We start from the raw sequence: 71,691 nt of genomic DNA, 5'->3' as shown, positions 1-71,691 counted from the left end.
GGACCATACCTTCTTCAGGAAGTCTATATAAGGATGTAGAAGAAGGAAGCTTTCACTCTTTGCCTACGTGCCCTCGCCTTGCTAGCACATCCATTTTTTTTCACGGGCATTGGAGCCTACTTTTTCAATTATAAAGAAGACCAGTTGAGATACCCAGCCTTATGGGACTGAGCAACTAGTAGATTCTTGGACTTTCCATTTACAGCTAGTCATTGTTGGATTAGCAGCCTGTAAGCCATTCCAATAAATCCCGTGTGTGTGTGTGTGTGTGTGTGTAGAGGTTCATTCCATAAGGTCCATGACATTCTGGATAACCCTGACTAAGACACCCCAGTAACCCCAAGTCAATGTATCATAAAGATGTATGTGAGGGGGCAAAGTAAAGAGACTACCAGTATGACTGCTCCATTATTAAAGAAGGTTTTTATTGTACTTGAGAGAGAACAGTCAGAGGCATCTGGGAAGAGTCCAGAGCAGAGAGAAAGAAAAGCAGACTGGGCATGGTCAGGGCCATCTTCAAGAGAAGGAAGAATAGCAGGAGAAGAGAGAGCAGTTCAGAGAAAGAGAGAGAAAGAGAGAGAGAGAGAGAGAGATAGTGACAATAGACAACAGAGCAGCTGTGGGACGGGGTTTATAAAGAAAACAGGGGACCTGAGAAAGGCCATGCAGGGTCTTTGAAAGATATAACAAGTACTTGTGACTAGGGACTGAGGGAGCCTGGAGGTTGTATGAGCTTTGATGTGCAACCACAGATATATGTCAACGTAGCTGTATGTCCCTTCTGCCAGAGGTAAGGGGAATGACTCCTTTTGGCAGATGGGAACCAGTTTCACAAGTTCCTAAGGAACTCTGACCACAGAAATCCTCCTATAGTGCAGGTTGAGCTGGGCCTAGACTCGATTTGGATGAGTCAGTGGGCCTGCCCTTTTGTGTGCAGAGGGTGTTGGTGGGAGATACCCTTTGGACCTTACAAGAGATAATTGCCCATGATGTTTACTGTAGTACTTCACAGTAGATAAGTCGGGGGACCGATCTATGTGTCCACTAGCCAAAGAATGGATTTTTCTTAAATGTGTTATAATTACACAATGGAAAATTTTCAGCCAGAAAGAAGAACAAAATTATGTCATTTGCAGGAAAATGGATGCAACTGGAGATAATCACATTAAGCAAATCAAGTCAGTTTCAGAAAGACAAATATTGCATGTTTTCTCTCCTTTGTGAGGCCTGGATTTTTCCCCCTACACTTTGACCAATTGTGTATCTCTGTGTTAATCTCCATCTGTTGCAAAAATAAGCTTCTATAAGCTTTTCTGGTGAGGGTTGGGGGCTACACCAATCTATGGACATAAAGATAAGTATGTAGGGGGCAGTTAATACTATGTCCACTTAGCAAAATAATAGCAGTAGGTCCCCCCTAGGGCTTATGACCTACTCAGCTTTGGGTTCTTGGCCCAGTTAACAGTCCTATGCAGCAGTTCCATCTTGTAGAGCAGGCTGTAAGTACTGTCAGCAAGCAGCTGATGACTTCCAGAACACTTGTGACATTATTGCACCAATGAGCAAAGCTTGCCAGGACAGCTGTCATTGGAGCTCACAGGGGTCACAGCCCTCCATGTACTGTCTCTTTTACCTTGTCCTCTTATCCCCCCCCATTTAACCCTTTCTGCTCCACTATTCCCATCCCCCCCTTCATATCACCTGTATTTCATATGTGGTTCATACCACTAGCTTCTTTTGAGGTCCTAAATTTTTATTTATTTATTTTTTAAAGATTTATTTATTTATTATGCATACAGTGTTCTGTTTGCATGTGTCCTTGCAGGCCAGAAGAGGGAGCCAGATCTCATTACGGATGGTTGGGAGCCACCATGTGGTTGCTGGGAATTGAACTCAGGACCTCTGGAGGAGCAGTCAGTGCTCTTAACCTCTGAGTCATCTCTCCAGCTCCCTGAGGTCCTAAATTTTTAAACAAATATATAAAATCATGTAGGACAAGAAAGTAGAACCAGAACTATCTATAGGAACACATGGGACTAATGGGGTCAGGGGTGAAAAGGGGGGAAGACAGGAATAAAATGGAGGGGGAGAAATACTCAAAGTACATTATTTCCTAGTATGAAAATGTGTAGTTGGAAGTTTTCTCCAGTCCCACCAGGCCCCTGCAGTCCCATGGCCTGCTTATAAAATAATCACTCAGAAGCTTATATTAATTATAACTGCTCAGCTATTAGCTCAGGCTTATTACTGACTAGCTCTTACACTTAAATTAACTCATAATTCTTATCTATGTTTAGCTATGTGGCTTGGTACCTTTTCTCAGTTCTGCCTTGTCATCTTGTTTCCTCTCTATCTGGCTGGCAACTCGTGGCTAGCCTTCCTCTTTCCAGAATTCTCTTTGTCTGCTTGCCTATGCTTCCTGTCTGGCTACTGGCCAATCAGCGAGTTTATTTATCAACCAATCAGAACAACACATATTCACAGCATACAGAAATACATCCCACAGCAAAAATGTGCTTATTGAACCCAGTACCATGTATAATGAACGTACAACAACAGCGCACATAACAAACTCAAGAGACTGGGTATGATGGAACATCTCAGTACTCAGGAGTCTGAGACAGGAGCATTGCTAATTTTAGACAAATGTGTGCTATAGAACAAGGCCCTGGAACCCTTGAAGGAAGCATCCAAAGAAGCACTCTCATCTTATGCTGGAGAAATACAGTGTTCATGCTGCAGCAGCCTCCAGTTCTGGTTTCTCAAGAGCAATCTCAACCACAACACACAAAACTCAAAAACAAGCGGACAGACACATCATAAAAGGGGGTTCCATCAGTTACAGAATTTTCTCAATTGTAAAAGTAAGTTGGAACCTAAAAACTTATGACTTTGAGCCAGGCATAGAGGGAACAGACCTCTTTTCTCAGTGATAGTGGTGGAGGCAGGAGGATCAAGAGTTCAAGGCCAGCCTTCATTGAGATGCACCTTGACTACATGAGACCCACATTGTTTCTGACAAAATAAAAATTGACTTTCAGAGTCTGGAAAAGTGATAAGTTAAGTACCCTTTGCTTTATGTATATAACTTAAGCGGCCGTATGGGTGCTGGGAATCAAACCTAGGTCCTCTGGAAGAGCACCAATACTCTCAGACACAGCACCACCTCTTAAGCCACCACAATCCTACAACTTTAATATGGTTTTTTTTTTTTTAGTTCATCTCCCCACGATTTTTGTCTTTATTAACATGGTAAAAATGAATCCAGGCATGAAAAATTGTCATAGATTTCGAGAAGGTAAGCCTGCTTCATAGAAATAGAAAATCAGAAATAAAAGTGTTCTGGGATCATCAGGTTTGACCCCTCTGATACTGCGCTGGTCAGAGTTTGTCAACTCGACACAAACTAGAGTCACCTGGGAAGAAGAAACCCCAGTTGAGAAATTGCCTCCATCAGATCGGCCTGTGGGCATGTCTACAGAGCATTTTCTTGATTAATGACTAATAAGTGCAGGCCCAAGCCACAGTGGGCGGTGCTACCCCTGGCCAGGTGGTCCTGGGTTCTATAAGAAAGCAGGTTGCGCAAGCCATGGGGAGCAAGCCACTGAGCAGCACTCCTCCATGGCCTCTGTTTCAGTTCCTGCTTCCAAATTCCTGTCTTGCCTTCCCGCCTGGCTTCCTTCCATGATGGACTGTGACCTGTAAGTCAAATACACTCTTTCCTGTCGAAGTTCCTTTGGTCAGTGTTTTCACACAGTTTAAGTAGGTTCTGGTTCAGGCCAACAATCGATAGCATTTCCTTCCCCGCATACCAAGTCTGGGAATGAAGGCTTTTGTGGATCTGCCACCGGGGACCTTGTTCCCTCAGTGATGCTTGATCCAGTAGGCTTTCCCGATTCTCCTTTGAAGTCTTCTCATCCTCCACTCAAACCCTCCACACATTTACATATAACTGACTCTGACACCGTACTAACAGAGCCGGAAGCCTGCAGATTTGAGTTACCAAAAGAGTTCGGCTGGCCCTACCAAGTGCTTCAATCAATGCACACTTAGGTGATAGAATCATCTTCCATTTTGTAGGATCTCCTCTCTCTAAAGGTGAGGAAGCACCACCATAGTCCTTCGTCCTTTCATGGGACAATTTCAGACATGGGCCTTATTCTTTTGGTGTTTACAAATTCATGCCATCTTTTTCTCTGAGGAATAGGGTAGAATTTTGAAGGGCTCCCTGTCTCTGGAATAGTGTAGGTCTGCCTCTTGTACATTATTCCAGCAAGACCTTCTGGCTGCTTGTGATCCAGATGGACTGGCTACTTTACAGTCTTCTGATTACAGCCTTGCTTTTCCTTCTTGGACTGGCCTTCCTACATTCACCACACATCCTTCTGGGTCACCATTGTGCTCCTACAGCTGAACTTTTGTGGCACTTTTGGTAATGCTATTTCATGACACCATGAACACTGATATCATTAATAAACACTAACCATGTGCTGCGTCTGGAATTCTCATTGTCTATGAAGGCTGTCAATTATAGACCTAGGTGACATACCTCTAGTCCTCTATAAGCCTGCCACTACAGGCCTTTCAGCACACTTGGCATAAAGGAGGAGGAGCTCAAGAGGTAGAAATTACTATCATGATTATTATGGGAACAAGTACCAGATACAATGTTAATATTTGACCCCATGCCAGGTTCACTAAGTATGTGTTTATAAAGTAGTAACCATTAAATCGAACAAATGCTGAATGATTATAAGACTCTCGTGAGACAACCTGAGCAGCTTCCTACAGGCTGATGAAAGTAACATCATGGCATCTGTAGGTAAAGCACACAATTAACAGAGATACAGCTGTGCTTCCCAGAGGCCCAGTAGATGTATGGTACCAGCTGCCGCCGGAAGAGTTTCTTTTTTGGTTAGTGACTGTGGAGGCTGAGTTTGGAAGAGGGCATGGCTCTGGACACAGGCCAAAAATCTACAACCCCCTTCGATCAGAGGAACTTAAAAGAGACTCCTAGGCTAGGGGTTATAGCTGTCTGGAATACATAAGGTGCTGGGATCGATCCTGAAGACTGTGTTGCTACTACAATCATAATCAGTAGAAGCAGCTCTGGTGATGAAGAGATGCCTAATTCATAGGGAGAATTGAAGCTTGGAACTGTAGTCCTCACACAGACCCAAAGGGGAGGTGTGAAGGCCCTGGCATTTAGGAGTGGCTCTTTCAGAAGCAGCCTGAGCTATAAAGTCTAGCGAGAGGTAACAGGGCCAGTGACCAGGATGACACCAGGACTCCAGTCTGGGCCAATGTTAGGTTTCAAAGGAGGCTGTTCACTAACAGAAAGAGACTTGGGTGTATGGAAACAAGACAGAATTAAATGAGTGAGTGTAGAGATGTTGGATGCTTTAAACATAAACAGCTACTCATTCAATGTGGGGTCTTATTTTAGGCAGGGATGGTGGCTGGGTGGAGATCTGAAGCAGGGCTAAGAGCTAAGTGGGCTAGACTGGTCTATACTTCAGGTTGGGCTGACCTCGCCAGCGGTGGAGTTCTTGGTAGGGGGTTGAGTCTGGTGAGTCAGGGCAATATTTTGGCATTCATCACGGCTTCTCAGCATACAGTGTGGCAGGCTTTAGGATGCCAGTTTCTGCGGATGGTGAAGGACTGAGCATAAGTTTGTTTGATTTATAGTAAAATCTCACCACTTGGTTGCTGGGGGATGGTCTTTCCGTACGCTGTGAATATGTGTAGCTACCACTGGTTAATAAAGAAGCGGCCTTGGCCTATGGCAAGACAGGCTATAGCCACGTGGGAAATCCAAGCAAAGATACAGGGAGAAAAAAGGGAGAGTTGGGGAGACACTGCCAGCCACCCAAGGAACAAAATGTAATGGAACACAGGTAAAGCCACGAGACACGTGGCAATACATAGATGAATATAAATGGGTTAATGTAGGAGGATATAATAGCTAGCTAGTAATAAGCCTGAGCCATAGACCAAACAGATCATAATTAATATTAAGCCTCTGAATGATTATTTGATAAAAAACGGCTGCTGCCCAAGGAAGACCGGGCAGGACGAGAAACTTCAGTCTACCCTTGGTCGTTCACATTTTTGACTTCGGTGTCTTTAGATACCAGCTGTCTGTCTTTTATTGTTTTATGATTTGTTTGTAGTTATCTGGACTAAATTTTCCATAAGAAATTTTTGTTTGTTGTTCGCTTGTTTTGTGGTTCATGTTACAGCACTACACATAAATCATGGTCTTTCTAGTTCAAGGAATCATCTCGTAATTGACTTTCTTCTACAATACTCCCACCAAGTGGCCATCTGGACTGCACCTGAACATAATGAAGGACTGAGAAGTCATCTCCTGCTAACATCCTAACTCATCTTTTGACACAGTCTGTTGGAAATAATTGTCCCCATTTCTATCCATTAACTTCACTCCTATCCTTGAGATAGATGGAACAAACTAAGACCTTTTATATATGACCTCCCCTTTAGCAGTCAAGGTCAAGTGGTACTATCCTTTCCTGGTTTATTTGCTTTGTTTTGCTATATACATGTTCCCATAGTTTTCAGCCCTCATTGTTAGATATCCCTGTCAACAGCTTCTTCCTTTCTTTCCCACATAGTTAAGACAATCTATATGCAATCTGTCTTACCTAGAGGTAGATGTGTGCCGCATAAGCACAGAACAGAGTAGGAGAACCATGTCTTTTGTGTTCTAGACACTATAACACAGACTAAGACTGTATTAGCTTTTCTTGGCAGTCAAACGTCTTCGCTGGCATTAAGCTTGTAACTCAGTGAATACCCACCCCTAAGTGCCGTGTAGAGTACTATTGAGTCAGTTACACATTTACGTAATTGTTTGGGAAGGAGTCAGATAGAATAGCTTATTTGCCATATTGATATGCCCCCGACTTTGAGATCTAAATATTCTAGGGTTTTAGATCCCTGATGATACATAAGCTTTCACTTTCTAGGCAAAATTATAGGCAAATGAATGATGGATCATTGGCTGGATTTCAGCTTAGGCTAGTCATGTTTTGCTTTATTTCATGGCCTCGGACTTGTAGTCTTCAAAAATTATCCATCTTCCAATGAATTTATTTTTATCACCAGAAGAATTGGCATAAAGACTATGGATGAGTTTAAAGGCATCTATCACCCCCTAGAAAAATAAGCATAAATGTCTACTACATTAAAGACAGAATGTTTATAAGTTCCTGTGGACAGATTCCATCTAGATACTCTTCCACTAATTAAAATATAGATAAAACTGCATAGATTATGAAATACCTTTAAATGTAATGTGTTTGATTCTTTCAAATCAAAGAAAATGTAGTATTAGTGTTCTTATTTTTTCCAAGAAGAAATTGAGATAGAGACAAGCCTTAATTAAGATAGAGGCTTGTCTACAGTTACACAGCAAAAAGGGGGTTTCAAGAGAACGAACCCCTTGGATAGTGCACAATCCTTCTATTCATGTTTTTCCAATAAAATAAGAACCAGTTCTTGACTTGAGACATTAATATCCAACATTATCCTCTTGGTGGTGGGTAGCATGTGATACAGTTGCTCTTGCTAACCACAGTTTTAAAAGGATCTCACTTCATATTCCCCCATTCACAGAATCACAGAATTTATGATTATCCTAATTCTTTTTAACTTAGAATTTATGACATACCAAATAATCCCCCCACAATGTGGCAGTTAGATTTAATAGTAAAACCCAATTTAAAACCTGTTCGTGTACCCAGTCCAGTGTTCTTTCTCTTCGACTACTTCTCAAAATACAGGTCTTTTAGATTGTCATTTCTCAAAGTACAAGTGGATAGCTGTGTTATCTGTAGGAAAAGGTCAGATGTAAATTCTCTGTAACTCAGAAGCATCATTGGTTAAGGATCCTTCCAAATTCATAACCTAAGGAAATGTGACCCAGGAGGCTAATTAAAGAGAGACGATCCATGTTTACTTCTGAGTAAAGAGTTGGTCGTTCGAAGCAGCATAAGGGTGTGGACCACCTCATCACTCCCAATATCTGTAGTCGCTGGAGCTACTTGAGGACTCAGACCACTTTTGTATCAAATATCAAGACTACAAAGATGGCGAAGATCCTTGTGGACATAAGACAATTATAAATCTCCCAGAGCCAAGAGTAGTCTCTTGATAAAGCAGAGTAAATAAGCTATTGAGTTAATATATAGAAAAGGGAGCCAGTAAGTGATGAGTATTTACACATGCTGATACAGTGTTCAATTTGCCTCAACAATAATTTCCGGAGTGCCAGTTATATGCAAAGCACTGTGGAGTCAACGACATGCCATATCTCTAGCTATATGAAACACAACAATGATATTAACTGAACACAGTGCTGTGTCAACACTGAAGTGAGAACTTGGAAGAACCTGAAGGAGGCAGAGAGGCTGTGCTGTAGAGAAGGCATTTGGCTCTTGAGTTTTGAATTGGACTATTTGGGTGAAGAAAGTACCAAACAAAGGTGAACATTTGGAAGGCTCGTGCCACCAGACACCGTTAGACAATAGTGGGGTCCGCAGTAAGTCTACATAAGGGCAATAGTACCAGCAACAATGAAATAAGTCCTATCAAGGAACTAACTTTGATTCTACAGCAAGGAATCCAGATTGGAGATGAGACAACCCAGGAATGAGGACATATACACTTGCTTAGAAGCTGGACCACCTTGAATCTTTTTTGCCACAACTATAACATGAAATAGTGATCAAAGCACAAGATGAGCCAGACAAGAGAGCCTGATGCCATGTCATCTTCTGTTTCTTCCTAAACTAATGGGTCACTCTGGAACCAAGGTCAAGAGCAAGCTGAAGCAAGGAGGAAAACTGAGTGAGCTGGTCCAAATAGTACAGGAAGTGATGATGGCCTGGGGATGATGTTGTCTTCCTTTTAGGGTGAGCTTACTCCTACCAACCTAATCTAGATGATCCCTCACAGGCATGCCCAAAGGCTTGTCTTCTAAAGATTCTAGACCCCGTCAAGCTGGCCGTCATTATTAGTCATCATCGTAGCAGGCCAGAGAGAAGTTCAAGTTCGCTTGAGGCATTCTGATTTGGCAATGAAGCCCCTTCTAGTAGGCCTTGAGAGATTTCTCTTCCCAGGCTGGAAATCACAGCCTCCTTCCACCAATCAACCCATGGTTATTGTTTTCAGTTCAGGGAAGTACCATTCTAAGGAGGCTTTAGTGGGGTTTATGCTCACGTGTCAAGGAAACAGCACACCAGGCAGAGCTCTTGGTCTGGTTATCACTCCCTGAAGAGAAGTGGAGAGCTTACATTTGAGGCACTCACTATTGTCACACCAGGAGTGGGCAGAGAGGCATTCTGTGATACAAGTTTCAGAGGGACCATCAAGTATAAATGGTGGGAGAGGGTGTCCTAGGACGCATTATCCTACAAAAGCCTGCTTTTCCTCAAAGACAGAAAAACCCATTTTCTCTTTACTCATACAAGACATTTTTGGTTTTGTTTTTCTTCCTTAATCTTTTTTTTTTTTTTTTTGGTTTTTCGAGACAGGGTTTCTCTGTGTAGCTTTGTGCCTTTCCTGGAACTCACTTGGTAGCCCAGGCTGGCCTCGAACTCACAGAGATCCGCCTGCCTCTGCCTCCCAAGTGCTGGGATTAAAGGCGTGCGCCACCAGTAGCAATGAAAATAATCTGATGGTTGGGGGTCAGCACAGCATGAGGAACTGTATGAAAGGGCCGCAGCATTAGGACGGTTGAGAGCCACTGCTCCAGGAGATTCTGTTTTACAAGCAGTCCTTTATTTCATGTTTCCTGTATGGACCCAGACAACAGATGTATGAACCATCTGTTAGGTAGCCCCATCCCCATCCCACAAAGACTGATCAATGGCCTAGTTCTGGACTAGAAAGGAGGCCACCTTGCAAATCTACTGGGGAGAATTAAAATTATGGGGGTACATGAACATAGTAAAAATCCTATCAGGGAAATCAGACCCAAGAGCGTATTGGACACACCAGACGCTCTTGGAAAGGTATAAGTTCTTTGTCTGGACCCGTTATAATGGTGGACACGACACTGGAATGGCGCGGCCAGCTTGTCACCTGATGCTGTGTTTGAGGCAAGGGCCCAGGACTCCTCGCTGACTCGATGCAGTCCCCTGCTGCTATGGATACAGCTCGCTTGACTGCCTGCACATCCACCTGCTGGCCCATCTGGATCTGGGCCTGACCCACCGTTTCCTGCTCTTGACTCATTTCCTGCTCTGGACCCAGGGTGGCCTTTCACCTCGCAGCTGAATTCTGCAGCTTTGTTCTCTCTCTTGACTTCCCCCTAGCAGCTCCCTCCCGGTGTGGCTCTGGTTCTTTATCTTATCTACCCAGATTCTTTCTCAGCCCGCTTCTGAAACCACCTGAGTGCTGTTACGGCCTCTCTAATTGGATTTATTCTGCAACCCATCTGTACGTATAGATGTATTTGCTGTGTGCTATGGGAGTTAGTAATTAAGATCGGAATAAAGAACTTGCATTTGCTCCTGCCAAGATACCAAAGCAGATATTTTCTATGGCAAATTGCTGTCATCGAAACTGCTGAACTTTGTGAATTTATTGTTACTCAATACATTCTGACATTGTGGAAAGAGACCAACATGTTTGCCGATGTCTCTGTAGAAGGCCTTATACAGCCTTCAGTGGGTATCCTGATGATGTGAAAACCTGCTGGGTTCCTTTTCCTGAGAGTTTTCCGATACAGAGACTTGGTACACGGAGGAGGAAGAGGTCTTCCTCTGAGTGATACCTCGCTAAAGTGAGCATGAAGCAGGGACATGGTATCGTGAAAACAGGAGGAGGAAGAGGAAGGAGCCGCAATCATGGAGACAGGAAGTCGGCTAGCGCAGGCTTGCTCATCTGCCTCTGCCTCCTCACAGCCTCCTCTACCACCTCTTCCTACAGCCCTCCGAGGCTTACCTACCGCGGTGGGGGTGCAGAGATGAGACCAACCTCCTTCCCTTCCCTCACCTCCCGTTATGGTATTCCTGCTTGGCTCTTCCTTCCAAGAGACTCCAGTTTACGCTGTTTTGGAAGTCCTCTGACCGCCGGCTGCCTCTGCTCACCCTCCTTTCCGGTCATCTGCAGCCTAGTTTTACCAGTCTCTTCCTTGGCTAGCTCTTACATACTGCTCTCTGAATAGACATCGCTACCCAGGATCTGCTCCTAGACTGCTTTTTTTGTTTGTTTGTTTGTTTTTTTGAGACAGGGTTTCTCTGTGTAGCTTTGCGCCTTTCCTGGAACTCACTTGGTAGCCCAGGCTGGCCTCCAACTCACAGAGATCCGCCTGGCTCTGCCTCCCGAGTGCTGGGATTAAAGGCTTGTGCCACCACCGCCCGGCTCCTAGACTGCTTTTTAATCCCGTTTGAGTTAGTTTCCCGTTCCTCTGACAGATGTCTGGGGGTGGGGGACACCAAACCAAACAACAATAAGAAAAAGAACTCAAGGGAGGAGAGGCTCATTTCATCTCAGTTTCAGACGTTTTCAATTGTGGTGTCTGGGGCCATTGCTTTAGGTCTCAGGCAAGCCTGACTGTCTAGTTCCTTCTGGGTTAAATGTGTGGGTTCCATGCAGGTGATGGCTATTCTTGGTTGTCAACTTGACTATATCTGAGTGAATGGCTAGGCACACCTGTGAGTTAAATCATTTGAAGTGGGAAGACCTATTTCTAAACCAGATCTTTTGAGGTGGGAAATTCCACCTTTAATCTGGGCCACACCTTCTGCTGGCAGCCTATATAAAGGACATGGAAGAAGGAAGCTTCTCTCTCTCTCTCTCTCTCTATATATATATATATATATTTATATATATATAAAGGTTGAATAAAATCCCACTTTCTCTATCCATTTATCTGTTGATGGAGATCCAGACTGGTTCCACTTCTTAGCTGTGAACAGAGTAGCAATAAGAAGGGATTCACATACATCTCTGTGGTATATTGACTTATAGTCTTTCAGGTATACACCTGGGAGTGAGCCCTAAGTCAGTTCTATTTTTAATTGCTTAGGAGACCTCGTGGCTGCACAAATTTATAGTCCTATTAGCAATGAATGAGTGTCCCTTCCCACCCCCCATGTCTTCACCAGCATTGGTTGTCCTTTGTTTTCTTTCCTTCTTGAACTGAACACAATTTTTTTCATATAACATATTCTGATCATGATTTCCCATCCCTCAACTCCTCCAATATTCTCCCCACCCCACCCCTGACCCACACAACTCCACATTCTTTCTCTCTTTAAAAAGACAAGCAAAAAACAAATAACAAAATAAACACAAACACACCTAAAAAACCCCACAAAAACATACAAGCAAAAGACCAATAAGACTTTTTTTAAATGACCAAACAAAGCAATATGAGACAAAACACCTATTAAAAACACCACTGAGTTCACTTTGCTTTGATCAGCTGCTCATGGAGCCTGCCCTGAAGTGTGATGACTAGACCTAGTCAGAGCCCATTGGAAAAAACTTGACACTGCTTCTTTGGAGTCATCGACCACCTCTGGTTTCCACAGTCTTTCCACCTCCTCTTTCACATAGCTCCCTTGGCCCTGAGAAGATGGAGACACCCCTTTTAAAACTGAGTACTCCAAAGTCTCTCACTCTCTGCCCACTGTCCATTTGTGGATCTCTGTGACAGCTTCCATTTACCGCAAGAAGAGGCTTCTCCGATGATGGCTGAGCAAGGCACTGGTCTATGGGTATAGCAGTGTGTCATTAGGAGTCATTTTATTGCCATGTTCCTTTAGTATTTGTTCTTCCACTGGGCCCATAGCCTATCTAGTCTCAGGATCTTAGCCACCCTAGCAGTGTCTGACGTGGGTTCCATCTCATGGAGTGATCCTTGAATCTAATCAGACAGTGATTGGTTATTTCCACGATGTTTGTGCCATGATTGCACCAGCCTAGGCAGGTCTCTACTGTAGATCACAGCTGGGTGGGTGGTTACCTTTCCCCTCTGGTAGTGAGCAGAGTACTTTCTAGTGCCACAAACACTAGTCAGTAGGGGTGAAGGCTCTAAGTAGGTACCAGCTTCGCTTCTCTGTGTTAGATGGGATGTGTAAGTGTTGTCCTCAGCAATAGGTCCTTACCATCAGGTTGTGGAGAGCGACCAATAGCCTGAGGTGTTTCAGGGTTTCCATGGAACTTCTTTGGCCAGTGACTCAACTAGATGTAACCCATTCCTGGCACTTTACTTGGTAGTGTAAGATGTCTAGGTAGGGCATTGTCTCTCCCTTCGTTTGGTGACTATTTAGATTCCTTTCATAAACTTTAGGAGGCCTCTAGAGTAGCAGATTTCATACAGCCCCTCAAATGGCCTTCAGTGTTAGCCGTTTCTCCCCATATTCTCTCCCTTATCCCTTCCTTCCTTCCCCCACATTGAATCCTTCCACTCTGGTCTCAACAGCCCCCCTTGTCTCTCTATAATTTATAGTCTATAATAATATATTCTATCCCCCCCTTCCTTGGGAGAGCCCCCCACCCCTGTCTTTTCCCAATGTACCTAACCTCTGTAGTTATATGGATTGTGGCAATCATATTGAAGGCTTAAGTGCTAATATGTAAATTTAAGAGAAAACACGGTATTTGTCTTTGGGGGTCTGAATTACCTAACTGAGGATATTTTTTTCTAGCTCCATTCATTTACACGCTGTATTAGTCCAGGTTCTCTAGAGAAACAGAACGGATAGAATGAATGAATACATACATTACATACACACACACACACACACACACACACACACACACACACACACACACAGGATTTATTCAAGTAGCTTACAGGCTGTGGTCCAACAATAACTGTCTCCCATGGAAAGGCTAAGAATCCAGTGCTTGTTCAGTCCATGCAGCTGGTCTTCAGTATGTGCTGGAATCCAGAACAAGTAGACTCTAATGCCAGTGAAGGAACAGACTTGCCAGTGAGAGTGAGAGCAAGCAGGCAAAGAGAAAGAGTTCCCTTCTCCGTGTCCTTTAATAGGCTGCCACCAGAAACCGTGGCCCTGATTTTAACGTGGGTCTTCCCACCTCAACTGATCCACTCAAGAAAAGTCTCTCACAAGTGTACCCAATGGCTTGGGTTTTAATTAACTCCAGATGTTGTGAAGTTGACAACCAAAAATAGCCATCACATCTGTGAATTTCATTATTTCATTTTTAAGAGCTGAGTAATATTGCATTGTGTAAATGTTCTACGGTTTCGTTACTCATTCATCCACTGATAGACATCTAGGCTGTTTTCAATTTCTGACTGATATGAAAAGAGCAGCAATGAATATGGACGAGAAAGTGTCTCTGTAGTAGGATGCATCCTTTGTGTACATGCTCAAGAGTGCTACAGCTGGACCTTGAGGTAGATCTACTCCCAGCTTCCTGGGGAACCTGCCTCACTGATTTCCATAGTGGCTTTAAAAGTTTGCAGCCCTGCCAGCAATAAGTGCTCCACTTTCTCCACATCCTTGCCAGCATATGCTGTCATTTGTTTCATTGATCTTGGCCAACCTGACTGGTGAAATCTCAAAGGAGTTATAATTTGCATTTCCCTTATGGCTAAGGATATTGAATATTTCCTTAAATGTTTCTCAGTCATTTGTATTTTCTCTTTTGAGAGCTCTCTGCTTATTCTGTAACCCGTTTTCAAATTGGGCTTTCTTGATGTTCAGTCTTTTCATTCTTTATAGCTTTAGATACTAACCATCTATCTGATGTGTATGTAATTGGTAAAAATCTTTTTCTGTTCTCTAGTCTGTCATTTTGCCCAAATGATGGTGTCCTTTGAAGCACAGACACTGTTTACCTCCATGAAGTTTTATTTATTAATTGCTGGTCTTAGTGTCTGTGCAGATGGTGTCCTGTTCAGACAATTCTTTCCTGGGCCAATGAGTTCAAGCCTATTCCCCATTTTATCTTCGATCAGATTCAGGGTATTAGGTCTTATTTTGAGGTCCTTGAACCATTGGAGTTGGGTTTTGTGCAGGGTGATAAATATGGATCTATTTGCATTCTTTTACATGGTAGCCATCTAGTTTGAAGAGCACCATTTTTTTTTTTTTGGAGATGCTGTCTTGTTTCCAGTGTGTGTTTTAAGATTTTTTTTTGTTATGTCTGAGTCTTCAATTTAATTTTGTTGATCAATGTGTGTGTGTGTGTGTGTGTGTGTGTATACCAATACTATACTGTTTTTATTACTCTGTAGCTCTGTAGTACAACTTGAGATCTGGGATGGTGATACCTACAGTAGTTCATTTATTATTCAGGATTGTGTTACCTATCCTAGGTTTTTGTGTTTCTATACGAAGCTGAAAATTGGTTTTTCAATTTCCATGAATTACGTTGGAATTTTTTTTTTTTTTTTTTGGTTTTTCGAGACAGGGTTTCTCTGTGTAGCTTTGTGCCTTTCCTGGAACTCACTTGGTAGCCCAGGCTGGCCTCGAACTCACAGAGATCCGCCTGCCTCTGCCTCCCGAGTGCTGGGATTAAAGGCGTGCGCCACCACCGCCCGGCAAATTACGTTGGAATTTTGACGGTGATTGCATTGAATCTATAGATTGCTTTTGGTAGGATGGCCATTTCTACAATATTAATCCTACTAATCCATGAGCATGGGAGATACTTCCATTTTTCTGGTGTCTTCAATTTCTTTCTTCAATGTCTTAAAGTTTTTGTCATACAAGTTTTTCACTTGCTGGTTATCACTATCACACGATATTTCTGTGGTTATTGTGAAAGATACTATTTTCCTGATTTCTTTCTCAGTCTGTCATTTATATGTAAAAAGGCTACTGATTTTTGTGCATTAATTTTATATCCTTCTACTTTGATGAAAGTATTTATGAACTCTGGAAGATTTTAGGGTCTTGTATGTATAAAACCACCTCATCTATAAATAAGGATACTTTGACTTCTTTCTGTCTTATATGTATCCCCTTGATCTCCTTCAGCTATCTTATTGGTCTAGCTAAGACTTCGAGTATTATATTGAGTAGCTCTAAAGAAAGGGACATTCTTGTCTTGTTCCTGATTTTAGTGGAAATGCTTGATTTTCTCTCTATTTAGATTGATTGGCTATGGGCTTGCTGTAGACTGACTTTATTGTGTTGAGCTATAGCCCTTGTATGCCTAGTCTTGCTGGGACCTTTATCGTGAAGCAATTTTGTAAAATATCCTTTCTGCATCTCAGGAGAAGATCACGTGGTTTTTGTCTTTCATCCGTTTATAGGGTGGATTATGTTTATGTTTATTGATTTAGGTATGTTGAACAATCCCTGCATTTCTGGCTTGCAGCCAGCTTGGTCATGGCCTTTTTGTGAGTTCTTGGATCCAGATTGCAAGTATTTTATTGAGAATTTTTGCATCTCTGTTCATAAGGAATATTGGTCTATAATTTTCTTTTTTGTTCTGTCTTTGTTTGGTTTTGTTATCAGGGAAGTTGTGCTTTCATATAAGGGATTAGGAAGTTTTCCTTCACTTCCTTTTTTTTTTTTAAGATTTATTTATTTATTATGTATACAGAGGAGAGTGCCAGATCTCATTATAGATGGCTTCGAGCCACCATGTGGTTGCTGGGAATTGAACTCAGGACCTCTGGAAGAGCAGCCAGTGCTCTAAACCTCTGAGCCAACTCTCCAGCCCTTTCCTTCACTTTCTATTTTGCAGAATTATTTGAAGAGTATAGGCATTAATTCTTCTTCGAAGGGCTGGTAGAATTCTGGACTGAATCCATCTGGCCCTGGATTTTTGTTTGTTTGTTTGTTTGTTTGTGGTTTTTGGCTGCGAGACTTTTAATTGCTCCTTCTAATTTCACTAGGTGTTATGGGCCTGTTTAAATTGCTTATTTGATCTTGATTTAAATTTAGTAAGTCATATATATCAAGAAATTCATCCATTTCTTTTAGGTTTTCCAGTTGGGTGGAGCATGGAATTTTTTTTTTTTTTTTTTTTTTTTTTTGGTTTTTTTCAAGACAGGGTTTCACAGTGTAGTTTTGGTGCCTGTCCTGGATCTCGCTGTGTAGACCAGGCTGGCCTTAAACTCACAAGATCCACCTGTCTCTGCCTTCCGAGTGCTGGGATTAAAGGTGTGCACCACCACCACCTGGCTTGTAGTACGGATTTTTAAAGTTTGTTTCTATGATAATCTGAACGTCCTCAGTATCACTTGTGATGTCCCCATTTTGATCTCTAATTTTACTTATTTGCATCTTCTCTCTTTTTCCTTTAAGTTAATATAGCCAATCTTATTGATTTTCTTGGAGAAATGTGGTGATATTGTGTCCCCCAATATATTGCACACCCTAAAAAACTTATCTGGGGTCAGAGAACAGAACAGCCATTAGACAGACATAGAGGCCAGAAAATGGTGGCACACGCACCTTTAATTCTATCACTTGGGAGGCAGAGATCCATCCGGATCTCTGTGAGTTCAAGGCCACATTCAAAACAGCTAGGATGGTAGTACACAACTTTAATCCCAGGAAGTGATGGCAGGAAGCAGAAAGGTATATAAGCATGACGACCAAGAACTAGAGGTTTTTAAGCTTTTAGGCTTTTAGCAGCAGTTCAGCTGAGATCCATTCGGATGAGGACTCAGAGGTTTCCAGTTTGAGGAAACAGGATCAGCTGAGAAGCTGGCAAGGTGAGATTAGCTGTGGCTTGTTCTGTCTCTCTGATCTTTCAGGATTTACCTCAATAGCTGGCACTGAGTTTTTATTTAATAAGACCATTTAGCAATTCATCTACAGAGAAACACCTCTGTTTCATCAATTCTTTGTATTTGTTGTTATTTCTATTTTATTGATTTCAGCCTTGATTTTGATTATTTCTTGGTGTCTACTGGTTTGGGATGTCATTTATTCCTGCTGTTCTAAAGCTTTCAGGTGTATCACTAAGTTACTAATATGAGATCTCTCCAATTTTTTAATGTATGCATTTGTGTTATGAACTTGCCTCTTAAAACTGCCTTCCTTATTTCATGTAGATTTGGGTATGTTGTGTTTTCATTTTCATCTACTTCTTAAAAGATTTTTAATTTCCTTTTTTGATTTCTTTCCTGACACATTTTTTATTCGGAAGTGAATTGTTCATTTTCCATACGTTTGCACACTTTCTGCTGTTTCTGTTGTTCATGGTGGACAGATAGGATGCAGGATGTTATTTCTCACATATGTGGACTATTGCTCTGTGTCTTTATATATGGTCACTTGTAGAGAAAGTTCCATGAGCTGCTGAGAAGGAAGTATATTCTGTAGTGTTTGGGTAGAGTGTTCTGTAGATGTCTACTAGGTCAGTTTGATTTATGGTGTTATTTAACTCCATAATTTTTCTGATTAGTTTTTGTCTAGATGGCCTGCCTATTGGCAAGACAGAGGTATGGCAGCCTCCCACTATTAGTGTGTGAGGGTTAATGTGTGATTGTTAGCTGTAGCAGTCTTTCTTTTATCATTGGTTTCTTTTATCATTGAGTTTGGTGCATAGATGTTAAGAATTGAAATATCCTCTTGGTGGATTTTTCCTTTCATGAGTATCTAGTGTCTTTCTCTAGCTCTTCTAATTAGTTCTGGTTTATAGTCCATTTTGTCAGATATTAAAATGGCTACACCTGCTTGCCTCTTGAGTCCATTTGCTTGGAATATCTTTTTCGGTCCTTTTACCCAGAGGAAAAGTCTATTCTTTAGAGTGAGGTGTGTTTCTTGGATGCAGCAGAAAGATGGGTCCTGTTTTCTAATCCAGTTTGTTAGTCTGTGTCTTTTTATTGGGGAATTGAGACCGAACATTGAGAGTTTTCAATGAGGTGTACTTATGGATTCCTGTTATTTTATTGTTATGGTGGGTTTTCCTCCCTCTTTAAACTAACTATTCTGGGATTATTTATTGCTTGTGTCTTCTTGGGTGTGGTTAACCTCTTCAGACTAAAGTTTTCCTTCGAGTGCCTTCTGTAGGGCTGGATTCGCAGAGAGATATGGCTTAAATTTGGTTTTATCCTGGAATGTTGCTCTTTCCCTATCAATTGGGATTGATAGTTTTGCTGAGTCTAGTAGTCTGGGATGGCATCTGCAGTCCCTTAGACTTTGCTGAATATCTGTTCTAACCTTTCTGGCTTAGAGTCTCCATTGAGAAGTTAGTTGTGAATCGTTTTGTTCGTTTTTCCCTTGCAGCTTTTAATATTCTTTCTTCTGTACATTTAGTATTTTGATTATGATGTATTGGAGAAATTATTTTGGCCACTCCACGTAGTTAAAAGGATATTTATTTAATGGCGTAACTCACAAATTAAGTAATGGGTAGGTCGCAGGGTCTGGGGAAGGTGTAACGCAGTCCAGCGGTGTTCTCCGGAGCTCTGCACAGTCAATCTCCACCGGTCAGCGTTCCGGCACGGCGCCGAGCGAGCGCCCAGAGAGAGCGCTGACCCATCCAGCTCTCGGGTCCCCTGGCGCCTCCCCTCGCCCCGCCTCGTAGGCGTGACAGTTGCCAGAGTCTCAATGGGGGTTGGAACTTCCAGAACCAAGCTGGAATGGCTACCCACTACAATGATGTGTCATGGGGAATTTCTTTTCTAGTCCTATTTGGTGTTCTGTATGCTTCATGTACAGTGATAGGCAGCTCCTATGGGTTGGTGTATTTTTTTTCCTGTGGTATTGTTAAAAATATTTTCTGTGCCTTTGACCTAGGTTCCTTCTTTTTCCTCTATGCCTATTATTCACATATTTGGTCTTTTCTCAGTGTCCTAGATTTCCCAGATGTTTTGTGCCTGGAGTTTTTTAGATTTGACATTTTCTTTGGCTGTGGTGTTCATTTCTAATACTTGTCTTCGACACCTGAGGTTCTCTCTTCTATGTCTCATGCTCTGTTGGTGGAGCTTACCTCTGAAGTTTTGTTTGACATCCTAAACTTTCCATTTCCAGTTTTATTTCAGTTTGTGTTTTCTCTAGTGATTCTATTTGTTAAATTTCGCTTTCATGTTATGAATTATTTTCATTATTTTACTCAACTGTGTTTTCACAGATTTCACTAAGGGATTTACTCATAGCCTCTTTCAGGTCCTTGAACATATTCATAATTGCTATTTTGAAGTCCTTGTCTTCTGTTTCAGTTATATTGCATTTCTCAGGGCCTTCTGCAATAGGCTGATTGACATCTGGTGGAGGCATAGATATCGTCTTGGCTGGTCATGTCTACAGTTTTTGCCTTGGGATCTAGATATTCATAGTCCTGATGTTTGAGGTGTTTCTTGGTGTCTGTATTTGGTCTTGTCTTTGTTGAGTGGATATTCTACTTTGTGGTTGCTCTTGCTGTGTCTGGATTCTAGGCAAGTGTGGTGGCTGTGGTGGTCCTGACAGAGGGTACTTCTGTGGGTAGGTGGGTGGCAGAAAGGAATAGAGATAGTGGAGGAGGAATGCCTGAGAAGGTCTATGGGAAAGAGCTAGAGGGACCGAGTCAGCACCAACAGGATGTCCCCAGGGAGTGAAGGTGGAGGGGAGGGGCTCCTGAAAGCAGTAGGACAATGAATAAGTCTGGAGAGACAGGGATGTAAGGGCTAGGGGGACCCCAGATCATGCCAAGAGGTGGAGTCCCCAGCGAATGGAGTTGGAGTAGAGAGGGGGCTCTTAAAAAGCAAGCCTTTGTTTCTTGATGATGACTATTCGCCCGGGGTGAGATGGAATCTCAAAGCAGCTTTAATTTGCATTTTCCTGATGACTAAGCATGTAGAACACTTTTTTCAATATTGATCACCATTTGGATTCCTTCTTTCGAAAACTGCCCATCATTTTATTTGCCTATTTATTGAATGGATGATATGTTTTTGGTGTTTAATTTCTGCACTTCTTTATATGTGATAGATAGTAAGTCCCTGTGTGGTATATGATTGGCAACATTTTCCTCCCATTCTGTGGGTTGTTTCAGCTTCTGATGATTCTTTTCTTGGGATTGCTTCCTGTGATGGCGGAGTTTCTTTTCAGAAAGTTCTCCATAATACTCATACCTTGGAGGTTGTTGCCTGTGTTTTCTTCTAGAACTTTCAAGAAAAGTTCTGGCATTACAATAAAGTTTTGATCCATTTTAAGTAGATTTTTTGTGTAGGGTGAGAGGGATTTTTTTTCACTCTTGTACATATGAACATTCAGTTTTCCCAGCACCATTATTTGAAGAGGCTATCTTCCTCTGATGTATATTTTTGACACCTTTGTAAATTTTTAGATAGCTACAGCTGTGTGGATTTATTTCTGGGTCTTCTGTTCTACTCCATGGGCCAATATGCCTGTTTTTGTGTTAGTACCGCTCAGTTTTGAATCACTAGGGCTCTGTAGTATAATTTGAGGTCAGGTATTGATTCCAACAGTAATGAATGCTTTTTCTTCTTAGGATTGCCTTAGTATCTTTTTGTGCTTCCACATGAATTTTTCAACTGTTGTTTTTTTGTTTTTCTCTAGTTCTGTGAAAAATGTCATTGGAGTTTTATGTGACTGAGTAGTATATGTGTGCACACGCATGATACCTGTGAGTGTGTGGAGAAAGGTGACAAGGGTGTCAGCTTTCGGCTCTGTCGTTCTCCACCTGACCTCCACACATACGCTGTGGCATGCATGTATGTGCTCATGTGTGTAAGCACACACACAAATAAATGAGAACAAGTAATAAACAGATGAATAGGTTGTCAGAAGACAGTTTGTGGACGTTGGTTCTCACCTTCCACGGTGTGGGTTCTGGGATAGAAGCTGGATTTGGTGGCAAGTGCCTTCACCGCTGAGCCACCTCACTGGCTCTGTCGTTGGAATTTTGATGGAGAGGAAGACTGTGCTGAATCTGTGGATCACTTCCAGTGACACAGCTATTTCAAAATATCGATTCTGTCCATCTCTGCACAAGGAAGGGGCTCTGTCTTCCAGCACCTTCTTCAGTTTCTTTCTTCATGCTTTAAAGTTTTCAATGAAGAAGTATTTCACCTCCTTGGCTAAATTTATTTATAAGTATTTTCTTATTTACTTGGGGGAATACCTTTTCGGTTTTTTGTTTTTTGTTTTTTTTTAGCATGTGGATGTTGAACTGTGTTTAAGCGAGAAGTCTATAAAGGACATCAAGAAATACAGCTGCTTTTTGTGGGGTGCGTCTGTGACCACCATGGCCAGCAGAACAAAGATCGATGTGAGATAAGAAGGGAGTTTGGTTCAACGAGGTGTTGGTTCAAAGAGAGTCTGACTCTGAGCAGTTTATTTTAGATATGTTCAAGTACAGCACAGTTTGGGGGTGGGGAGTTTCCTGGTATAATTAACTCAATCCCGTGTGCACAATAAAGCTGAAGACATGACTACATTGAAACTCCTTGTAAAGTATATGTGACATTTTGCATAAAGAGGGGTTCTATGGATTGAGTACACGTGACATCTTCCATAAAGATAGGCTCTGTAAATTGACTGGGAAAAACAAGCTCATGATAAGGGCCTGGGGAGGATCTGGTATGGTCTCAGTCATACACCTAAGCACAGAGGTCACTAGGCTATTAACTACCTCCGCTCCCAGCCTTCTGGACAGAAAACAGGTTATGCATCTTTCTCTTTGAGGAGACAACCCTGGGTGTTTCACATTCTTGGTTTCCCTGGTGCTTCTCTGTGAGCACAAGGACCTCTTTGCCTTCTATGGCATTTTACTAAACTAATATAATTCCAGACATCCTGCAACAGACTTAACCATAACAGCACTAATGAGGCTGAGGCAGGAAGATTGCCAGTGTGAAGCCAAACTGGCCTTCATAACAAGTTCCAAACCAATTCCAGTAAGATTACCTCTAAAAGTAAACAAAAAACAATGTAAACAAGTCATTTCTACTTAATATTTTTTTCTGAGTCATTTAAACCTTGCAAAGTATTTTGGCTCATGTCTTTTTTTTTTTAAATTCAGGAGCACTCACTCATTTCTCAGACAATTTTGATAGCCACATTAATGACTTATAAATATGAGCATATATGTTGACTTAACATGTAACACATATACATAAAAAATTTTTCAGAATTGTTTGTTTGCCTTTTTGAGACAGGGTTTCTGGCTATAACCCTCACTGTCCTGGAACTCACTCTGTAGACCAGACTGGCCTCAAACTCACAGAGATTCACCTGCTTCTGCTTCCCAATTGCTGGGATTAAAGACCTGCACCACCACTGCCAGGCATAATTTTCAGATTTTATCTGAAAATTTGCTAGTTTTTCAAATAGTTTTTCTTTCTCTGAATTATCAACCTAGTCATTTTCGCCATGACATATGCAATCCTTAGTCCCACGTTTGCATTTCTGAATCCTGATTACCACAAGGAAAACCTAAATCTCAAAGAAGCAAAAATTAGCCCAAAGACTGTTGAGAAGGGTGTAAAGGCCTAGTGACAGCCAGCACGTGAAGGTGAGCCTTGTTGTTACAAACTTAAGTTCCTGATTTTGAGAAGTACTCAACAGGGGCAGGAGAGATGGCTCAGTGGTTAAGAGCACGGACTGCTCTTGCAAGAGGATCAGAGTTCAATTCCCAGCAACCACATGACAGCTTACAACTGCCTGTAACTCCAGTTCCAAGGGATCTGACGCCCTCTTCTGGCCTCTTCAGGCACATGCACATGATGTGTGGCCATACAAGCCCTCGAAGTACCCATAGGCATAAAATAAAAACAAACCAACAGGAAGAACCATCTATTTGATTATTCTTGCTAATCTCTCTCTCTCTCTCTCTCTCTCTCTCTCTCTCTCTCTCTCTCTCTCTCTCTCTCTCTCTGTTTATATTTTTGAGACAGGGTATCTCTATGTAACCCAGGCTAACCCCCAAATATCAATCATCTCACCTCAGCCTCCCACTGCTGGGGTTACAGACCTGGGCCACCACCACTTCACCCGGCTTTATTCTGTTTTCTAATCAGAGGCAACCCTTCAATAAGTAGGGTAAGGAATATTTTCTATGCCTATCCAACTTGGGAAAGCCTCCTTTGACATTTTTTTTTTTTTTTTTTTTTTTTTTTTGGTTTTTCAAGACAAGGTTTCTCTGTGTAGCTTTGCGCCTTTCCTGGAACTCACTTGGTAGCCCAGGCTGGCCTCGAACTCACAGAGATCCGCCTGCCTCTGCCTCCCGAGTGCTGGGATTAAAGGCGTGCGCCACCACCGCCCGGCTCCTTTGAGCTTTCTAAAGTTCTCCTGTCATGTTTTAATTACTTTCAGGATTCATTCCTTTTTGAAAGAGTTTATGCTTAAACCCATCCCAGTTAGCTGTCAGGTACCCTAAGGGTGAGTCCTGTGGAGTACTGGGAGGTTTCCCATACCACTAGAGCAGTGATTCTCAACCTGTAGGTCATGGCATTAGGAAGGTTGAGGACCACTGCTCTAGAGATAACAAAGTATGTAATGAGCACACCTGTCACATAGAATGGCCTTGAGCAGTTTGTCTTTAGCATGTTATTTGACTCATTAACAAGAGAAACGGTAGGGTGTTAAAACCAGGCCAAGTAATTTACAGGTGAATGCAAAAGTACTCAGTGCACTAAACCATTGCAGCTCCACTGGACAGAACGGATTTGCCTTGGCAAGTCATCTCCAGCCCTCCCGTTCCCTACAAACTACACTTACAAAATGTCTAAAGACAATGGAAGGTGCAGGTGAGAGGTAGAGTGTTCTGGACAACACATCCACTAGCCCCTCCTCCCCTCCAAAGTCTTTCCTGACTAAAGACAAGCCTCCCTCCCCCCCCCCATACAGTCAGTCCCTTTTCTATGGCAGCTCTGGTTTTTGTCATTGCCCACAAGTCCGATGCACCGCGGTACCATCACCTATGGAACTAGATGAAGTTTCTCCACTCTCCTAAACACAAAGACTTCTAACCAGTCACCAACAAGAGGTTGCTTTCAGGTGAGTAAGACAGTGAACTCCAAAATGAAGCAAGCTGATCGAATGTCAGGTCCTCAAGTGGGAAGTAAGGAGCATCCAGGGCTCGCTCATTTCCTGTCCTTGCTCTAGACAGGGGTTTCCTCTTTAACAAGACAGAGTTTGGCGTTGCAAGCGAGGCTGGAAGAAAATCCATTACACACTGGTCCTGAAGATACAGATGGCTGCTGACCTTGAGGGATGCTAAGCCTAGTTTTTTGTTGTGAGTGACCATGTACTTTTTTTTTTTTTTGATTTTTCGAGACAGGGTTTCTCTGTGTAGCTTTGCGCCTTTCCTGGAACTCCCTTTGGAGACCAGGCTGGCCTCGAACTCAGAGATCCGCCTGCCTCTGCCTCCCAAGTGCTGGGATTAAAGGCGTGCGCCACCACCGCCCGGCTGACCATGTACTTTTGAGAGAGAGCTGCTGGGCTGTGAGTTGTGCCATCCCTGGGCTGGTGGTCCTGGGTTCTATAAGAAAGCAGGCTGAGCAAGCCATGATAGCAAGCCAGTAAGCAGCACCCCTCCATGCCCTCTGCATCAGCTCCTGCCTCCAGGTTCCTGCCCTGCTTGAGTTCCTGCCCTCACTGCTTTTGATAATGGGCTGTTATATGGAACTATGAGTGAAATAAACCCTTTCCTCCCCAAGTTGCTTTTGGTCATGGTGTTTCATCACAACAATAGTAACCCTACCTAAGACTAACACTAACCCAATGTAAATGCCATCTAAGCAACTGACACATTGTATTAGTTAGGGAATAATGCAAAGAAAAACATCTTTCAAAATGGGCACACCTTGGAGATTTGTGATCAAAGTTGGTTGAATATGCAGCTGTGGGACCTCCGTATGGAGGGACAGCTGTTCTTATCTCTACTTCAAGTCACAAAGAAAAGGTAACCCTCACCTGTCTTTGTTATATGCTTTGTGAAGTCTCACACACACAGAGCCCTCCGTTTCTGGAAAAGGAAGACACTAGAAACTGTCAGAAAACATCAAAGCAGTGATAAAATGTGTGCGTGCATGTGTATGTATATGTGTATGTATATATACATACACATATACATACACACGATAAGATATATATATATCTTAAGCCCACCCTCTCACGCCAGGGCCTGTAGCAAGGAGTGCTCTACCACTGAACTAAACTCCAGCAAGGCTGCAAAGTCGTCACAGGACTGCAGTTTCACAGATAAAGCACCAGACGACCCGGTGTAACAGGATGACTCCCCAGGCCACAGAACTAAATTAGGGTCTTGGAACTGCTTCCTCCACCCTTGCCTCAGGAGCAAACCGGCTATGCTTTCCGTAAGTCACAGGAGGTTTGTAAGCGAACTCTGCTTCTCTGGCTCCCAAGTGTGGTGCGGCTGTGGGTTACAGGGAACAGCAAGAGGGTCTTTTACCACGACCGCCTCCGAGAAGAGTCGAATGCAGCTGGCAAACGCCCACGTCTGCGCGTGTACCGCTGAAGGCAGAGGTCCTGAAGTGGCACGGGAGTACAGAGGGAGAGTCCGTCGTCCTCCCACCCCACCCCCACCCCCCCAGATTGGGATCCGGGATCCTGCAGTATTGACGGCAGGAAGTGCCTGGGATACCAGGCTCGCATTGCCTGACTCGCCGGACCTGTGGCTCAAAGGGAGCCTAAGGTCTGGCGTGGTTATAGCGCCAGAACTCTGGACTGGCCCCAGAAATACTCAGACACCAAAGGATTGCTTCTTGCCCACCTGTTCTGCGGACCACGACCCAGGTCAAATGACCTCAGCCCAGGCCCCCCGACTCACCGCCTATCAGAGATCTCTAGCTATACCTGAGGCAGGAGAAGAGAGAGTTCGAGGGGTGAGGGCGAGCAAGAGAGAAGGAAGGAAGAGGACAGATAGGACACCCCGGCTAGGGAAAGCTGCCAGGGGACGCCTCCAGCTGTGACCCACACTAGTCCAGAAGGCAAGTCTGGCCCTTGATGGAGAGCCAATGGGGCGGTTTCACTACGAAGGTCCTGCGCGCGGATTGGCTGCTGTCAGCAGAGGCTTGAGGAGAGTGTTGTCTGCTCATGGACCCTCCCCCCGAGTTGAGTCCAATACCATGCGGTTGGAGAGCTGCCAGGCTTCCACTGGCTTCTCCTCCCAATCCTGAGGCCAAGAGGCAGAACATTCCTGTGAGACGCGAGAACCTGCAGCCTCTGGCCATGGCGGGACCCGAGTGGCAGTCCCTGGAGCAGTGTCTGGAAAAGCATCTGCCGCCTGATGATTTGGGCGAGGTGAAGCGAGTTCTCTACGGCAAGCAGACTAGGTCAGGGATGCAGGGGCTGAGTTTGGGGGGGTGGGAGCAGGGATTGTAACCACCATGTGTGGACTTGGGGAGCAAGGGGGAGGGCTTCTGGGCTGAGAATGGTGCTGTGGGAGCAGTGATAAAGAATCTCGCAGAGGCCATAGATCGAACTGTGATGAGAGCCTTTAGGGGGTGACCCCTTACAAACTGCTTTACCGCCCCTCCCCCACTACCACCTGACACACACCTTATGTGGAACAAAACAGAAAGGAAAGGGAATTTGTCTCTTCAAGCTCTCTCCGTTAAGTTTACTGGCTTTGACCCAGACCCCAGCTTCCTCCCTGGAGGTCTGTCCAAGGCCTCCAACTAGGGTCCCCTGATCTCTCCTTCCTGCTGTGACCTAGCATCCTGGAGGTGGGGGCCTACTGAATCAAACTAGCTAGGAAGCTTCCCAACTGTCAAGAGAGCTGGCAGCACAACTTTTCACACAGTGGGCAAGCTGGCAGTGGGTCGCCAGACTTTTATTTTAGAGTGGTACCGTTGGGCATCTGGTATAACAGAGCTGGGGGAAAGACCCCATTCTGGACTTTCTTTTCGATCTATTTTTCTGGAGCAGCCAGAAAGTTGTCTTTAAATGGACTGTCGTTGTCCTTTGCTTAAACCCTGGAAGGTGTTTTCTCAGCTGTTACAATGAACTGTAGACTCTGACCTTGCTAAAATCTCTTTCCGCTTCCTTGCCTCCAGTGGCTGCCTGATCAACCCAGCCTGTTTGCTCCAGGACCTCTCCATGTGCCAACGACTTTGTATTAGGACCTTGATCAGCCAAAGAGAACTGATGAAATCTCTAGTTCCTGGCAACCTTAGAGTTCGGGGGTGGGGTGGGGTGGGGGGGACTCATCCACTAAATCTACCACAGCAAGTAGATGGTAGAACAGCTTCATTGGCATTTTTTTGGGGGGAACCAACTCTCTGTAAGCCATGAGGGGTTAGATGACCCCCAAATGCTCTACTTTCTACTGTATTTTCGAGACCAGTCAGTCATATGGGTGGGTGATGTGGTAGCTCAGTGGCCTGCCAGGCATGCCAGAGGCCTGGGTTTCCACAGCCCCACATAAAACCACACAGCAGCAGTGGCAAATGAGTCACGTGAGAAGTGTTAGAAATGAGACTCCCAAAGAAGGTTTTCTTAACCGAAACAAGGGGTATTCTGGCCCGGTTTCCTGGGATGGTAATTGCTTTGTTTTAAGAGCAAAGTGAGCATGTTATCGTGGAATTGATACCATTGGCATCAGAGGTAAAATTGAGGGGCATTATAAAGAAAGAAATGTTTCCCACAGAAGTGACTGGAACACATCCTGGGGAGTGGAGAGGCCAGGTCAAAGACTACTAAGTGAGAGAGGTATTGTATCAGCACTTGGAGAACCACAGAGTAGGGCAAAATTGTAACGGAGGCTAAAGTGCTAACCTGTGCTAACCTGTGACTGCCAGACCCTGACCCTAGGGCTTGGCTCCCAGGAACTGAACACAGGCCTTCTCTTCTTTTTCATTCTTTTCCTGGGTTCTGTTTCCCTGACAACTTTTCCATGTCTTATCTCTTAAGGTGTGATCGTGCATGATTAATTCTTATGCTCAGGTGAGGTTTGGCTATGAGTGGAATTTGTAACTGAAGATAGAAAATTATTCTATCTTTAAAATACTTAAAAGCTCCTCCTGCTTAAACTCTCGTTCCTTCTGTGTTCCTTTGTACACAGCTACTTCCCCGAATCATCCTCTCTCTCCAGATTTCTTGCTGTGCCCAATACACTGACAAATGAAAGATCTATATGAGTGAGCGTTGCCCACACCAGACAGATGAGAGATTCCCCAGAGAACAGAACCAAGAAGGAGTCATTAATCAATCCCTTCAACATTTGTAGCTCACTTATTTTTGCCTAGGACATTAGAGGGACTATTAAGTGATACATGGGTTCCTGCCTTTGGCGGGATGTTCTTTTTCTTTATTTTTCTTGCTGGTGTTGCTGAGACCCAAACTCAGGGTCTCCTGCATGCTAGGCAAGTGCTGAATGTGGCCACAGGGACGCCAAAATCTGACCAGATGCTTTAAGGAATTCCTGGGAACTTAAACGTTCAGAAACCTATTTTCTTGACTGTGTTAAAGACTTCACAGGAGAAGTGAAACCTGGATGTTCAGAACGTTGCTTACAGAAATATTAAGGAATGATGTGAAGGACATCCATGAGGTTTCAGGAATATCATATTGAGCAGAATGAAGCCTTTAGTCAGCCACGATAGGGGCATCACTAAAAGACTGCCAACAACGTCACCTGGTAGAATTCTCTGGAAGCAGTAAACCATCTGTCATGACTACTTGACAAAAGGAAACTATTGGAGAAAACCATCTCACCGTCCACCAGAAGTCATCAAAACAGGAGATCATACTCAGTGGAAATGGTAGGGCGCATGCAACATTATTGGGGCTTTAAGATTCAACTGCTTGATCACTTTGATTAGAAAAAATATACCAGGTTCTTCATTTGCGACTGTTAATTTTAAAAGCCAAGTATGTGTTCAATAATGTATGTCATAGAAAAACAGGATTTACTAAAAACAAATGGCAAGAAGATATGGACACATTCAGTCTCCTGTAGGGATGCATGAGGTCTCAGGTGGAAATGTCAGTGGTTGTCTGCTGTGGGGCTGAATCTCTCAGGGATCTCTGAGAGCTTGGGAACCGTGCTCCGATGGTCTTTCCAGATCGAGAAAGAGCAAGTGCACCATAGAAAGAAAGCCTGGGAGGAGTACTCGAGACCATGTGTTAAGGAGGTTAGAGGAAGCAGAGAGTGTTGGGTAAGCCTGAGTAGGTGGAAGGACTCCAGGTTGGACATGGAAGTAGCTTCAGATGGCACAGAGATGTCTGTGACTCAAGGGATGAAATGGCAGGGTTGTTCCTAAGATGTTAAATGGGAGCCAGAGAATGGGGCTAAAGAGGGCGACAGAGATAAAGGACCGAGATGAGGGTATGTGTGGAAGTTCCCTGATGAGGGGAGAGCGGACGTGTGTACTCTCACATACTCACCCTTTTCTGTTCTTTAAACGGGGGAGACCCAGTCACCATGAATGACGAATGTGACAGGTCTGTGCATACTGGGAAGAATGTTCAAGCTGTGTATCATATGTTGTTTAGCAACAGGAGCGTGGTCATCCTTAGGTGACTCTGTGGTTGTGTCAGCTTGACAAAGGGTACTTACACCAACCTAGATGCTGTAACCTCATCCTTTGTCATGGTACTTCTTCCTCCCTTCCTCTATCCCTTCCTTCCCTCCCCTTCCCTGCCTTTCCCTCCCCTTTCCTCCTCTTCCCTCCCCTCCTTAAGATTTTTCTTTTGTGAAGCTAGGAATGGAATTCAGGAGGCTTGCTGCATGCTAGATGTCATAGTTTTCTTTCTTTTGCTGTGATGAAAATAACGACCCAAAACAACTCAGGGAGGAAAGGGTTTATTTCAGCTTACAGCTCACAGTCAATCCTGAAGGGAAGTCAGGCCAGGAACCTGGAGACAGGAGCTGAAGCGGAGGCCGTGGAGGGGTGCTGCTTACTGGCTTGCTCCTCATAGCTTGCTCAGCCTGCTTTCTTAGAAAATCCAGGACCACCTGCCTGCCTAGGTGCGGCACCACTCACAGTGAGCTGGGCCCTCCCACATCGATCATTAATCAAGAAATTACCCCACAGATTTGCCTACAGGCCAATCTGATGGAGGCACTCCATCAAGAGAGATTTCCTCTTCCTAGCTATATCTAGATTTTACATCAAGCTGACAAAAAGCAGCCAGCAGCATGAGTAGGGACCACTGACCTAAACTGTAACCCTATAACGTAGACACAGATGCCGTCAAGAGAGATCATGAACATGAGATATTATGCTGCTGTTGGTGCAGTTTGGTGTCCTGCTTCATATTAGCCATTATGGTCCATTCTAATTTAAAAGTGAAGCATTTACAGAAGCCAGTAACACAGTTACTGGCTATTATGATCAAGTGTTCTTTCTGTTCTGTACATAATTGTATGTGTTATGTTGGACTTGTATGTGGCTGGCTATACTGTGTGGGCTTATATCAGGATCACTACAAACACAGTAATGCACTGTGATGTCTTGACAACTAGGATGTCACAAGGTGAAGGGACTCTTTCAGGCCCACTAGAGTCATAGGGGACTGGAGTCATCTATGCAGTCCCTCGCTGATAGAAAAGTCGCCATGCCCACATGCCTCTATGCCACCCAGTGAAAACAGGCAAGATGAAGAGCGGAGAGTGCAGGATGCTGCCTTTCCATTTGTCATCTCTGTGCCTCCTTGGGAGGATGCACAAAACCTTAGGAGGGCTGCCTTTGAGGTCTGGAGCTAAAGCTTGGAGAAGACTTATTTTTCCTTTTCTTCCCCCTGCGCTGTGATGCGATTTCCCCCTTCACAGCTGTGTTTCCTTTGTTACAAATCTCTGCTTTAATCATCTAAAGAGCGGGTGGCAAAGGGCCACCGCAGGAAGAGAGGTGAAGTACCCGAAGTGTGAGGTTGCTGAGAAAGCAGAAGCCGAGGGCCCTCAAGCCAGGTCTGCCTTGACCCTGGCAAGGAGGGAGGGGCCCAGGCGTGTGTCTTGGAGCCAGGATGAGAAGTAACAAGCCTTCCTCCTTGTAGTGGGGGCAAGGAGAGTTGAGATTCTTCATAGCAAGAGAGGCGGAGGAGCTGAAAGCGGGTACAGAAGTGGTTCTCAACCTGTGGGTCACGACCCCTTCAGGGGTCACATATCAGATATTTACATTGCGGTTCATAGTAGTCGCCAAATCACAGATATGAGGTAGCAACAAAGTGATTTTATGGTTGGGGGGTCACCACGACATGAGGAGCTGTGTTAAAGGGTCGCGGCGTCAGGAAGGCTGAGAACCACTGAACTACAGGGACAGACAGCTGTACAAGGCACCTGAATAAACTGGAGACTCGTTTTCTGGGTTCCATTCCTTTGCGGACCATGGCTGATCAGTGCCCATCACGGTTTTTCTGAGCTTCGACATCATCCAGTGATGGATGGTGGCTTTTCAGAGAAATGCATCGCCTCGCGGCACTAGAGATTTACTGGTAGGTTTCAAGTCTGGAGAGGGCCCGTTTCTGGATTTATAAATGGTGACTCCGTGTTCTGTGGATGTGTGGTCAAGAGGCAAGCCATATTATCGTGGGCTTTAATAGAAGCGTTAATGCTATTTGTAGGGGATCTACTCTCACCTCCTAGTCACATCCTAGACCCTCTTAGAGGTTAGGATTTCAAAGGGTGGCGGGGGCACATATTCAGTCCGTTCATGGTGGCCGTGCGGTGTCCCGCAGATTCCTCCAAATCAAACCCTTCCTTGCCTCAAGTGTAGATTCGGAACCCTTGAATGCAAACAGGGGAGGGAGTGAGGATTTCCAGCTTTGAACAGCAGGATGGCAGAGAGATCTTCCAGGTGGTAACCAGAAAAATAGATGGGGTCACCAAGAAGTTGCAGAACCCCAAAGCCAAAAGGCAGCTGACCAGCAGTATGGAGCAGCCTGGCCCCCCTCCCCTCAGGCCCAAGGGAATGAGTGTCTGCAGGGAGGGAGCCGGGAAGGATCAAGTGTACCTGGGAAGGATCAAGTGTACCCGGGAAGGATCGAGTGCACAGTGTTATGGAAGGCAGAGGTGGGGGCAGCAATGGACTCAGATGGAATTCAGGAAGGAAGGGAGATTAGCAAAAAAAAAAAAGATGGCGATGCTCAGAAGGCAGACAGCTCTGGGGTGTGGTAGAGAGAGATGTCCACTAGAGAGCCAGGCTCGCTGCGCCTGCCATCTTCCTGGACTGAGACCACAGGACGCTCTGGAAGGACAGCCTGGCTCCCGAGCCCACAGCCTTTGGGAAACCAACACACAGAGCCCTCCTCCTTTTCCTTCCTGTGGTGTGGGTGTCCACATGTCCTCAGTGGGTGGCTCCCGGGAAGCTGTGGGACCGTTTTCACCAGGGAAGGTTTCCCAGGGACCGAGACCCACACGAGGGGCCCCTCCACCCGAGGGTGGGAGGACTCTCGGAGGCAGTCACTGTGAGGGGAGGCCAGGTGTGGGCACCACAGCTATTTCTAACCTGCCAGAGGAAAGGAGCCTTGACTGTTTGAAAAGCAGGCTGATTGTCAGGGGCGGAACCCAACTCAGAGCTGTCAGGGAAAGCTCCTGGCAGGGGGTGGAGACAGGGGGCTTGGGCTGACAGGGCTGTGATTTTGAAAGAGATGTCTTTAAGAGAGTGACTTCAAGTAGGAGAGAAATAGTATTATTAGGTAATGCCTGTCAGGTTATTTTTTGATGTGTTCTTGCTATTTCATAATCATTTTTGCCTTTAGATGGTAAGTCCTTCCTGGCCCTGGGCCATGAACTGTGCCCCTGGGGTTTTAGCCCAGGCCTGGGCATGCAACGGGCATCAGGAGGGGTTTGCAGCCTGACCCATAGTCTCTGTGGTAGAAAGTAAATAATCCTCTAGCAGCTAGCGATGAACATAAATGTGGGTAAGCATTCACACCTGCACCCCATCAAACCCACCCAGCACCCACCCAGCACCCATCCAGTACCCATCCAGCACCCATCCAGCACCCACCCATCCCCCACCCACCCCCGACCCAGCACCATGCCTGGAACTAGCTGAAGGAGTATCGGAAAACAGGGCTCTGGGCTGACTTCCTGAAACTCTGTTTCCTGAGGGGCAAATGAGTGTAGGGCCTCTTTTTTTTTTTTTTTTTTAAGCAGTTCCTGGCCTCCAGTTCCAGCTGGTCTCCTGAGCCCCCAGCCCCTCTCTGGTAGCACAGCTGGCCCAAACCCTAGGATCCACATAACCCTCTGATCCTGGTTCAAACACATTTTTGGGGGGAGCCAATTCCTTCCTATCTGTGCCGGCCCCTGGGACTGTGGTCCGCCCTGATCCTCTGCAATTCCAAACGCCAGCCTGTTGATAGATAACACTTCCTCCCTTTGCTCGGTTTAGGCAGGCCTCCTCCTGTGCTAGAGTCTCCCAGTTCTCCCAGTTCTCGGTCAGTGTGGTGTCTTTTTATATCCCAGTCCGACCGCTCTACAGGTCCCTGGACCGGAGGCTTTCCGAAAGAGATACTCTACAGCTCTTTATCTGATAAACAGCTACCCAGAGGTGGGGGGATTATTATCAGTGTTGCGTCTGACTCAGGGATTCACACATGTTAAGCCCACACTCTACATCTGATCCCCCTTCCCCGACCGGGGAGGAGGATGGAGGTTTAAATATATCAGACTCGTCAAAAATCTTCTTTCTCTTCTCTCCTGCCTCTTCAGGAATCTCGATCTGCCCAGAAAAGCTTTAGAAACGGCCTCAGAAAGAAACTTTGAACTGAAGGGCTACGCCTTTGGAGCGGCCGCGGAGCAGCAGAGATGCCCCCAGATTGTGCGTGTGGGGCTCGTGCAGAACAGAATCCCGCTCCCCACATCTGCTCCTGTCGCAGAACAGGTGTGGTCCTTTTTAACAGCACCCGGATCAATGGGGCTCTGGCTTACCCCAGCGCGCGGTCACTGGCTGGCTGTCCTGGGGGTCTGAGTCGCTTCTCTGTCCCTTCTCCTTCCTTCAATCTTGTCCCCAGCTCTTCTAGCTCTTCCTCTTCTCCTCTTCTCACTCCTTGCTCACTTTTCTACCCACCCTTCAGCCACCTGTACCACTCCTGACCTGAAATTTCATTCACCAACTGAAAAAAGTGCCCCTTTGACAGCTGGAGTTCGCTCCCCAGGATGCTTCCTGGCCCAAGGCCACCTCTGCCAGGACACGCTGACCAGTATCATACCTGTGTTTTTCTGCTTCTCGTAAAGCCAGGAGCTCACTATGCCAAGAAATCTGTTTACCGAAAGTCCCACAGGTTGTGAGGCTATGGTAGACATTCCTTTAGGATGGTATAGTTAATCGATGTGATAATATTTTACAGTTCTCTAAAGTACCATGTCACAGATGCAAGTGGTTTATTTACATGGCTTTTTCACAGCTGTATTAAAAGGAAAGATTTTGCTGGAACTTTGGTGGCTTTTGTCTATGGCGGTAGCCTCAGCATACTTGATCATTCTTAAGTGTTCTGCAGGAAACCTGGGGTCACTTGAATTCCAGGTCAGACTGGCCCTACACTTCCATATACATGGAAGAGAGCTGAAAGGACACACACACACACACACACACACACACACACACACACACACACACACACAAACACAGACGATGTGATTCTCAGTTTATCTTTCTCCTTGAATTTATTGTTTGTGAACAAGCTTGTCATCTAGATTGTCAGGCATGGGGGGGGGGGACATTCTGAGCCCCACTGTACCTAGAAGTCTACTTATGTGTTGATGGCACTGAGCAAATGTAGGTCCCCATGCCTGACAAGCTCACAGCCTCCAGTCAGGGAGGAGACTAAGGACGCAGGAAAGAATGAGCGTCTTAGGGTTGCAGCCGGCCCCCACCCCTCACCTTTTTTTTTTTTTTTTTTTAAACAAACATGTCTGATGATCTTCTGGGAACCAGACATTATGCTGAGGACACAAATGACAAGTATGTTTTCTTCCTTCCCCCCAAGGAGCCTGCGGGTCCTCTGAGTGACAAATGGCAGAGGAAACATAGTGCCACAGTAGGAACAGTACCGCCATTGGAGTGCCACACAGAGCTGAGAGAGTTTGTAGAGGGTGAGGTGGAATAAGGATGACATCATCCTCTGGAAGACGTGTGTGTGTGTGTGTGTGTGTGTGTGTGTGTGTGTGTGGTGGCACACTCCTGGCTAAGAGCACATCCCAGGAAATTTAAGATTTCAACCAGCCAGAGAGCCAGATCTTACAGGACAGCAGAAGTGGTAGAGCAAGCCTACTGAAACCTCGAAGGCAGGCAGGATGCTACAGAGTGGACGGCCCTGGAGTCAGAGAGCAGCTGGCCTAGGGTATGGGAGGGGCGTGTGTGTGGGAGGTGCCTGTGCATGGACACACCCCTGCCCTGCAAACTGGGAGTACAGCCCTACTGATTCACACCGTTCAGCAACACCATCAGAAAGATGCAGTTTCTCCATCACAGGGGGGTAGGGTGAGGTGGGTTGGGGGTAGTATATGGAGGATGAAGGGTGGGGAGGGGCCTTAGTCCCTATTTTCGGGAGCCCGGAGCTGTTTCCCCTTCATCTATCTTACAGGTTTTAGTCTAATGAAAATAAAAAACACTAACCCTCCCGCCCACTTCTGGGAGTGGCAGTTTGGATGTTCTATCTGCAGAGGGGTAAATTCTTTGAAGTTGTCTCAACAATATAGGACTGAATATATTCTAATCCTTGCTTTTTAAATCGCCAGGTCTCTGCCCTCCACAAACGCATAGAGGATATTGTTGAGGTGGCTGCAATGTGTGGAGTCAATATCATTTGCTTCCAGGAAGCATGGAGTAAGTCTCTACCATGATTCTTTCTCAGCCATCTTAAACCTCTATGTGTTATCTCAAGAGTATCTGCTGCCTGCGGTCTGGGTTTTTGTTTTTTATCTCCTTTCTTTTTGCTTCTGTTGATTTTCTTGTTTGTTTGTTTGTTTGTTTGTTTGGTGGTGGTGATGGTGGGGGCTTATTTTGTTTTGTTTTTTGAGACAGGGCTTCTCTGTGTAGCCCTGACTATGCTGGAACTCACTCTGTAGACCAGGCTGGCCTCGAACTCAGAGATTTGTCTGCCTCTGTCTCCTGAGTGCTGGGATTACAGGCTTGTGCCAGGATGGCTGGGCTAGACAATGTATTTAACAACACTAGAAACGAAGCAGCCGCTGTCTCCCTCCCTCCATCTATCATTGTGGATCCAGGTGAAATCACCAGCAGCCAACACTGTTAGCCTTTTCTCTTTAGCCCCAGGGACTCACACCCTGGGCTTTGCACAGACTCAGAACGTGCTCCCTAAGCACCATTCACACCCTTCTCCTTGGTTTTCATGAATTCCTTCCCCCTAGGCTCCTTCATCGCCTAATGGCAGCTCAGGGCCCTCTGGCTGCCCTCTTTCTATAAAACTGAGTCTTCTGTTGTATACATTTTTGGTACTATGGACCTTTTCCTCATGTTATTTGTTATGTTTTAATAGACAGAGAAATAACATGCTACTTTTGATAACATGGTCTGTTATCCAAATAAAAATAAAAGTAAGTGTTCTCCCAGAGATAACGCTTTTAACACTCAGTGGGTTCCTGGGGAATTTCCTTTGGCCCCTGAATTTTCAGTTTTTCAGACACTTTTTTGTGATGTGTACATACAGGCACGCACATGCACGCACGTGTATGCACCACCATGTATGGAGGTCAGAGGACAGCCAGCAGGACTCGGCTCTCCCTCCAGCATGTGGGACCTGCAGGTTGCGCTCAGGTTGTCAGGCAAGCTCCTTTGTCCACTGACTCATCTCCCAGTCCCCTAATTTTTCAGTTTTGCATCATCTGTGCGCCCTTTACCCCAGAGCACACAACCGCCCTCTACACGTACACCTCCCCCGTCCCATTCCCATTCAGGCTCTGCCAAGCCGTTTTTCCCGGACTCACTTTGCTTCCCCCTAAAGTTGGCGTTGTGTTCTACATACAAGTTCTGTCTTACACTTTCTGTGTTTCTAAATCCCTTTAAGCTGTTTAGACACATTAAGTGGTCTGTCAATCCCATCTAAGAAAGAATCCACAGGCTTCCGATGGCTTCGATCTGAATTAGTTGCCCCCTCTGCTGGCCACTCAGAGAGAGCCTTCCTGCACCATGAAGGAGCAGCCCTCTCTCTGCTTTTTCACTTCCACTGCAGAATGGTTCCCTGAGAAGGAGCGCATCCGAGAGAGGTACGCCTCTTGACACCTGTGGGTGTGAAGATCTGTGTCTTTACGACTTGCCTAGTGGTTTGGATACATATCAAATTCTAGGTTAGAAATTTTTTTCTCTTCGGATACCTTGTTCCATTGACCTCTCGCCTCTTTGAGTGCTTTTGACCGGCTCAAAGGTGCTTAGATTTATCTCCCAGTCATTGTCTTTGGTTGGCTTACTTTTCTCTGGAAGGTTGTGAGACTTTTGGCTTTGCTAATATTGCTACAGTTTTGTGAGGGTGTTCTGTTGTGGGTACCCTTTTCAATCATTATTCTACATGCGTAGTCTTCAATATACATTCTTGTCTCTTTCTATGTTTTCTTGCATTCTTTTGTTCTTTACAAAAAAAAATTACAATCTTAGAGGGTTATTTTTGTTTGTTTTTTGAGACAGGGTCTCTCTATGTAGCCCTGGCTGTCCTGAAACTCTCTATGTAGAGCAGGCTGGCCCCAGACTCACAGAGATAGGCTAGCCTCTGACTCCCCAGTGCTGGAATTAAAGGTGTGCACCACCACAGCAGCTGATTTTAGAATTTAATTTTGTCCTAGAATCAGGCTACACTTCTTCCCAGAAGAAAAGAGAGAAAGTGTTCCGATGAGCTGAGCAGAAAAGGTTGGTTTCGTAAACTTTATGTGAAAACAAAGAAGGGAGAGAGAACCGGCCATTTCGTGGCTACTTTCCTCGTAAATCAGGGTCAGGGAGAAAGTAACTGAGTGGGTGCCATCCGGGTCCTTCTGAGCACTTTTTTCTGGTGAGGGCAGGAAGCAGAGGGGATGATATTAAAACTGATCTGTTGTAGAAAATGGCTGCCATCTCTTTCCAAAATAAAGACAAACTACTCTTTGGTGCCATGAGCTTCAGTGTGAGGGATGCTGTGTTGAGTTTTTGTTTGAGCTGATGGGCCTAGACTAAATGTCTTCTTACAATTTTCACTCAGCCTGTCTCTGCCCGCTCCGTAGCCTCACTTCCTGACACTCTGTTGGGCTCCGTCTCCAGCCTAGCTCCAGAATTTTCTCATTTTTCCTCTGCTTGTCTACGTTGTCCTTTTGCTTTTCAAACTGTGCATTTTATATTTCTTTTTGCCCCCACCTTCTCTTCTTCAATGTAGACCTGCACTAGAGTGCTTACTAATAACCACATGACAGAGCCAATATTATGCTGTCTTGAAACGTCCTCTACCAAAGAAATAAGTCCATTACTTGTAAAAATTTTAAAGTTTTTAAAATCCTCAGCCAAGTTCCTAGAAGGGCAGAGAACAGCCACAGTCTTTGCAAAAATATCACAGGTATACTATCTAGCCCAGCCCAGTTGTTAATATTGTTCTCCTCTAAAAACCTCTGAGTGCAGGGAAGTGGTGGTGCACGCCTTTAATCCCAGCACTTGGGAGGCAGAGTCAGGCGGATCTCTGTGAGTTCGAGGCCAGCCTGGGTTACAGAGTGAGTTCCAGGAAATGCGCAAAGCTACACAAAGAACCCCTGTCTTGAAAAACTAAAAAAGAAAAGAAAGCAAAACAAAACAAAAAAAATTCTCGAGCTGGGCCTTCCAAGTCCATGTTGCTTTCAGCCCAGCCTTCCAAGCTCCTACTGGGATGGCCCATTAAGCTCTGCCTATAGTTTTCAGTTTCTTTTCTAGTCCAACGTTCCGAAAGCCATTCACATAAAAACAGCACTTGTCACATCAGTATCCCACTCCTGGTACTGTAGTCCAACTTTCTTTTCTGCCACCAGCCCCAAATAATGACACGGAGACTTACTATTAGTTATGAAAGCTTGGCCTTAGCTCAGGCTTTTTTCCAACTAGCTCTTATAACTTAATTAACCCATATTTTTAATCTGTGTTCTGTCACATGGCTCAGTTACCTCTCGTCAGTATGGCATGTCTGACTTCCTCTGAGTCTGCTGGTGAAATTCGAGCACCTGGATTCCTCCTCTTTCCCCAGAAGTCTCACCTATCCTCTCCTGCCTAGGTATTGGCCATTCAGCTCTTTATTACACCCATCACAGCAATACATCTTCACACAGTGTACAAATATCCCACAACACGGTACCAACTTCTGCATTAGTTACTTTTCTATCACAGCCATAAGCACCATGACCAAAAGCCCCTGGGGGAGGAAGGGTTCATTACATCTTATTGGTAAGAGTCCATCCTGGAGGGACGTCAGGGCACAAGCTGAGGGCGGGAACCTGGAGACAGGAACTGAAGCAGAGACCATGGAGGAACGCTGCTTGCTGGCTTGCTCTCTGTGGCTTGCTCAGTCTTTCTCATACAACTCAGAACCACTTGCCCAGGGGTGGGGTAGTCTCCTGTGGGCTGGGTCCTCCCACATCAATCCTTAATCAAGAGAATGCCCCTCACAGACTTGCCTCCAGGCAATCGGATGCAGGCATTTTCTCAATGAGGATCCCTCCTCCCAGATAACTCTAGCTTGTGTCAATTGACAAAAATCCACCCAGGACACTCACTGAACCCTGAAACTCATCAAGCTGGCTAGATTTTCTGGCCAGTGAGCTTCAGGAATCTGCATGTCTCTGTCCCTACCTCTGCAGCACACCCAGCTCTTTATGCGGGTCCTAGGACTCCAAACTCGGGTTCTCATGCTCACAGAACATGTACTTTACTAAGGCGCCGTCTCCCCAGCCATCATTCTTTCTCTTCTGTTGCCGTATTCTGAATTCACGGGCGTTCCTTTGTTCGGGAAGTCCTCGTTTCGTCATCCCTGGATCTTGTCTCGTGTTTGCGGTGTCTTCTCCTACCTCCGAGGGTACTGACATTAAATAACATTTTGTCCCCTCGTATGGTCCTTGCTTGTTCTGAGCTGCCCCCTTTTCATACATCTGCTTATATTTTTAAGGTTGAGGACTGAAGAGTCGAAACTCAACGACAAGTTTTGGGGAGAGGCTTATCCTCTGAGTGCTGTTTAGGGTGCTCTGGCATAGGTAATTCCAATGTTAGTATCTCTGGAATACTTCCTTCAGACTGGTGGGATTCTCTAGAAGAAAATCTACCCTCGTGCCAAGAAGAGGAAGAGGACAAAGGTCACGGTGGTCATTATGTTACTTTCCTTGTTTTTTTTTTTTTTAACTTTCCCTGTTCTTACCACATTTATCCTCCACTCTTTTTTGTTTGTTTGTTTTTTGTTTTTTCAAGACAGGGTTTCTCTGTGTAGCTTTGCACCTTTCCTGGATCTCGCTCTGTAGACCAGGCTGACCTCGAACTCACAGAGATATGCCTGCCTCTGCCTCCCAAGTGCTGGGATTAAAGGCGTGTGCCACCACCGCCCGGTCATCCTCCACTCTTGTTTGACTCTTGTCTGTAGCTTCCATTAGACTGACTCCATGGGACCATTGCTTACATTTGTTGGGTAATTTTCTTTTTTGGATCCCTACTTTCACGTGTCCACCTTATCTACAGTGGCTACAGTAATCCTTGATGTATAGGAAGCACAAAAACATCCACTGGATGATTTAACCAACTCTTTGCTTCCAAGACCATAAACCGTCTCTTCACTTTGCTTTTTTTGATACAGGGTTTCTCTATGTAGCCAAGGTTGATCCCAACCTCAGGATGAGCTTACTTCTTAAGTCCTGGGATTCCAGGTGTACAGTACTCTGTTGGGTATAATCAATGTGTTTTTCTCTAGGCCAGCTGTTCTTAAGAACAAAGTCATGTCTTATTCATGAGGCTGACTCCATGTTAGGCCTAGGAATGTGGAACCCTTCCCCTCTGGTTGAAAAAACTTACTGGGATTTTGTAGTGCCTGCTTCCTTTAATCTCCATCCTATATCTTCTTCTGGCAAATTTATTCACATCGGGATATTTATGTATACAGGAAAAGGAGCCATTCAAAGGGAAACAGAAAATTGGAACCCTTAACAACTTGAAATGAAATCAGCATGGGAAATGTTGTTCTCTGGGGACACTTAAGTCACTTCTTACATTCTGGAAGCTGAGAATTAATGGTCATCAGGGAATATTTTTTGTTATTAGCGGTTCTTCTTGCTGGATTCCTTAAAATAGTTCTCTAGTCTGGACTGGAAGGACTTTAGGGAATCTTGAGCCTGGAAGCAAGGTTTCCTGGACTCTGTTGGCAGCATCTTCTGCCTGCTGTGTGGCTGACAGAGCCAATGGCAGCATGCCAGCTCAGGTGTAGCCTCGGGATCGGGCTCACTGAGACTGGGAGCCATGTGAAACTGTGGCTGCTCTTTCTTTGATGTGAAAGGGAAAAGATCCCACCAGCTTTGCAAGGCATGAGAGTTGAGCTGCCCATTCCCATGGCAGGTGCCATGCTTGGTCACCATTGGCTAGTGTCATGATTCCTAACAAACTCCGCGTCGACGCTAGTTAAACACAACTGGGTCATGTCATGAGGTGATGTGTTTCTTGAAAATGGGCCGGTTCGGAACCAGAAGAGCAACAGCAAACCTCTGGAAGCATCCACTTGGCTAGTCAATTTAAAACAAAAGGAGACCTGAGATGGGTTTGGATATGACAGGAAGCTAAAGAGTGCTGACTGAATGCGGCCCAGCAGTGGTGGCACCCGCCTTTAATCTCAGCACTCAGGAGGCAGAGGGAGGTGGATCTCAATGAGGTTCCAGGGTCTGCAGAGTTCCAGGACAGCCAAGGCTACACAGAGAAACCCTGTCTCAAAAATCCAAAAATAAAATAAATAAATAAATAAATAAATAAATAAATAAATAAATAATGAATGGGCCCAGTACAACATGCAGTACTTCAAGTCAAGAAAAAAAACAAACAAACAAACAACAACAAACCAAACTGCTCAGTAGGAAACAACCAAGCAATGGGCAGAGAGTGTGAACAGTGAAGAAAGGATGAATCCAGAATTCCCAGGAAGTATGCAGCAGGATACTCAGCATGACTAGTAATGAAAAACGTTTGCATTTCTGTAGTGGAGAGTCTGAATCTAGCTAAGTAAGCCTTGAGTGTGTTAGATAGGTGCCCTACCACCAAGCTGCTTCCAGGACAAGGAAGACTTAGTCAGTCATGCCGAGATAGCAGTTTGCATAGCACACTGGTAGATATAAAGATAACTGCTTTATTACAGGACTTCAGATGTACCCTGGGGTAGTATAACAACATTGTACACAGCTCAGAGTCCCAGGATCCCCTCCCAGGAGGATCCCTGTGACCCATGCACTGAAAAGTGCTGTGGTGTGGGGGTGACACACATTCTGTATTGTTCCTGTACGTGTATGTATCCAGTGTTGGAGAAAAAGCAAATACAAACCAATGACTTTAGGTTTAGGGATGTGATTCGGTGGTAGGGCATTTGCCCAACATGCGTGAGGCCCTGAGTTGAATCCTTTGCACCAAAAAGAACAGAACTGTGGTGGTATAATCAGTGCTGCAGTGATTAGTTTGCCCAAAGACCCGATTTCGAACTCAGCACCCCCAACACACACACATAGCAGAATATAATCAAATAAACAAACAAAACACAGTTTAACTAAATATTTCCCCTGAATTAAAGCCCTGGCAGGGTCTAGCTAGAGATCATGGAGGCAATGCCTTTATCTTTGGGCATATTCCTCCTGCCCAGTAGTTTTCCAACTTTTGTGGTGTCATTGAATGGCTTATTTCTGAAGAAGTCTCCCTGTCTTCTTCAGAAGAAAGATCCCAGTGGCGATCTGCTCTGGGCTGAGGATGCTCACTAGGGACCATGTGATTCATTCCTAACCTTTCTCTTTTTTACAGACATGCCCTTTGCTTTCTGTACACGAGAGAAGCTTCCTTGGACAGAATTTGCTGAGTCGGCGGAGGATGGGCTCACCACGAGATTCTGTCAGAAGGTGAGACGTGAGCTGTGCTCCGGGGGTGGGGGGTGGTGGCTGGCAAACCCACGCAGGTGGCAGAGCACAGCCATAGCTCTCAGATGGGCCCCTTCGCTGTGGAAAATACAGCTGGCTGATGCTTGTTTTACCAAATAAGATGAGACGGGACTGAATGAATACTTTCATTGTCGTTGGGTCTACTTTAACTGAAGTTCACAGTTTCAGAGCCAGAAGAGCCCTCCTTGGCTTTATTTGGTGACAGAGCTGCAGGCCAGGGAGGGATGGTTTGGAGTGACGTCATGGAAAAATCTAGCAAATGGCAGAGCTAGCACTCAGAGATAAGGGGCTTTTATCTCTTCTAGACCTTTGCCCGCCCCACTTGCCAGTTGTTAATTCAGTGAAAGTTTCAACACACAGTCTGTCCCATGGTGCAGAAATTGGTTTTCATTTTTTCCTGATTGAAACAGTTACACGTGATGATCTGATCCCAATTATACAAACTGTCCAGAATAGTCGAAGCTCTGGAGACAGGGGGAAAAGGTCAGGGTAAGAGAGTATGGAAAGAAGGTTGTTAATGGATGCAGGGATTCCATGAGGGGGGCACAGAATGTGCCAAAATTAGCTTGTTGTAACAACTCTGGAAATTGCACAACTCTGGAAATATGCTAGACCCCCGTGATCTATACACCTTAAAAGAATGACTCTGTGCCGTGTGAATTCTGTGTCAGTAAAGCTGTTAACAGAAAAAAGCCCGTACTGGTCAAGGACTTGCTGGTGGTAATGCGTCCTTATTCTCAACTCTAGCAGCGGCACTTTCGTTTCTCTGTTTTTATTCAGACTTTGTACCATGCTTGAGGGAGTCTGGGGCAGAGCCATAGCCGTATTGATTTTTATCAGTACAAAATGGTGATTCTAAACATCCGCTCTCTCAAGCTATGGGGGAAAACCTCTCACCGAGGTATTGATTCATTGTTGTGGTAAGAGGAAGGGGACTGGATATTTCCATTGGTAAGCCTCGATTAGGGGTAGAGGGAGAGTGTGATTAGAGCGGGTGTCAGGGAACACTTGTCAACATCAAGAGGGACCAGGGGCCTTCATTAAGGTCCCAGGTAATAGTGGCTTAGGTAGTGTTGAGGACAAGTGACCATCCGAAGTTACTCAGTCAACAGGTCCTGTGTCTATATTGGAGACAGAAAGAATTTAGTGCCTGGTATGGCTTGAGTGTGTTCTCCAAAGCTGATGGGTTAGAAATATCTAATATGAGTATTGTGAAAAGACATATTATAAAGGTGGTTCGGTCGTGAGGATTAAGATCTTGTGAGTGGATTTGCATCAGTAGTTCCATTTCCTTTTAATAAAAGCAAGTTCAGCCTCTTCTTCCTCTCTCGGCTCTGTCTCGGACGATTCCACACAGAGGCCCATCGGCTGCTGGCTGCTGTGTGGTTGTTGTCCTTGAGTCCAGGACTCCAAGGACAAATCTCTGTTCTCTATGAGTTAACTGATCGCTCCTATTCTGTTATAAGAGCACAAAACAGACTAGGTGGCAAGTCATCTTGGTATAGACGAGAAGAATAACGATCATTCATCGCAAATGTTTTTGACACAAGGGCTTACTCTAGGTTTAGTAGCCTGGAACTCACTATGTTACCCAACCCAGTCTCAAATTCATAATTTTTTTCACCCCAGCCTGCCAAGTGCTAGGATTACAGGTGTGAGCTACCATACCTGACTTCATTTTATTTATTTTTAAATACCTTTCATTTATTCTCTGACAATTCAATACATGTATACAATACATCTTGATCCCAAGCTTCTTCTCCACTCCACAGGACACCCCTGTCTTACTCTGGGTTTCTATTGCTGTGAAGAGACATCATAATCATAGCAACACTTATAAAGAAAAACATGTAATTGGGGCTAGCTTACAGTTTCAGAGGTTTAGTCCATTATCAGCATGGCAGGAAGCAGGGCAGTATACAGGCAGGCATGGTGCTGGAGAGGCAGCTGAGAGTTCTACATTCTGATCCTCAGGCAGCAAGAAGAGAACTGAGTTCTACACTGACCATAGCTTGAGCATATGAGACCTCAAACCCCGCCCCCACAGTGACACACTTCCTCCAACAAGGCCACACCTCCTAATAGTACCACTCCCTATAGACCAAGCATTAAACGCATGAGTCTTTGGGGGCCATACTTATTCAAACCACCACAGCCCCACCAACATGGCCTCTTCCAAACTTTGTGTCCTCTCCTTGATTTTGGTAACTCAAGAATCCAATTTTTTTTAATTGTATGAAGAATGTAAAACTTGCTGTCTGCCATGCTTTTGCCTATGTGTCCCCACTGCTGTTCCCATCAGAACTCTAGCAATGGGAATCTAAAATACTATGTCCATTAAAGAGTCTCCTGGTGCCCCTCCCCTGCGGCCCCTGAGAAGCACATTCTTCTTTCTATGTCTGTGAATTTCATTACTCCAGGGTTCCTTTACGGGTAAAAGTCACACATTGCCTTTTTTTTTTTTTTTTTTTTTTTTTTTTTTTGAGACAGGGTTTCTCTGTGTAGCTTTGCGCCTTTCCTGGAGCTCACTTGGTAGCCCAGGCTGGCCTCGAACTCACAGAGATCCGCCTGGCTCTGCCTCCCGAGTGCTGGGATTAAAGGCGTGCGCCACCACCGCCCGGCTCACACATTGCCTTTTTAACAGGATGATAACATTTAGCATAATGCCCTCTAGGTTCCTCAGTCTTATAGTGTGTGATAGGAATTCTTTGAATTACACAGGTGGGTAAAATCTCATTGTCTTCATGCACATGTTTTGTTCGGCCCTTCATCTGATGATGGACAATAAAGCTGCTTCTACCTCTTAATGATAACAAATGGTGCTTCCCTGATACAGGTTCATCATTGCATAGACCTGTCTCCCTGAGTGCCTGCTTTTTTAGTCTTTGGATATACATGCACAAGTGGTGGTGTGTCATAGTTCTCTGTTTCACATTAAGGAACAGCCATACAATTTCCCTGAGTGTCCATATCACTTTATATTTTCATCCCAGCATTGCACAAGGGTGATTATTCATATTCATTCATTCTCTCTCTCTCTCTCTCTCTCTCTCTCTCTCTCTCTCTCTCTCTCTCTCTCTCTCTCTGTCTCACTATGTAGTCCTGGCTGGCCTAGAAATCACTGTGTAGACCAGGCTGGCCTCATGACTATTAGAATTAAAAGCATGTGCCACCACATCTGGCTATTGGTTATTCTAACATAACCAGCTGTAGACATCAAGACAACACTGACATTAGGTACTTTTTAAAAAAATTTTGTGCCAGGCGTTGGTGGCGCACGCCCTTAATCCCAGCACTCGGGAGGCAGAGCCAGGCGGATCTCTGTGAGTTCGAGGCCAGCCTGGGCTACCAAGTGAGCTCCAGGACAGGCTCCAAAGCTACACAGAGAAACCCTGTCTCGAAAAACAAAAAAACAAAAAACAAAACAAAAAAAAATTGCTTTAAGTAACAGCTGCAAACAAAGTCTAATTATTTAGGAACATCGTTAAATTCTTCTCTAGTTAAAAAAAGTAACAATTTACTCAAAAGAGGAACTTCATGGTTTTCCATTCCCCAGTTGGCAAAGAAGCATAACATGGTGGTGGTGTCTCCAATTTTGGAACGAGATCGAGATCACGGGGGAGTTCTGTGGAACACAGCTGTGGTGATCTCCAATTCAGGACTAGTCATGGGAAAGACCAGGAAGAACCACATCCCCAGAGTGGGTGACTTCAATGAGGTGAGTGCCAATCAGAGTTCAGTGGGCTTTTCTCCAAGAGAAATTCTGTATCGGGGGAGGCTGTGACATCAGACACTTCAGGGTAGTCCTGTTGCAGTGTTCAGAGAGTCTGATAGTGTGGCCCTGCATCACATGGACATGAGATGCTTAGAGTCACGAAAACTTATAGCAGCATGGGATTGATATATACATCATATGTGTGTGTGCAGGAACGTGATTTGACTTTCTGCAATATTCCCTCGAGGTAATTGGTTCATAAGCTAAAATGTAGATAAACAGTACACAAACATGAGATTGCTTCTGTGAGCCTTTGTAAAGGGGCTCTGAGCTCCTAGGCAACCATATATAATCCTAGTTTTAGTGGATGCTGGTCTTTGTGACTTACATGGTATCTCAGTTGGCTCCTGTTCGGGTATCTTTGAATGTGTCTGTGTACAACGGTGGCTACACAGGACTCCTTAGACTTACTAGTGATTAGAATTCTGGGAGAAGGGCTATTTTGATTGGTAAATGCCAATTCATGAGTAGTGGGTGGCGGTGATGAAGGGCGTTTGAAAGAGAAAAATGAACTTTTCATAATGCCAGGATCCTAAATCTGAATTTGAACGCGACTTTTCAAGAGGACCAATAGTTCGGGATGTGCTGCCCACACTTTCTTAGCCCCCACACCGATTCCTTGGTTGGGAATTTAGACTGCTCTCAGGCTGGTCAACAAGGTGAGAAACCATCTCCAGGGCTACGGGGAGACAGAAGAGCTGGTGTTTCTCAGTAGCAGCTGGAGGTGGGGTGGGACAGACACACTCCTCACCTGTTTACCCTGGGGTTAATCGTTAGCTCTCTGCAGAAACCACTGGTCTGAGTACAGCAGGATCTGCTCAGGGTCCACTATGTACATATCCTGGTTGCCGTCTAACTCAGGCAATTTTTAATTAATCAATGCAAGAAAGCCAAAAGCTCTAGGAGCAGATCTGTTTGGGACCTGACTTGCCCTCTAGGCTCCCTTCAACTATATCCCCATCAAGTCCCAGAAGTGGCAGTTTCGGGACTCAGGTGGGGAGAATACGGTTCCCATCTTCTCGTCCTACAGAGAACCCTACGCAGGATGCCCAGGCTGCTGTGTGGAGGGTCTGTGGTTTACTCTTAGATTTGGTCTTAGTCAGTTGGGAAAGTCCCAAAAGAATTCAAGTGACATACAGTTTCCAAAAACGAAGAGTTACTCTGGGTGGGTCCAGGTCTTTTCACCTCTAGCATTCTGTGTAAAGATGTGTGGTTGGTAACTTATCTTAACGTTGACCTGACCACAACCTTTTCTTGTATCATGATTGAAACCTTACCATAGGTTATCCTGGAAATCACGTGACATACCACAAAGCCGATCGATCGTGGGTTAAATACCAGGCCATTGTATTTGCTCCATGAGGTTGTGTTGTTATTATTATGTCTGGGTTTTAAAACAGAGTCACACCCTAATGTTAATTTTAGATAACTGGTGATATTCACTTCCGCTGAGCCTAAGGAAAGCAGAATTGCTTCTGCTCTGAGGCACCAACACATGGCCCTCTGTTTGTGCTTTTCAGTCAACTTACTACATGGAAGGAAACCTGGGCCACCCCGTGTTCCAGACCCAGTTTGGCAGGATTGCAGTCAACATTTGCTATGGGCGACACCACCCCCTCAACTGGCTCATGTACAGCCTCAATGGAGCGGAGATCATCTTCAATCCCTCAGCCACCATTGGAGAACTCAGGTCACTTGCTGGGAGAGATCTGGGCGGGGGGAGGCTTTCTGGGCCTCATACACCACCTCAGGCCCAGGGTCAACCTGTGGGGTTCAGACATGGGTTTAGTAAACTGTAGTGAGCAGGTGTGATCATCAGGATGTCTTAGATCACAACCGTCTGATTGGATGTTTCACAATTAACCAGATTTTCAGTCGCAGGGAAAAAGAAATGCCCAACATGACCATTACACAATCTGACCTCCCCAAAGAGCCATTCTACCATTGGCAGCAGCCTTTGCTGGGATTCTGAACACTGGGAGAAAGATGATACTCTCACTCTCCTTCGTGATGGTCCGGAATCTCAAAGCCTGACTTCTCAGTGGGGCAAAATAGGCTCCTGGCCAGCATGGGTTCCTAGACAGGGGTCTCCAGAATCCTGAGCCTCGACTCTGCCACGCCCCGTAGGAAGGGCAGTCCTCCAGAGGAGTGGAGCAGAGGAACAGGGGATAATCCAGGAGACTTGTTTTAATCGGTGAAAAGGTTCACTTTAATAATATGTCACGGGGGGGGGGGGGGGGGGGACTGGAGAGATGGCACAGCAGTTAAGAGCACTGGCTGCTCTTCCAGAGGACCCGGGTTCAATGCCCAGCACCCATATGCAGCTCACAAGTGTCTGTAACTCGAGTACCAGGGGATCTGACACCCTCACACAGACGTACATGCAGGCAAACCACCAATGCCCATAAAATAAAAATAAATCACAAATTTAAACAATAATATGTAACAGGAAGTGTTGGAGTACCAGCCTCATCTCCAGTATGGCTAAAACTGCTTTGTTGTGGTGTCGCTGAGGGCTGGAGCAGGCGAACGATTGGGCGGGACTTGCAGGGCAGGGAGTCAGCTGAGATACCCCACATGGCTGGGTCTGTACCACTTCTTCCTTCCCCTTTGGCTAACCATTTGGGAGGTGTCCAAGTGTGTCTGTCTATTTTCTCATTGCTGTGAATGAATGGCTGACAAGACTCACAGCTCGAAGGTTTAGGTCATTATGGTAGAGAAGGCAAGAGGAATGTTAGGTGGCCGGTGGGTCACATTGCGTCTGCAGTCTTTATATATATGCATTTTATTTTATGTGCACTGGTGTTTTGCTTATGGAACTGGAACTGGAGTCACAGACAGCTGTGAGCTGCCATGTGGGTGCTGGGAATTGAACTCAGGACCTCTGGAAGAGCAGTCAGTGCTCTTAACCGCTGAGCCACCTCTCCAGCCCCACATCTGCAGTCTTAGGAAGCAAAGGGCCATCAGTATTGGTACTCATCTGGTTTTCTCATTTCCCAGTTTTTATTTAGTCCAGGACCCAAGCTCATGGTCTGATGCTGACCAGGCCTAGGGTTTAGGCTGGGTCTTTTTTCTTCTGTGGAAACTGTCTATGGAGATGCTCTCATAGACTCACCCAGAGAATGTCTCAGAGGTGATTTAAAATCCTGTCAAGCTGACAAGGCAGAGTAACCATCCTAAGTCCATTCGCTGTCCTTGACACTCAAACACATGGCGTTTAACTCTTAACATTCCACTGTTGGTCTTCAGGCCTGTCTCATTCTGCCAACAATCTCCTGTAGTCTTAACAGTTCCAACATTGTTCAGAAATCCAGTGTTTCGAATCTGTGCATCTCTGTGGGCTGGCGGGGGGGGGGGGGGGGGGGCAGGATGGATCACAGTTCTAATACACAACAACACAGAGCAAACATTCTGATTTTAAAAGGGAGCATAATAAGGGAAAATCAGACCAAGTAAGACTGGGGTCCCGCAGAAAAACAAAACAAAACACCAAGTCTTGAAGCTCCATGTCTGGCTTCTGAGGCTCTTGACGGCATCACCTGGGCTCCTACAGTCTTGAGTAGACCCTCTCTTTTAGTTCGGTCCTAGGCAGACCATGTAGCCTCTCTGTTGAGCTCCTTCCCATGCCTACAGATTTCTTCAGTTGATGTCCCACAGCCCCCACATCTCCAGTGTCCTGGGGTCTCCATAGCAACCTAGGTTTCGAAGCCTCATTCATTGGCCTTTAAGGGCCCCATTGCAAGGAATCTGACCCTGCTACACACTGCCTGGCTTCTGTGGCTTTCTGGAATCTTGACATAAGATATCATGGCCCCATGCCTCTTGTATTTGCATGCCTGAGAAACCAGTACCATGTAAACAATGTTGCCAAATCCTGTTGCTTGCATGAGATGTAGCCTGTCCCCCTTTCTACTACAGCCACAAAGGCCTCTGTGTGCCTGGTCTCTGAACCTGGAGAAACATTCCCCAGAGTAGTGGTTTTCCAGCATAGAACCCTTTCCGAGGGCATTCTCAATTCTGTCTCTTTCCTTTTAAATAAGTTTGATTTTTCCAAGCTGGATTCTGCCCTCAGGACACCCTTGTCTCCTCTCTTCCTCCCTCCTTTCCTCATTCACCCCCTTTTTCTCTCTCTGTAAATGTGGATAAGTGCAGAGAGGTGTAACCATGCCAAAACTAGAGTGCTATACTATCTTGAAATTTCCTTGACCCGACACATTAGTTTCAAATTCAGCTTTGTTCAAGATTCCAACTAAAGTTTATTGGTATGGATATGTCCTCATTCTTTGCCAGAATCGAAAGTGAATGGTATCTACCCTACTTCTTGACAGAGTCCTTATAGGAACTTCATGAGCAGAGTTTTCACCATCTGAATTTTTATCAGCATTCAGGCCTTTTAAGTTCTGACCAAAATAGCCCATTAACTCTCCTTAGAACAGTCTATGGCATCTCTGGTCCATACTTCAGCATTCCCTCAAAAGGCCTATGAATGATATAGCCAGGTTTCTCAAAGCAAAGGCCCCACCTTCCAATATCAATTATCGGAATAGTTACTTTTCTTGTTACTGGGACCAATCGTCAGACCAGAAGGAAAACGGGTTTATTTTGAAAGCATATGGTTTTGTGGTTCAGTCCACAGCAGGTAAAGCATGACAGTGGGAATGTGAGGTCTGTACCTGCAGAGAGGTGGCAGAGATTAATGCCACTCGACCACCTTTTCCCTCCCTCCTTTTAATCCATCCTAGGACCTTAGCTCATGGCATGGTACTGCCCATTTGGATAAGGGTGGGACACTCCTCAGTTAAGTCTCTCTGGAAATCTCCTCGTACATATTCTCAGAAGTGTATCTCCTAGGCGATTCCAAAGTGTCATTACAAGTTAAAAGAGCTCTGGGAATGTATGTGCGAACACCCCAACCTGGGTCTGCCTTCCTCCAAAGCATGATGGATGGGTACAGCAGGAAGTACTGACTTCTGTTCTGTGTTTAAGATGTCTGTGTTCTGTCCCAGTAGGGTTCGGGTCATGGGAAAAGCTCTACGCTCTCAATGGATTTTTTTTTATTCAGTTTCTTCTAAATGTCAGATGCAACGTTTAATTTACTTTCGCTTTGAAGCATGGTGCTTGTCTTTTGAATAACATTCCTCCACATTCAGAATTTTCACAGCAGGCCCCCTAATAGACCTAGAATTTAGTTATCTAGTTACTTATGTTGGGTGCATACAGAGGTGTGGTCTGGGTCTGGGAGGGGGGCTTTTGGACAGAGGAACAAAGATCATAGTTTGGATCTTCCCTCAGGGTTCCCACTCTGAAAACATATCTCCTGGTGCTTTGAATGCAGCTAACTGTCCATTGTCAGTAGAAAGGCAAGATGGTCACTAAGTCACTCATCTACTAGGTCTTAGTGGAACCTTGGGCCAGCTCGTGGAGTATCCCCCCTTCTACCAGCTATGTGTAAGACTTTCGGAAAGGGACTGGAAAAAATAGCTTAGAGGGTAAAGGCACCTTCTGCCATGCCTGATGACCTGGGTTCGATCCCCTGGCCCCACATGGTAGAAGGAGAGCATCATCTGCCACAAGTTGTCTCTTACCTCCATATTCATACATACAAAATATATAAAATGTAACAAAAAAATGTAAAATACATTCAGGGAACTCCATCTTCTCCTCAGGCTTCCTTAGAGGAACCTGAAGTTTACTTCCTGGGCACATGGGTGTGAACCAGCTTCTGAGTAAACCCAGAGAGCTACCTCATGTTATGCATACGAAGGCCCTCCCCAACCTTGTTATCTTGAACTTTTCTCAGCTCCAATTGAGCAAACAGAAGTAACCCAAAGTAATATGCACGTTAATTCTTATGTCCACAGCAGCCTGATTGAAAAATGATTGGTTTTTCCTTCCTCGGCTAAGAATTGCCCAGCCTTGGCCTTTCAAGGGCTTGGTGAGCTGGAAAAGCTGCCCTGGTCTCTGGGAGAGCAGTGTGCTTCGTGGGATGAGCACTTCAGTTCACGCCCTTTGCCAGTTAATTGCACTTGTAGAAAGGTAGCCTGAGGAAGTGATGTGAAGAAGAGCAAGGTGACGTGCGAGATGTGTTGTGGCAGTGGTGGTGACAGTATCCATAACGGAGCAGCTGGCGGCCACAGAAATGTCGGGGTTAAGTAAATTTCAACCCATTTCTTCTGTGGGCGAGTGATGCTAAAATGAGCCATTATGAAGATAATGCAACGTGGTGATAAAAAGAAAAAGTATGAGCCATGAGGAGACAGGAGATGTGTCCCCCCCCCCTATGTGTGGTCAGAATTCTGACTCTCCCCCCCAACCATGGGCAAGTGTAGTCATAGAGGATGGGAAAAAAATAGCAACTAGTTTATTAGGCTGGTGAGATTCTGGGAAATTTCCTTAAAGTATTTATTTAAGTGGTTGGGTTTTTTTCTCTTTTCTTTTCTTCTTTCTTATTCTTTTTTTAAGTACAGTGTTAGGCAAACCCCTGTGCTGTGTCACAGTTTCCAAATCCATCCCCCATGAGCCATGCATTAGCTCCCTAATAAACCCATAGCTCCTCTCTGATACTTACCAGCCTCCCGTTCAGCTTAGACGATGGCTTCCCTGGGAAGAATAAAAACACAGACATGACCGTTAACAAAATAACCACGCTTTATGCCATTCAAGCTGCATCATCTCACTTGGATGTTTCGGGGGTGACTGAGACTTAGGATAAAGGCTGTCTGACCCCCAGTAGACTACGGCAGTATGGATTTTGCCTTTAGCTGGCTTTCCCTAAGAAGCTGCTGTTGACTAAGCAAGGTGTTGACAAGCTGGTCTGCTTGTGGGACTGTTTTCAGACTTGTCCCCGCTAGCTCAGGCTGGCCGGGTCCTCACTGTGTAACCTGGGCTGGAGTCTAACTCACAGGCCTCTTGCCTCAGCTTGCTAAGTGCTAGATTGGTACCATGCCCGGCTGCGGGCTGCATGTTAGAGCTGAGCATCTCCGGAGTGGCCGAGAAGTCTCCAATCTGCTTCTTCCTCACTCTCCCACAGTGAATCCTTGTGGCCGATCGAAGCCAGAAACGCAGCCATTGCCAACCACTGCTTCACTTGCGCCATTAACCGTGTGGGTCAGGTATGCGCCTGAGGGATAGTCAAGGAAAGGGGCCCCTGACTGATGCCTTGGATGGGACAATTCACCTGTCTTCTTGCCCCCGCTGCATACATGCCACAAACTTTGGAGTCCCAAGGGGGCAAAAAACTTGATCTGGTAGTTTTCTTCTGGTTTTTGGGCTTCTCATTTTGCCTCTCTTCTCCTATCCCGTCCCCTCCCCTTTCCTCCCCTCCCCTCTCTTCCTTTCCCTTTTCCCCTCCTCCTCTCCTCTTTCCCTCTCTCAGTGTGGGGTGTTATTTCCGAAGGCAGGCTGACCTCACATACATTGCCCAGCCCTGAGAATTGCAGGTACCTAGTGTCTCCCTGTTCCAGAATTATAAACCCAAATACAAAATCCAGGTCTTGCCTTGCCTGTCACATTCCTTGCTGGCTTCCTAAGGTGCAGTGGTGGCCTGCTGAATTTACCAATCACTTGCTGATTGCCCAGAGTGCAGACCCTTGCATCCTTTTAACTGTTTCCTGCTTGGGCCCCTGGCTGCTCTTGGTCCCACTGGGTGATCTGGAATGACTGTCCTGGTGCTGCCACCTAGAGGTTCATCGTAGTCTTGCACTTAATTCACAGGAACACTACCCCAATGAGTTCACTTCTGGAGATGGAAAGAAAGGTATGTTCATAAACATTCCTGTTGCTGGGCCTCATCTCCCCTGCTCCACCTGCTTCCTCTGGGAGGGGTCCACTCCATAGTCTGTGTCTGCTCATTGGGCACCTAGGAAGGGATCACTGACAAGTCTCCTCTGCTTCCTTGTGTGTCCTTTGGGAAACTATGGCTGGGGTGTGAATCCTCATGGGTGGCCACCTTGTTCCCCAAATGGGGATCAAATGGGAATGGACTGATCTCACTGTCTCCCCAGGCCTTGTGTGAAACTGTACAGTGAAATTATGGGGGACCCCTTTGTGAGCTCTCTAGAAAGTGGGGGGACTCTCACATAGGTCCCCATCTTTCTTCTTTCTTCTTCACCCACCCAACTGTACTGATGGTGTTTCCTGAGTCAGCATAGACTGCCACAGGTTCTGGGGTCCACAGATGGTTGTGATCTGAAGGCAACTACCAACACACCTCTGCTAGAAATCCTTCACCCTGAGGTCCGGCCTCTCCAGCCAGGAATGTGAGAGGGAAGTCCTGTGTCACTCACCAAAAGGGTGTTTCCCCCTGGCTCAGTGGGTCCCCCTCAGAAAGATGCAAAAGGATGAACACAACTGTTTCTGAGATCCCTCCATCTGGAGTCCCAGATGGCACTCCAAACTTGTAGAGGTTCCCATCCCAGATGCATCCTGATGATGGATAAAGAGAAGATGTGGGAAAAGAGGTTCTGGAACCTGTCTTAGAGGGGGCACCTCACTCAGCTATGGTGGCCTTGAGTTCCTCAGGGCAGCAGGCAGATGTGAAAGCAAAGCTCTGTCACCTTCTCTAAGACCTCTAGACATGACGGGGGGGGGGGGGGGGGGGCGGCGCGGATACTGGCATTCGGCAGACACCCGGCTGGTACATGGGTGACTTTCTCTCCGGTATCCTGCCATGGGCCTGCACTTCCTCATAGCCCACACTGTGTCCAAGCTCATGGCTGCCTCCCTTTGCTCCTTAAAGCTCACCATGACCTTGGCTACTTTTATGGCTCAAGCTATGTGGCAGCTCCTGACGGCAGCCGGACCCCTGGCCTCTCACGTAATCAAGATGGGCTGCTGGTCACTGAGCTCAACCTCAACCTCTGCCAGCAGATTAATGATTTCTGGACTTTCAAGGTGGGTACCCAAGTCCCCTTCGGTTGCCCTGCTACTCTGCTTTGGTCCCCATCCAGTTGCAGGCACTTCAGAGGCCTGGTTTGCTCTGACAGGCAGTTGGAAGGAGACACCAGCTCCCCCCCATGCAGCAGCGCTTTCCTGAGCAGAGGGCCAGGACTCCGCTGGCTGTGGGAGGAATCTCTGGATGGAAAGATGCACGAGCCTGAGATCTCAATGCATTCTCCTTCCATTTGATTTAGATTCTAGGCGTCTTCACACAAATTAATCTCAATTTCATTTGTCTAGAGAATACAGTGGGCTGGCTTCTGTAATCCATTTTTTCTTTCCAGGCATTTGCACTTGTCACAAGATAAATGTGCATGTCTGGTTCTGCCTGCGACCAGGCTCCAGAGTCTAGGCATGGAGACAATAGTGACAATCAGGTCACGTGGATCTTTGCCTGGCTCTGACTCCACCTTACTCGGTTCCTTTGGGGCAACCATCTTCTGTCCCTAAGCCTTAGGAGCAGTCTCAAATGCTGCCTATGGTGTCTGAGAGAGCAGGTGCCTGCCACGCTGGGATGAGACAGTGGTGGCCAAGGCCAGGACCCCTGGAAGGACTCCTGACTGCAAGGCTTGTTACACTCACCTCCAGCAGTTACAAACAGAGAAGATGAATGTCCCACTCTATGTGACTGAATGGCTTTGCAAAGTGTGACTGGAGGAGCCCAGATGTGGACTCTGAACTCTGTTCCCGACTTTATGTGAGTGTGAATCCTTGGTCATATCCAGAGACTCAGATTCTCATTGGACAGACAAGACACTGCTCGTGAGAAGGTCTCCTGACCTCCCTGTCCTCTTCTTGGGCAGTTGAAGTTAATGCAGGATTCCAGTCAGAAGTTGGAGCCAAGAATGTGGCCAGCTCTTTTGCTAAGTATCTCCAGGAGCAATGAGTGGTTTCTCTTTAGACCCTTTCTCTAAACAAAAGCCTTCCCAGTGGTGATGGATGTGAGTTCACGCTTCTCTCCTGACCACACCTCCTGAACCAAGAGGTCACAGTCAACTGGGCAGGGCTGTGTGAGTCATCTCACATCCTTGAACTTCACTGGCATCCATGCTGAGGTCATAGTGCAATTATTTGTCTTCATTACTGTCTGAAATAGCCCTGTCAATCAGCATGATGAATGTATTTTCTGCACCATGGCTGCCCCCTAGTGGCCAGAGGTGGTGGCAAGACAGAAATAGATTTTTAAATCTTTCCAAGCATGTGTAATGTTATGTGATATTTTGTTTGTGTTCTGACAAATAAAGCTTGCCTAGAGATCAGAGGGCAGAGCCAGCCACTGGTTAACCACAGAGGCCAGGCAGTGATGTCACACACCTTTAATCCTAGCACTTGGGAGAAGGAAGCAGGAAGATCAGGGGTTTAAGACCACCCTGGGCTACACAAGATTGATCTAGTCTAAAAGAGAAACAGAGCCGGACAGTGGTGGTGCAGGCCTTTGATTCCAGCACATGGGAGGCTCACGCCTTTAATCTCAGCACTAGGGAGGTGGAGACAGGAATATGAGGCAAATGGAGACAGGATGCTGGCCATTCAATCTAAGGATTTGTAGAGATAGGATCCCACCCACTCAGTCTGAGATTTCATAAAGGTAAGAAGTCTCTAGTGGCTGGCTGCTCTGCTTCTCTGATCTTTCAGTTTTCACCCTCAATATCTGACTCTGTGTTCCTATTGTTACGACTAATTAGGATTGTGCTTCATCTGGCACCCCATGTTGGGTGCCATATGCAATAAGAGGCTTCTCTGTCCTGCCCTTTTCCATAGCCACTTCTAAATAATCACTCAGAGGACGGTATTATGAATGTTTGGCCAGTAGCTCAGGCTTACAACTAGCTAGCTCTTACATTTAAATTAACCCATTTGTATTAATCTATTCATGGCCATGTGGCCTGTGGCTTACTGGTTCTCTAACATCTTATTTCTTGGATGGGTGGATTGCATCTACCTGACTCTACCCTCCTCCCTGTACCTCTGTTTGGCTTTCCTGCCTAGCCTTATTCTGCCTGGCTATAGGCCAAATCAGCTTTATTTATCAACCAATGACAGCAATATGTATTCACAGCATACAGAAAGACCATCACACAGCATGTATGTTTTGTTTTCAGATGACTGGCCGACTTGAGATGTATGCCCGGGAACTTGCTGAAGCTGTTAAACCCAACTACACTCCCAACATTGTGAAGGAAGACCTGGTTCCACGCCCTAGCTCGGGTTAAGTTTGGAGACATCACCGGCCCCAGTGGCTAAGTTTTAAAATGTATTTGGGGATTGGGTGGAGGTGGGATTCAATACCCAGGCAGGAGGAGGGTAGAATGGGCAAATGTATGGGAGTTAACTGCTAATAATTAATGCGTGATTTTCTTCTGGGAACTTGAGAATGTTTGGGGATTCAAAAGATGACTCAACAACATTGAAATTTTATTAAATGAAACTGGATTCCATATGTTGAAAGTGTTTTGTTTTGTGTTATGCAAATTCTACCTCAATCTAAGAAATCCCTAGCTGTGAGTTCATATCCAGGCCATTGAAAGGAGCTGCCACAGAGGAGGATGAAAGAGGGGTATACCTGGGAGTGAGCAGCTTTGATTGACTCCCCGGCTTTCCACCTCTGGTTTCCAAGTGTGTCTATAATGAGATGTCACACAGACCAGACAGACCTCAGGCTGAGTTCTGATTCTCTGCTCCTACCTGTTGTCACTCTCCTCTCCTCCATCCTGATCCAGTCTCAAGGCTCCATCAGCTCCTTGAGGGTCAATTTGGAAAACTGTGTGCTAGTAGGAAGAGGGTCAGGGCAGATGAGAGTCACAGAGGCTACAGCATGACTGTGAATAGATGGGCTATCGTTGAATAAACTCAACTCGTCCTAATTCTTCAGGCAGGCACAAACCTAACGTATGTAAAGGGTCTGACGTGGGAGGCATGGTCCCACTGTATTTCCCTGGCTGGCCTTGGACTCTAAGGTTCAAACCATCATCCCGTCATAGCCTTCTGAGTATCTAGGACTCCCAGAATGTGCCACCAAGTCCCGCATTGTGTAAAGATATCTTACAAATGTGATTATAAAGTTTATAGCCTGTTGACTGAGTGAGGTCATGCCATAAAACCAAGGTGGACCTCACTCAGTCTGTTTACAGTGCTAAAGAGCATCCTTGAGCCTTCTGTGGGGAGGAAGACATTGTGTATAGACAGCAGTTCCTGCCTCCCTGACAGGTCCTCCGTGGAGCTAATTAGACTTACTTAGCCAGCTCCACCATCACCCCCTTCATGTCCTCATAACGTCTCCTAATATATACCCTATGAGTTCTGCCTCTGGATACAGACTTTGATGCCAAGAACAATCCCAAAGAACAGAATCTTAAGAATGAGTTTTCCTTTTTGGTTCTGGGTTTCTGGAATTCTATTCATTTGACTTGGTTTAAAGACATTAATGACTCTCTTTCCTATGGAAAAAAAAAACAGAAGTAGTTGCCCATGGTATGATGGATGCCACCATAAACATCTATATGTGGAGCAGGTCACCAGCCGGTGCCTGAGAGTCCCAGCCTGCCCTTCCTGATGGCCTTCCCTGTGGTTCTCAGGTTTCCCTAACCAGCCCCATCATCACGTCAGGAAACCCTTCTACTGAGTCTGTGTGTGCTTTATTTCCGTCCATGTTCTCATGGTTCCCACTTCAGTGGCTGACCCTGACTTACGATCAGGTCACTCAGTTCTCTGCCTACGTGTTTGTATAACGCAACCCCGTGGCTGTCCTACTGTAGGTTTCAGCATGGTGGTGAGAGAGACTAGATGTCCCATGAAGCCCCTCGGCAGCTGTCAGTGCTGTGCCTGTGTGACTGTGCCCCAGACACCAACCACAGGTGCAGAAGGTGCAGCTCAGGGGTTCAGTGCTGAGCCTCAACCTGTAGTTGACCAGAGTGTCAGGGGTGGGAGGCGGCACTTTGTAGCCCCACCCTTCCTGTTCCTTATCAGAGAAGGCAGCCATGTTGCCCAGGAGCTAAATGACAGGAACAGCCCCATGTTGGGGATAGGTGTCCCTAGGTAGCACCTTGGATGACAGAGTCAGTGGAACTGCCTGATGATGTTTGCACTGTCGTCCCTAACCCTTTTGTGCTTCAGGAATAGCGGCCATTGGACCTCAGTGTGTGTTAGGTCTGCCCCTGTGGATGTGGTGAACTTTCTGATATGGTCCTTCAGCATCTATAACCAGTGTGCCTGTGGTTTCTGGAAGAAGCGTATAAACAGCCTAATACAGAAATGCTGAGTTGAGACGCCAGGCATTATTTGATTATCCACTCCTGTCATTGTCCGGAAAAGAAGAGTCAGGCCTGTCTTCAGGGAGGCAGCCCCTGCAGAGGTGAGGCTTCTGGGCTGGGCTCATGCCTGGGACCTGCAGATGCGCAGCAAACTTCCATTGAATGAGCCTGGGGATGGAGACTTTATGTGACCATTGCTGATGTCACTGGGCAGACTCTCAGACAAGAACTGCATTGGTCCAGTGTCCATCACCTCTAGCCCTGCAGGTGCCTCTACCATCTTGGATGAAGCCTATTGATCCTCAGTTTCCCACCTTACCATCATAGGCTCTGAGTCTCTGGCAAGCAGCTTTTCTCCCAGACTATGGATTCCTTTGTTTCCCTGCTGGACAATCAGACCCATGCTTCTGTCTCTGTTAAACACGCTGTGCCGCTGAGGTAAAGCTCTTGCCCGGCAACTTAATTGTTGGCGTCTGTGGTGGAGTTAGGCTGGCCAAATTATACAGTACAAACAACAAAACAGCATCCCCCAAAGTGGATGGTGTGTTACAAAAAAAAAAAATCTTTATGGTGCTGGGATTGAACCAGGGACTTCCTACATTCCAGGTAAGCAGTCCTCCAGCCGAATTACACCCCCTAAAATAAGTCTGAATAAACCAAAGGGGGGGGGGGAGACCTATGGCATAGGTAAAAGCAGTCACGTGGATGAGAGAGACAAGTGCCCCATCACTGAGCTACACCTCAACAGTCACACGCACTCGAGAAACCCAAAGATCAGAAGGATGCTAGTCCTGTTTTTACAAAGCGCTATTATGCATGTTAAAAGTCACGTAGGGAGAAGTCCTTTGAGCGTTCCCCCTGAAACTGATTTGTCCTTTGAAAGAGCAAAGATATTGAAGGGCGGGGCAGTTTCACTCCCCATTGGACGGCTGTTTCTCCCTGGTGTCCTAACTGCCTCATGCAAGGCACACTCGGCCAAGCAGCCAACCAGATTCCCCGTAGGCCAGCACAAAGGGCTGCTGACAGCTAAAACACCACTCAGCCCCTAAAGGGAAAGCCCCAGCCTGCCTCAACTGTTTCCGTCTAAGACTGTCCCTTTTGCCATCTCAAGTCCCAGTGAACTCTAGAGACGTCCCCCACGCTTTTTTCACCCTGACCAGAAGAAGCTCATTTCCCCTGGGGGCCTAGCAGGACTGTGATGACTGGGCCGAAGGAACCAATAACCGTGATTGGCATAAGCACAGCCTTTCCTATGCATAAAAGCAATGGGTTCGGACATCCCTTTTCTGGCTACGAGTAGGCGGGGAGCTAATTGGGACACATCCTTTGTCTACCTCTCCCCCGCCTCCTGGTTTGAGGCTTATTTTGAGTGTTGCTTGTTGCTGCTGATGTGGAAGCTCGCACTCCCCCACCCCCACCTTGTTAGGTCCAGGGAGCCCTTTTCTTGTGGCTTCATTTCTGCCTGCAACTCCCCCAGTTCTGCAGCTCCTTGTTTTCGCCTCTTCTGCGGCTCTGGGCTACTTTATTCATGTTAGGGTCTCCTCCCTCCAAGGGGCCACCTTAACGAGCACATGCCGAGACCCGTCACATGTGTCTGAGAAAGGGAAAGCACAGCTATGATGTCAAGAGGTCTAGGTGTTGGTCTCTGCTGCCATGAACTGGTCATGGGACGCTGCCTTTCAGAGGAGCGTTCCTTCCTTGCACAGTAAAGCAGATGGGTGGATGTGTGTGTCCCTTATGACTGGGGATTGACTCCAGCTTTAGGGCTGGCTAAGGAAACAGTAAGGGAGGCTATGAGAAGCCCTGGGAAAGGGAGAGGGAGATGCGGGAGCTAGAAGCTCAGAGGAAGGAAGGGCATGCTGGGCTAATGGGATAATTGGATCATCCTCAGTGCTGGGGGCTGCCAGGCTGGGGCCAGCTGTGAGAAGCAGACACAGATAGCATGAGCAGAACAGGGTGCTGCTGGTGCAGGAAGCAGCTTGCTGAGGTGTGGGGGAGGGGCGGCGAGAGCCAGAGGATTGGTGGTGGTGGGGGGGTCGGGGGTGAAGGGAAACAAGTCCTGAGAGGACAGTGAGGACAGGCCCTTGGAGAGCTTGTATTCTGATCCTGTTAACTAAAGTGACAGTTAGGGACCCTGAATCCCTTTCTGTACCAGAGTCCATGGACTCAAGGGTGTCCTGGCCACCAAAGACTTGTAGACACCATGAGGCCCCATGCCTGTTTGTTGGGGAAAACTACAAATAGGGTTTCTGTTTGACATGCCTGTGAAATATTGCTGGACTCTTGTAAAATGGTGATTTTTGGACCCAGGGCTCAGGGAGTCCCTCTATTTCAGGTCTGCGTTGGGCACAGGACAAAACACATTTTGGGGAGAGGCCTGATGTAGAGGTCAGAAACCTGGCTTCTAGTCTTGGCTTTGCCAGGTCCCATAGTTCGTGATGTGAGCTCTCTGGACCTCAGTATGATGGAAGCAATAAATGGTCCCTTCCTGCAGGCCTCCATTATGAATGGGACCATTATGAAACCAGCTAAGAGTAGTGGAAACATTACATCCTTTAGAAGAGCTAGAAGTAAGGTAAACCATTCCTGGAGGTCACTATTGTCGATTTCATGTGTAAAAATGTCTGCAGTGGGAACCGGAAGGCAGAAACTCAGCCATGGAGAAAACTCTGAATTGAGGAACCCTAGCTGATTGGCTTAATGTGGCTGTCCTGTTGGATGCTGTGAGCCTGGGTTTGACAATGCTGTCTTCTTGGTTTGCTCTTCGAGTCAGGCTGCTTCAGTATTATCTGTTGAACGTCACAAGTCAATGAAAATGAGGACATGACCATTCCTAGGTACGGTTGAGGCGCATGGTTTTGTTGTAGAGAGGAGGGAGATCACAACCAGGGGCGGCTGGAAGAGACTGAACGGGGCCATGAGAGGAGAGAGAAGGGGGGAGAGTGAGTGAGGAAGAAAGGAGAGGAGGCGGCCAAGAGAGGAACTGGGAACCAAGAGAAGGGCCAAGAACCAGGAGGACACAGCCAAAACGGCTGGGTTATATAGGAATCAGAGAAGCTGGGGGAAAGGAAGGGAAGCCCAGGGGCTGAAGAGGTTTAGGGCAGCGTAACTGGTGGCTATGCTGAGCCTGGTGGCCAGCATCCACTTGGCTATGTTAGTAGGCACCCTGGCTAGCCATTGTCACGGACTTCTATGAGATCTAACACTTGATGACTTGATGCTACTTGGCCATCCATCTACTGCCCCTGTCCATGTGCTATGCTATGTGTTCCTTTGTTTTCTATGTGCCTAACAAACCCGCTCATTAGAAAACTGAAAGTGCGGCTGTCACAGATCATTATCTAGACCATACAGAAGACCTATGTGGAGGACAAAACAAGGAGATTTCCTGGAAAGTCAAACAAAAGGGCAGGGGCAGACCTGGGAAGGAACAGTTGCAAAATTCAACGCAATGTCAGAAGAACAGGAATTTTAGAAGCTTGACAAAGGAAATGAAACAATTGAAGAAAACATCCCAGAGCCAAGGGACACTGAGTGGCCAACATGATAGGCATCTCACAGTGATGTTTCCTAATGCCTAGACAGAGAAATCCTGCAGGGTCCCCCACACAGTCAGTGATCAGATGGGTTTAGGTCTCCTCCACAGCAGCTCTGGAGGCTCGAAGCCCATGGGCTGTGCTGGGAGATAAGGACTGTGCTATTCCAAGGCAGGGTGGCTTCTCACCTGGAACTGTACTTGTAACCAAGCCTTAGATACCTTCGGACAGGCAAGACTTTGAAGGACAGTGTCTCACATGTCTTCTAGGAAGCTCCTACAGTATGCATGTCATCCAGGGGGAGGAGGAGAACACACAACATGAGAAGACACGGGGTCCAGGAAGCAGACCTCCCTCAGAGGAAGGAGGCAGAGGAATTCCCCTGCTGATGCTGGCAGGAGAGTCCAGCATGGCAGCCACACATCAGGTCCTCAGACTGGGAGAGAGAGACTGTGGGGAGACCAGCTCCGACATGCTCCCACCTTTTGAAGGGTTCTTAGGTGGAGGAGAGAGGGATAAAAAAAATATCACAAAGAGAGACCTAGACGATGAGAAGAAAGACAGAAACACAGGATAGCTTCGGGAGGGCCTGGGTCAATACCCAACAGCCTCTTCATTTATTCAAAAGGGCTTTTTATAATATGCCAAGAGTAGAGGCAAAAGACCTCCCCCTTGCAAGGTCAAAGCCCACTGCACAGCCAAGTGTAGACCCTTAAAAACGCCTGGTAACCATGCCTATGAACAAATCATCTCCTTACGCAGCCCTGCTGGGTAAAGCAAGCTCAGATTCTCTGACCCTGAGTAAGTTCTCACGAGGAGACCTCTGTGGGCTCCCACATCAGAGCAGGAGCCCAGGCTCTAAAACACATCCCAAGAGCCACACATTGAAAAGAGCTCAAGATCAGAGGGTAGGAAGGACTGCTGATAAGACCCTAGAAACAGAAATGCATGGAGAAACAAGATCATCAAAACAAGGACATCTTAGAGAGGGAAAGCCACGTAGTCCCTGCACCGCTTCACCGAAGCTGGCATTTTATTGTCAGAATCTCACAACAGGCTAAGGAGACGGCTCAGCTGCTAACGTGCTTGCCCCAAAAGCATGAGGACCTGAGTTTGGACTCAACATTACCTATGCACAAAGCTGGCTGGGACGGCATGCACCTGTCATCTCAGGGCCAAGGAGGTGGAGGCAGAAGAATCTCAGGGACTTGCACAACTAGCCAGTTCACAAGCCAGCCCCTTGGCAAGTTTAGTGAGAAACCCTGTCTCAAAAGTGAGGGTGGAGAGGGATGGAGACCTGGCTCAGTGGTTAAGAGCACTTGCATGCCATGGCAGGTATGTAGGGGAAAAAGGACAATGTAAAGTTGGTTCCTTCTGACCTTTGTGTGGTCGGGAGGACAAGACTAAGGTTTTCGCATGTTGAATGGCAAGCACCTTTACCTGCTGAACTATTTCACCAACCATGCTCTTTGCTTTAAGGAACATTGTAGGAACGTTGTCCTTTTGAAATTATATAGCTGCATAACTGTGAAACCCATCTAAAATGAAAACCATAAGTGTCATGAAGAGTGGCGACTGTAGCTGATGTCCCCATGTGGGTGCTGCCCAGTGTGCGAGCAGCAGGTATGGGGAGCCAAAGATGCCTTGAGTGCATGTGCATGTAGAAAGAGCAAGTGAAGTCCTGAGTGAATACGTGTTGTTGGCATGGGCACAGCCATGTCAAGGGCCCATGCTTCTGACCCATGGGTAAGTGTGGTTACCTCTCCCCATCAAAGAATCTTCTCTTTACAGCAAATGGAGACCATCACAGTAAACCTCAACCAGACTCAATGCAGAGATTGACAGATCATGGGAGCCCAGCCCCCAGTGGGACTACATCACAGCTCCTGCGTCTATGGCTTAAGGAACCTGGTGGAAGAAGCGGGGAAGGATTATGGGAGCCAGAATACCAGGAAGTCTGCTGTGAAACAGTCTCTCCCACAATGGCTACATAAACAAAACTGAAACAATAGAAGTATCAATGAACATGTTAACACGAAAGGGAGGAAAGTTCACAGGCTCTCAGTCCTAGACAAAGAACTACAGGCAGCCGTTGACTACTGGGGAAAGAGTGTTCGCTTCTCCCAGGAATGAGATCCATTATTGGTTGGCCAGGGCAGAGTGGTCAGCCTTGAAACCGTTCCACACAAACAACAAAAACAGACTCGGCAGGCTGCATATATAACAGATTATCAAAGAAAAAGAGGCCATCAACTTGAGAGAGTGAGGTCATAGGAGAGGTTTGAGGGAGGATGGCTGGAGAGAGGAAATGGAGGAGGGAAGTGACATAATTCTATTTTAATGGAAAACGTTTTTTCTTACAAGAAAGCAAGCCGAGCAAGCCATGGGAATCAAGCCAGGAAACAGTGTCCCTCCGTGAACTCTGCTTCAGTTCCTGCCTCCAGGTTCCTACCTGAGTTCCTACCTTGACTTCCTGCCTTGACTTACCTTAATGATGGACTATAACGTTTAAGTGTAAGCCAAATAATCCCTTTGCTCCCCAAGTTTGGTTTTGGCCATGCTGTTTGTCCCAACAACAAAGAAGCAAACTAAGACAGGAGTCCAAGGCTATCCCGGTCTACATAGCAAGCTCAAGGCTAACCTGAACTATACAGTGAGACTCTGTGTTGAAAAAGCAAGGTCTAGGGAAGTAGTACAGAGGGACAGTGCTTGCCAGGCATGCTCAGAGGCCCCAAAGTCAATCCCTAGCACTGCAAGAAACGAAAATGAATAGCACAACAGCAGGTTCACAGGTTCAAGTCCCACCTCAGCTACCCTGTGCTGTGATCCCAAGCTAACTCCAGATTCTCTTCCATCGTATGGAAAGAGGTGCTTATGCAATTTTTGTTACAGTTAAAATATGTTAGGTGTTCCATGTCAAAAGAGTATTTTCCAAGCTTTAAAATGCCACAGACTGTTAACCTATTTGTTAACTAATTAATGCATTCATTGGCCCATCCACATAACTCGTTGACAGCTGACCTAGTTGGATCCTTAGAACCTTGAAAATCAAACGTGAGAACCTGGAAGGGTTGCTAAGTTTTGATAGAGTAGTAGAGGAGGAAGAAGTGTGCTTTTAGAATCCAAGGAGGCCAGGGCGCTGGAATGTATCTCAACAAGCCAAGGACAGGTAATGCCAAGATTGAGCATAAAAAAAAAAAGGCTTGGTCAAGGGGTCAGAGGCTTGCAGGGCCTGAGAACCTGCCTGCTCTGTTGCCCCCTCTCTAGAGGAGAGATGGCAAGCCTGTCTCTGCTCTTGAAGGCTGTGGAATAGTCCTGCCACATCATGATGTGAAGGATTTTGTTCTCTCTCTCTCTCTCTCTCTCTCTCTCTCTCTCTCTCTCTCTCTCTCTCTCTCTCTCCCCCCCATGTGTATGTGGTGGGGCGTGGATGGGTGTGTGGGTGGATGGGTGTGATAACCCTAGCCCTAGTCCTACACATAGCAGGAGATGTGACCCTCCCCAGGGAAGAGAGTACACCAACTGGTTGTCCAGTGTCAAACAGTCCTGAAAACACACATACAAGTGACAGTATATGGACTCAACAGGTTACGTTTGGGAATATTTATGTATATACACACACATGCATGCAGACAATAGCAACTGATGAACATAGAGGCCACGACTTTGGAGGAAAGGGAGAGGGGGGTCTATGAGAGGGTTTGGAGGGAGGAAAGGAAACAGAGAGATGTAATTAAATTGCATTCTCAAAAATAAACAAAAAAGAAAAGGGAAATCAAAGTAGAACGCCATTAATGAAAAGAAGAAATAATGACCCCATCTGCAGAAATGGGAAATCATCACACCCTTGTAGGATAATGAATGAGGGAACAGGATGTTCACTTAGAAGCTACTGTCAAGGCCTGGTTAGCGTCTGCCGGAAAACTCACATCTTTAAGCGCTGAGCCTTAGTATGATGATATTTCATGATAGTGCCTTTGAAGAGGTAAATAAAAGTAAGGTTCTAAGGTCGGAGCCCTGATTTAACAACATGTGCCCTTAGAAGGAGGTAGAGACACAGGGACATATGTGCATACAGAAGTGGCCATATCGCCGGGCGGTGGTGGCACACGCCTTTAATCCCAGCACTTGGGAGGCAGAGGCAGGTGAATCTCTGTGAGTTCGAGGCCAGCCTGGGCTACAGAGTGAGTTCCAGGAAAGGCGCAAAGCTACATTGAGAAACCCTGTCTCGGAAAACCAAAAAAAAAAGTGGCCATGTTGAGCACACAGAGGACAGCCATGGCACACGGAAAAAAAGAAACTTCAGTTGCCTCATTACAAAAGAACATCTCATTCAAATCTGTCATCTGTGTGTATATTTAAATCTGATCCATCCAGCAAGATGTGGTACAGTCTCTAAGATAGACCTCTCAATGATCACTGCCTCTTGGTATCCACATTTCCATCCAGAGATTGATCTAGTGTCTTTCTTTGAATAAAAAGCACAGATGATTCCTTGACTTACAACAATAAACTCATTGCAAGTTGGGAATAGAATAGAGCTGAAATGCATTGAAAACGCCCATCCTATTGAATGTCATAGCTCAGAACAATTGTATTGGCCTACAGATAGGAGAAATAATCCAACACAAAATGCATTTTATGATAAAAGTGTTCAGTAGCTCATGTAATACAATGGATGTGTGTATGTGTTCTCAACGCCACCAGGAAGGTGAACATTCTCACACCTGTAGCTGGGGAATATCTGGAGAGCAACAGAGGTAGGGAGTACCCCCGAGATGAGGTAGGCAAAGACCCAGGGCTTCTATCCTGGTCATTCAACTGTTTCCCTCACCCTAATCAAGTTTTAGAGCACTCCTGTATAGAGTCCTGTCTTGGGGGAACCAAGACCTACAAAGCACCACTTTAGTGAACTTGACATTGGATTCCCTTCAACCACAGTTAACCTTTAGGCTGAGAGCTCAGCTGTGACCCCGTGAGACACTCTCAACCAGAGGCAGCCAATTCCTGTACCTGATCCTGAACCACGGAAACAGCTGGATAATACATGTTTGCTGTCTGAGGTCACAAATATTAAAGTAATTTGTTGTGTGGTGATAGACAGTGACACCCAATGGAGGGTAACACGTGGTGCAGCAATAAACCTCAAATCCACAAGACCCGGCTCAAAAGGTTAATGACTTTTCTGTGACTTCTTGCCCAGAGAAATCTCATCTGAATGTGACAGAGCGGTTCTCGTTGGTCATTTTGCACACTGGTGCCATCTCTTCTTTCCTCTCTTCTGTTTGTCCTTTCAGTCATCGGAGGTCAGTGGCAGCTTAAATTCCTTTTGGCCCTGTGTTTGGACAGAGTAGGTGTCTGGACAAATAGAGAAAGAAGCTGGTTTTGGGAGGTGAGAATTGTGCCAGACATGGGCTCCCTCGCTGATGAAGACTTGAGGAGCAAAATGGAAGCAGATGTTCAGTTTGGGAAGAATTCGGTTTTGTCTGTATCAAAATGAGGCTTCCGTGGCCAACACCAGCGGCCCATCCTCTTTGCAACTTGTTTCTGGTGATTTCACCCCCCTTGTGGGCAGTCTAGCCTTGTTGGCAGTCGTGACCGGCGACAGACACAGCAGCCCCTGGACACTTGGGGATCACTTGAGAGGGAAGGAAGCCAATTATTTTCTCAGGCCCCCTTGTCGCACGGTTATTCTTTCTGGGCCTCTGCAGCGGGCCTGGCTGAAGCCCGTTTCCTACACGTAGTCCCACTTATTAAAACACAAATCACACAAACCAAGTGTAAAGGGAAGAGGAAGGAAGGGCTGAAGAACAGAGTCACTGAGAGTTCAGGCTAAGAATAGAGAGGAACCCTGAGAGCTTCTTGGCTGTGGGACCTCCTGCGGGGCCTTGGCAAGAGGCCAGGGCAGCTTTGTTTTTTCTAGGCTTTTACAAAGAAGGAGCTGGCCTGGGAGGCAGGAGACGAGGTACCAGGCTGGGCTCTGACAGGCCTCTCTCTGTGACCTTGGGTACGTCCTTCTTTCTAGGCCTCACTTCCTTGATTGTAAAATGAAGGGGTTGGACTAGGCTCCCAGATTTTTAAAACCATTTATTTATTTTTATTTTATGGGTGTGGGTGGGTGTTCTGCCTGCCTGTTTATATTCACTATGTGCATGCAGTGCCTGTGGAGGCCAGAAGAGGGCATCAGATGCCCTGGAACTTGGGTTACAGATAATCATAAGCTGACACGTGAGCGCTGGGAATCCAACTTGTGTACCCTGGAAGAACAGACAAGGCTCTTCACTGCGGAGCTGTCTCTCCAGTCCCTAGACAAGACTTAACCAATCCGGAGAAGAAGCAGAGGAACACAGGATGAATGCAGCCTGGGCCAGGGTGGGGCACCCTGGCTTCTCACCCAACTATTTCTCCTAAAAGCCAGCTTTCTTTGACCTCGACTTCCTCACGTATAACATAAGCCTTGTGTTTGTTCCTCTGATCCTTCAGTCCACCATAAGCCTGGCTTGATGCTAGAGACACCATGGTGAGTCAGGAAGCTGTGTTCATGCAGCGTCCAGTTTGCTGGACTTGGAAGGGAGAAAGAAAAGATGAGCTGTATTCAGTCATTAGGTGAAGATGTAGTTGATGCCAGGCTACAATGAGGGGAGACTTATGTGTCCTCAGTGAACGAGGAATAGCTACAGTCTCCATCAATTTCTAAGTCTATGATCAGTCTTAGGAGGCAGAGAGAAACACATCTGAATCCAGTTTCTCTCATCAACCTTCCTCCACTGGCACATCTAAACCAAGCAACCACCAGCCCATTGGCGATGTACTACATGGATCAAGCATCTCCCCCTAGAGCTTACGCTAGTGTGCAGAGAGACTCATAATTTGTCATGGCAATAAAACATTTTATACTGGGTGGGGCAAGAGGCTGTACACATTTAATCCCAGCATGCTGGAGGCAGAGGCAGGTGGATCTCTGTGAGTTCAAGGTCGCCTGGTCTACTTAGACAGCCAGGGACACATAGTGAAACTCTGTCTCAAAAAAAAAAAAAATCATACCGTTCTGTGATTGCAACTTTTGTGTTCCAAACACCCATGTTTATAAGTTAAGAACTATATGAGTGCTGGGAACCCAACCTGGGTCCATTCAACAATGGTAACACCTGACCTACCCTAGACCTTGTAATGTGTAACTATGAATTCACCCTATACATGAAAGGTTCATCATACATAGAAATTTGGGTTTAGAACGGCAGCCAAAAAGATTTTCTTAGAAAAT

General features: G+C 45.9%; 1 protein-coding gene across 1 annotated transcript; it reads left to right on the top strand.

Moving 5' to 3' along the window:
- The first annotated feature begins 27,056 nt into the window (after positions 1 to 27,056).
- Positions 27,057 to 59,079, top strand: Upb1 (beta-ureidopropionase 1). The gene is made up of 10 exons (XM_006979076.4): positions 27,057 to 27,217; positions 34,540 to 34,711; positions 36,568 to 36,655; positions 43,796 to 43,890; positions 47,486 to 47,647; positions 49,225 to 49,394; positions 54,735 to 54,816; positions 55,418 to 55,460; positions 56,442 to 56,596; positions 58,744 to 59,079. The coding sequence occupies exons 1-10, from the start codon at positions 27,114 to 27,116 to the stop codon at positions 58,852 to 58,854; spliced, it is 1,182 nt and encodes a 393-aa protein (XP_006979138.1). The 5' UTR covers positions 27,057 to 27,113; the 3' UTR covers positions 58,855 to 59,079.
- Positions 59,080 to 71,691: the final 12,612 nt, after the last annotated feature.

Source organism: Peromyscus maniculatus, chromosome 21, assembly GCF_049852395.1.
Source record: "Peromyscus maniculatus bairdii isolate BWxNUB_F1_BW_parent chromosome 21, HU_Pman_BW_mat_3.1, whole genome shotgun sequence".
Taxonomy (NCBI): Eukaryota; Metazoa; Chordata; class Mammalia; order Rodentia; family Cricetidae; genus Peromyscus; species Peromyscus maniculatus.
The sequence above is the reverse complement of the archived record's forward strand: the minus strand, read 5'-3'. Positions and strand labels throughout refer to the sequence as shown.

What these genes read in the sequence shown, in the direction of transcription:
- Upb1 (XM_006979076.4), top strand. Translation starts at nt 27,114, where the DNA reads ATGGCGGGACCCGAGTGGCAGTCCCTGGAGCAGTGTCTGGAAAAGCAT. An exon ending in GAGTGGGTGACTTCAATGAG is followed by an intron (nt 47,648 to 49,224) that starts GTGAGTGCCAAT and finishes TGTGCTTTTCAG; the next exon opens with TCAACTTACTACATGGAAGG. An exon ending in ATGATTTCTGGACTTTCAAG is followed by an intron (nt 56,597 to 58,743) that starts GTGGGTACCCAA and finishes TTTTGTTTTCAG; the next exon opens with ATGACTGGCCGACTTGAGAT.